The sequence below is a fragment of the Alosa pseudoharengus genome, unplaced genomic scaffold (assembly GCF_046254945.1).
Source record: "Alosa pseudoharengus isolate Yale_2024_CS ecotype anadromous, Long Island Sound unplaced genomic scaffold, YU_APseudo_1.1 YU_APseudo_1.1_scf_4, whole genome shotgun sequence".
In the NCBI taxonomy this organism is placed as follows: Eukaryota; Metazoa; Chordata; class Actinopteri; order Clupeiformes; family Clupeidae; genus Alosa; species Alosa pseudoharengus.
Window position 1 is genome coordinate 24,386,714 of NW_027468774.1, and position 70,599 is coordinate 24,457,312.

Genomic DNA, 70,599 nt, shown 5'->3' on the forward strand with positions numbered 1-70,599 from the left:
TGACACCACTGAATCACCCTTTCGGAAATGGAATGAATAATTCAACTATTTCGTCAACATTACTGCTAGCTAGAAGCTAACCTATAACGTTACAGTCTAAAAAGCGGATGGGATAGCTAACGTTAACATTACGGCTCCGCTTCAACCCTTTTTGCGATCACAGTATAACTTGAGCTACCACGTCACTCTTAATTAAGTTATAATTTTGCAACCCCAATCAAAGAGTATACCAGAGAATTTCTAATAAGACATTATAGACGGGCTCTGAGTATACTCTTCGATATGAAGCCAATCTGTTTAGCACCAAAATCTAGGTGGTCGGTGGGAAACGCTGATTGGTTGGCAGTAAGCAATGTGTTGATTGGCTCTTCAGAAAGGCAGTAAAATTAGGGTCAAAAATCCGTAAGCTTGTATCTCAGTTTCACACTCGTACTTTCAGTGTTGCGCAGGAAAGCATCGCGTAGGAGATTCACACACGTACAAAGTATTTGTGCAGGTACATATTTTTTCCACACGTGTACAAAATATTTTTACAGATCCGCATTTCCCCCCCACATATGTACAAAACATTTCTACAGATACACATTTCTTTCACACAAGTACGTAATATTTCTACAGGTACATAATTTTTTCACACATGTACAAAATATTTCTACAGGTACGAAATTTCTTTTCACATGCAGAACTCCTTTTGCACAGCTGCAAAACTTTATTACACATGTGAACATCTTTTCACAAGCTCTCAATATTAAAGACCCTATTTTGACTCCATAGAGCTACGTCAGAGGCATGTATAGCTCCTGTCTGAGACAAAGTGCTTGTGAGGCTCAGCGCCGACACGTGTACACCAGGATGACTGGCCCAACAATGTCCAGCCAGGCCCAGTCATGCTCAGCTCATCTGCCCACTGGACCATTGTTCCTGTGTGTCTGCCACATGGAGGCTCAAATTGCGTCACAACAATTTGCACTGCACATGGACACTGACGAATATGATTAAAAGATGACTCCACTTCGCTGATTCAACCAATTCAAACCATGTGTCCAGTTCTGAGTTTCTGCATTCTGCTTTTTTATAAATATTGTTCTTGAATGGGACATGCTGGTTTGAAAATAAATAATTTAGGGTTAAATGTGTTACTGGTTTTCTTGTCTAATTCATCTGATGCTTAATTGATAACATAAAAGCAGTGCCTACAGTATATGTAGATTTTTATGTGTATATGCTATATTGTTTGTGTGGACATATCTATGTATGATAAGGTTGATAACTACAAACTCACAATTTATTTTCATAAGATATGAGAAGATTATGACTAGGAACCAATAACTCAATCTGATGAGCAGAGTGAAGCTCTCTGCTGCCCACCTACTAAACCGAAAGAGAGAGATCAGAGGATGGATTTGGGAACTGGGAGTTATGTAACAGGAACGATTTGGCCCCAATTCTGTGACTAGAAAGGATGACTCATGTTCTGGAGGGACTCTGAGCACATTATAGTTCTCGAAAATGACCTCTCTGCATAGTTCATACTTACATTAAAATCTTTTAAATGTTCTTTGCTCTGGAAAATTCTGTCCTTCATCATTGTGAAATCTATACATTTCTGCTCACAGGAAATTAAATAAGTGATGACTATGCCAAACCATAGCTCAGCAAGAAAATGTTGTGTAGTATCACATCCATGATTCCCATTGCACAATCTTGAAGGGAACCCAGTCCTGCTGTCCACGTGGAGACCATTGAGCTGTCACACACCTCAAATAATCTCTGGCGTGAGACTGAAAAGACCTACACTGCTGACCACCATTGTTCTTCCTGGAGGATCATCGGGACTGGAAACCCACTACGCCAGGCCACATGCCCAAAATACATTTAAACGGCACCAACCACGTGTGCCCCCTGCTGAGCTGTGCCTTCGCCTCAGGTACAGGGGCAGCAGTGAGGGAGGGGGAGTCGGGTGACCCGTAATCTCCTTAGGGTCTCAGGAGGTATAAAAGTCCATGTCGGTACACTTTCTTGTCAGCACACTGCAAGCCTGAGCAACTGCTTCTCAGAGAGAAGAGCCATCACTATCTGGTGAGTAAAGAGACTAGATTATCTTTTGAGAAAGATCAATGAGAGGGATCTGAGATACTGTAGATAGACATAATACCAAGTATTATTAATGATGCTGTTATTGGTTTGACTGTACTGGATATTTTGTGCATAATTAATTGTACTAGAGACGTGATTGACATTATTTTGTTATAAATTGTTTTATTTATTTTTACTTACACTAGTCACAGCTATTTACAGCTATTGCACTGGTGCTTTGCATTTGCAAGTAGGATTGATAAGATTTGATCCCTGGAGTTTTGTCAAGAATATTAACTAAATAATATGAATTTTACCTCAAAGGCAATGGCCACCATTAACTCACCATTATCATATTGGTATTATTAATGCAAAGGAGGACAAGCGTTAGGAAAAGAGACTAACTTGATCAAAGGAGTTGTTGACATACAGTAAATTCTGCATATTCTGCAATGTCCATGGTTTAATAAGATTATACTCAATCCCACTCAATGTTTTAGAGGACATCTGCCTGTTAATTTGAATGAGGGATTACAGGAACCTTAATTCATCTAGTCTGTGCATCTACTCATCTACTCTGAACCTGTATTATAAATCATCCCAATAACTTTTTCAAATGCCAGTAGAGCTCAGTTGACCTATGGCATACGCAAAACAGAGAGGGGCTTAAAGCTATTTACTAGATTGTCTTATACACACAGGTTATTTTACTGTATTTAAGATTAGTCTCTCACTCATTCTCTGTATCTGTTTCTCTCATTTACTCTCTCTCTCTCTCTCTCTCTCTCTCTCTCTTTCTCACACACACACACACACACACACACACACACACACACACACACACACACACACACACACACACACACACACTCACTCATTCAGAAGGCATTCTAAGCTTATCATCAAGACCAGATCTAAAGGAGAGCCATGAGCCCTGAAATAGGTAAAGTGGAGGTGAGGAAGGCTGCCAGCAAGGCCCCCATCCGTGCCACCGCTGGGCCCTCCGCCTCAGGCCCCCCCAAGTTCAAACAGAGGAACACACGCCAATTCAAGAGCAAGCCCCCAAAGAGAGGAGTCATTGGGTAAATATGTTTAACAGCCTTTTTCTCCTGTTTTTCCTACTCTGTATGAAATATGATAGAATAGCATGGGTCTGTGCTTCATATTATTTCCATTATTGTCATAGTTGTTTTGTTTTAGTAATCAGTCTTTCGATTGTTTCTACAGGTTTGGCGAGGACATTCCTGGAATGGAGGCCTTAGGCATGGGTAAGTGTGACAATTGGGTAAAAAAGTTATGATGTGCTATAATTGTATTCAATTCAGAAAAAAAACCTACAATTAGCTAGACGCATGTGTTCAAGACTCACATTTACTGTTTGTTTGTCTATTTGTTTGTTTGTTTTTGTCCGCAGACTTCAATACCATCTGTCCATGGGAGGCTTACAGCCACCTGGAGTTGCATGAGCTAGTGCAGTACGGGATCATTTGAGAGTAGCCCCTACCACCCCTGCCCTGCACACCCCTGCACAAAGTCTGGCATTACCCTTGTCCCCTCTCACACACTTCCTTACACATCACACTTAATGTCTGCAGTAATGTTGTGTTTTGGTCCTCAGAAGTCTCATACTAATCTGCCCCCCCCCCCCCACCCACACCTACCTCTATACAAGGGGAATTTATTTACTCTCTTTCCAATACATAAACCAGTAACTAAGATGGGATTGTTTTAGAGGTGCTTTCAACTCACAGCTAACATGAGAGTTTTTCCACAGTAGTTTATTTCTCCTTGTTGATGCCTTGCTCCCTTTTCAGCATTTTTGGGGTATGAGCTCAGACTGAGAACACGTTGTTCACTGGCCCTCTGACTGTTTGGCATTTTCAGCCGTAATGATGTTTGATTTATGTCAGTAAACATTTTTATATCTGAATACACTTCACATGTGCCACTTCTGAAGGATCGGCTTGCACTAATTACATGTGAAGTTGACTCCAACAGTCTCACCATCTTAGAATTACGTAGGTCTGCCCAGGGCAACACTTAGTCCATGCTTTCCTTTTTGTACCACAGACTTTGCTCTGTTTAGATGCATTGCAGACTTTCGAGCTGCCATGTTTTTGTCTCGTCCACGCTGTGTCCAATGTTATGGCTGTCCTCGGAGACTGGCCATCAGGTGGAGTACAGCCTGGGAGCAGCTCGCCGTTTGGGGCTCAGAGCTCGGCTCAGGCTGTCAGCCTTAAAATGCCTGTATGTGTGTGTAGGTGGATGAGGAGGGGCACCAGAGAGACACATTCTGAGTGCACTGATGCTGTCTATGGTTTGATATGTCTGTCTAGCTTGCACAGTCCTGTGAGCACTGGAACGGCAAAAAATAAAGCTTCACAGTTTTCCTATTAGCACTGTTTTAGTGTGTCTTATTTGAACCATGTCACAGTGCATTCTATATTCATTGTGTGGATTTTGAAGACTGCAGGTCACATTTCATAGAACATTCCACTTATACACTGTAAGTAAAATGACAAAAAATATGCTACTCACACAAAATATTTTCCTTGGGAAATTCATGTGCAATCTTTCACTAATATCAAAACGAGACCCTACTAAATGGCAAAATAGCAAAAATGTTGGACAATCCATAAAAGTGTTTTAATGAGGATAAATCACAGTGACAAACAAATACTGACGGTGAAGAATGGTTAAAAATGAATTATATACACTGCAGCATGTGGACAGCTCAGCATCCCAGCTGCATCCTGTGGAAAGGTGGTAGGGCTGTTTGCTGCGTGGTTTGGTGTGTGTGTGTGTGTGTGTGTATGTGTGTGTGTGTGTGTGTGTGTGTGTGTGTGTGCGTGCGTGTGTGTGCACTAATGTTTATACTTGTGTCTGACTGTGACTGTAAGTGTCCATGCTGCACATCTGGCTTAGCCCTCATGTCCTGGAGGCCTGTGCATAGTGTTGACTCACTGCCCTGTGCCAGTGTATCTTATCCATTAGCCTCGTGGTGACGAACAGCACGAGGATCTGGACAAGGAGCAACGCCACGGCCACTGTGCCGATGAGTCCGTTGTGCTGCTCGATCCAGCGGGCCATGGCGCCCAGGCAGCCCCCGAGGAAGATGACGCTCTGGGCTGTGAACTCACCCAGCTCCTGGGCCCGAAAGCCGCACTGTGAGTTCCACACGGTGCCGTTCTCCAGGGGGTCCAGGCAACAGGAGGCTGGGACTCCACACGCCTGCATACCGGGGGCTGAGCAGTTAAAGTATCTGAAACAGACCACCAGGGGGCAGTGTTATAGCTCCTGTCACCTTGGTTTTATTGGAGAGAGTTGAAGTTTGAGTGTCAAATGTATGTTTTGTTCAAATTGGAAAAAAGTTACATTTCACAAAAGTAACAAAAGTTACACAAGGTACATTTTCCCTGTAATTTGGTTGTTTGTTTGTTGTTGATATCAGTGTTGTAGTCTTCATGATGACTAACAACATGATGATACAACTTTATTTTAATCTAACTGATTTGTTCTACTTGAGTTTTCTGTGGTTTCTGTGGTTACAAGTGCAAAAATACACTGTGACTAAATATAAGCAAACAGCTGTGCTGACACTCACACATTGACCTCCCAGTCCCTGTAGTTGTCTGCCCCACAGCATTGCAGGCCCGTCTGTATCTCGTCGGTGATGAACCTCATGTCCAGGTCATCCTGGTAGCGCACCATGGCCATCAGCATGCCGGAGCGCAGCACGCCCACGATCTTGTCCTGCAGGCCATAGGCCAGGATGGCGGCCAGCACCTGCGCCGCCACCATGGTGAGCACCATGGCCGAGAAGATGCGCAGCAGGCAGTAGTTCTCGCGCAGCGCGCCCACGCAGCCTGTCACGCACAGCAGCGACAGCAGCAGGCCCAGCAGCACGAACAGCAGCATGGGGTCGGTGCCGATCTGGCCGATGCGCTCCTGGGCGAAGGACTCCTTGTTGACGAGGCCCCACAGGCCCAGGCCGAGCAACGCCAGGCCGAAGGCTGTGAACACCAGGTTGCAGGTGAGCAGGACAAGCTTGAGGATGTAGTCGCCGAGGGTGTCGGGGGGCGTGCGAGGTAGGGACGCGGGTGCGTCCGCAGCACCACCAGGTGGCCTCTCCTTCTCGCCCTCAGCCTCGACTGGTCTGTCGGACTCCCTGGTTTCGGTCCCCTGGTACACAGAGGCACCTGTCGGCGGACCATCATCGCTCTCTCCCTGGACGACACACGTAACAATACTGTGACCTTCTGAGGCATCTCTCTCTCTTTCTCTTTCTCACTCTCTCTCTCTTTCTCTCTCTATCTTCCTCTCTGTTTCAGATATTTGTTGACATTTGGAATATAGTATTTGTTGACATGTTCACTTATGTAATGTTGATCTTACTGGTAATATGTCAGAAAAAGAAACACCAAGTGTATGCAGTTGAATATCAAGCCCATAAGCAATATTGGGGGAATTGCAAACATCCCTTATGATCCTGATCCTTACCTTTGGTATAAGTAAGCGGGTTTCTCCGTCCTGAGCACCGGCTCTCTGTGACCAGAAGAAAGGAAACTTCCTCAGCAGCTGAAAGCGCCTCATGCTCCCAGACGGCTGGGAGAGGAGATCTTCGTGACTCCGTCTCTCCTTCCTCGCACCACAGCAGGACAGTGAAAGAAACAAGAGGAATACCGAGAAAAGGGTGAAAGAGAAAAAGAGAGTGAGAGAGAGAGGGGAGGTGGAGGGGGGGAGGGGGTCACTGAAGGCAGCTGAAGAGGGCGAAGCAGCCTAGCCGGGCCCTAAGGCTGGGAATGGTAGCAGCAGGAGAGGAGGGAGCGCAGCACAGCGGCATCATGTGAGAGTCACAGTCTAGAGATTAGGGAGCCATCAGTGCGCTCTACTGGACCAGCCCGCCTCACAGCCCTGCTGGAGCCACTCACATGCTGGGGCCCAGGGGCAGGGCTCACCAGCACAAACAATGCCCATTACAGTTACCACTCAGGAGAGCTACACACCCTATATGTGCTTCTGGATACAACTGGGATAGCTAATTCTGTGTAAAGCCTTAGACATTTGTGTATGCATATGTGCACAGTGTACAATGTGTTTTTGTGTGTCTGTGTATGACAAATGCCAAAGAACAGATGTGCATGATCATTTACACTGACTGAATCGATCTCTCTAGTTGTGAAATCCATCTTTGTTTTTGCTGTTTAGCAGGTGTTTTTGAATTTGATGTCAGTATATCAATAGGGTTGACAACCAATTGCAAAATGCAGCCTCATCTGTCTCAATTATGGACTGTTCTGTATAACACGTGGGTAGTGTTAAATATTGATGTCACTGATATTCTCTTTCTTTCTTTCTTTTTTTCTTTCTTTCTTTCTTTCTTTCTTTCTTTCTTTCTTCTGTTTATCTGTCTGTCAGTCAGTTTTGGTCCCTTTCAACATATTCCAGTATAAATATAGGCAACTAAAAACAGTCATTCACTCAGTCTGCCTGAGCTCCAGATGATGGGAGATTGCGTTCCACCCCTGCCACGGCTTTAACAAGTCAGCAGAATATGTTCAGGGACCATATGTCAACCGTTGTGATAAAAATTGAACATAAAAGTATTAGACTTTTCAAATACTGTAGGTCACATATATCATAAAAGAACATTCCCCATTTCACTACTGAGGGGAGGGAGCCGCAAGGCAGTGCATCAGTTTGGAGGCTTGTTTGCAATTTCTGTCTGCTGTCTATCATCTTTCTGTATACAGATAGTGCATACGTTCCCACACTTATCCATATCCAGACGTTTTGCTGTGTGCTCGCTGATTAACGCATGTCACGTGTGTGCTCTCTTTTGCCAAGACCAACTAGAATTTATCATGGCAGTAGCAGCATTGTGAGGCAGCCTTGGTCTAGAGCTGTATTTTATTACCACACATTGGCTGGTTAGCCAGGCTACCCACAGGGAGCTACTGAGCTGCCAGGGGTGTAGCAATGTGCCAGCACCCCCCCCCCCCCCCCCCCCCCCCATATACACACCTCTTAGGGCTGCTCCACATGTGCCTGCTGCTCTCTCTGAAGCCCTCAGTCATGGCCTGCCCTCTCGCTGTTATTTTTTAAGCATATTTTTATGGAGCATAGCTTAATGCAGTAGGCATCTGAGGAATGGGATTAACACATTTCCCCCCGCCCGGCTACTGATCCAGGGCACAAAGCACTCTACACACCTCACCTCTCAGCAGCAGGATGGCGCAGGGAGTCAGGGGAGGTTCATAGAGGATATGTTTGTATTTCAGCTGACGTATCGTCCTCAGCATATTAGACTTAACTAGACACAATCTCTTCAGACGTAGTGAGTGACATAACTGTGTTTAGGAGCTTTGACCCATAACTTGCTTTTTTAGTCGGTGTTGAGGGAAGAAAAATGAAAAATATTCCACTCTGAAAAGCCAAGGCTAAAAAAAAGCATCAGGCCTCCTTACACTCTAAAAAATACTGGGTTATTTTCTCAACCCAAACGTTGGGTTGAGGCTGTCAGGGCATTTTGTGGGGTTGTTTTTACTCATGTTGTGTTATTTTCTGTAACCCAGCTTGTTGGGTTGATAGTTTAGGACAGCGCCCCTCCTCTCTCCCACCTGACGTGGAGTACACTACCCAGCACCTGGGTGACTTTAACACAGCTGCATAGTTATTTGAGAGTTCGAAAAAACATCGTTATTCTTCCAACCGTCCAGTCCACCAGCTGTCAGCATGTAATGGAAATCAGGCGATTTCGTAAGGTATGTATCTTTAACTTGTTTTAAAATGTTTTATCCAGACTGATTTTGAAAAGTCCACCCAGAGATGTAGAAGCTACCCTTCATGATATGAATGGATATTCTGCCTGCCAATTTCATTCAGCCCCAAACAGGTTAACAATTGTGTCATTCATGCTAACTAACGTTAGCTAAAATTAACTTACAATTACTGTTCATGTTAAATATACACAAAGACAGACTCATAAAAACATAGTTCTTTGTTCACTGGGTATGAACTGCTGACAGAAACAAAACGAACTTTTACAACGAACTAAAATGAGCATACCAAGCTGGTTGACATTAGCAGACCATATAGCTAGCATCAATGCTAATTAAATATGCTTCGTGGTGGTTGTAGCCTAGACTATGGTTGCAGCTAACGTTTGTCAGCTAATATTAGCCAACACAGTTGAAGTAATGTTAGTCTCTTCACAAGCCAAACATACGGTAATAATAATGGCAAACAACATCTTATTAATTCATTCAGGGTAGCTTCATATTATAGCCATGTAACTTAACGTTAGGCTACTGGGTGTTTTTGGTTGTAGCAGAGAAGACGGGCTCTGGTTGTAGTAGCACTATCAGACAGTCATTTAGATAACGTTACCCGGCCAGGCTACGGTCTTCTAGAACTATAAGCTACAAGTTATTATAACTGCATAGGTGGTCATGGTTTCCGAGTGTGTTGCGCTAATATTTTGTCTCCTGGTGGATTTTTAATGTTTGTCAACATCATTCAATGATAATGGTTCATGAAAATCTTGAGATAAAGTTCTGTAAATAACAGTGATTAATGCACTCTTTTTTTTTCTTTGATTCACAGGGGTGATCCCCAAAACGGACAGTGGAATCTGCCTGCCTTCTTGGAAGTATCACAAGCTTTTTCTAGCTAGCTTCTATCTGTTAAAAAAATAAACTGCCAAATAAATAAATGTTGAACTGTTTTATTTCATTGCATGGCTATTGTTGCCCATTGGATGGATTTTAAAACATTATATTGTAACATTAATGATTTGCAAACATTTATTTGAATTATTATCAATTAATAGTGATTGGATTAAGGAGAAAAATAAGATACTCAGAATAACCCATAAATTAGGTCAGCATAACTCAGAGATGACAGTGAAAATAATATAAATCCTGGGTTGTATAAGATAGCCTACCCAACAATTATGTAGGTTTAACCTAACAGTTTTGTTACGATAACCCAATGTTTGGGTTAGACTATCAACCCAACTCATTGGGTTGACCGAACAACCCAATTTTCGGGGCTAATATAACAGTGCTGGGCTCGACCACTATTTACCCAGTGGATGGGTTGAAATTGGGTTGTTTTTAACCCAATGTTTTTTAGAGTGTAGTGAAAAGCAATTACTCACATAAAAAAGGGAACATGTTAATAGCCTCATCAATATCATAAAATATAATCCAAGGCTAGCACTGAGCGTTCTTCATTATACAATTAATGCAAAACGTACATCCATCTATTTCTATTTTGTTCACCCCAAGAACGTCTCTTGAAAGTCTCAGGGAAACATCTGCACAAGATATAATCAGAGCGTATCTCTGCACGAGTGCCATTCAAGAGTGCACCAGGTCTTGTTAAAGGTTTTCTGTTACCAGCCTTTTCCTGGCCACACTGGTCATGCAAAGCACATGCTATATGCTGCCTTAAAAGTAGTTTTCCTGATGATGGTAGATAGCTACCATAAGTCAATATTATGATGCTGTTAGAGCTTGCAAAGCTGAATTCGTTATTTATTTTCCCTCATTGGACTGGATTAATGGTAAAAGGTGTCAGTTTGTGCTGACTTTGGCAAAGACAGTCGGACTAAGTCGCATAGTGAGACAGCGTGTATGTATGTGTACACGATAGTGTTTGTTTGTGTGTGTGTGTGTGTGTTTGTCTGAGTAAGTGAGTGTATGAAGAAAGCGAGGGAACAGAGACTGTGGGAGAAGTCACACATAAGGCAGTATAAAAGAAAGAAAAATGTCTGGTAATTATTTCACCTGCTCAATACCCCTGGGCAGAGTGAGATGGATTTTCATTCCACTCTTCAGTGATGGAAAATCCTCTCGTCATGATCACTTAAATGTGTCCGTTTCTATCTGGATTTTAAAGCTTGATTTCTGGAAGCAGAGAAAACAAAATAGAGTGTGTCATCTCGCAGTGTTTTTGCTATCGACATATTTCTCAAAATGGCTACCCTTTTATGATATTTATCAATGCTATTGTTTCATAACAAATTTGGTCATCATATGATTGTTTCTATTTCTCTCTCTCTCTTTCTTTCTCTTCTCCCTTGAGCATTTCTAAAGCATTGTCTGTAATGACCATAAAAGCAACATTTAATCACATATGATGTTTGTTAGCACCTCAAAGAATTCCTGGGGTTCTGACCATAACTCTTTGGTAAGGCTCGTAATCACCCAGTTGTTATGACTATCATGATTCTATGGTCAGTGTATTTGGAAAAACAAAGAGGTGGCTTGGCCTTGGCCTATCACAAGCGTGTACGCTTACCATTGCCACGTGCCTTTGATGCCTGGAAGCACTCAGTGTCAATACCAATAGGAACTAATGATTCACATTTTTTAAGAGCAGATGAAGTCAGGTTGCAGTTGGGTATGTTTTTTCCCCCTCAGTCTCCAGGCCCCTCGCTGTGGAGCACTGACAGACCTGTGAGGTTGAGGAATGGGGGGGGGGGGGGGGAGGGCTACCGGCGTACTACCCCTGAGAGGTGTTGAGGCTCTATGCTGCTATTATTTTCCAGAGAAAAGACAGCATTGCGGTCTGATATAGCCATCATCGAGGCTGAGGCTCCACTGTGTGCAAATGTAGAGAGTAGCTCTGAGAGAAAGAGAAGGCCTCCTTTTCTTCCCCCCCCCTCCATATTCACTGGCATCCATGGCCCTTCAGCAGTCATTCTTTCCCTAGGTCGACCGTTGGCCCGGGCTACTGGCCTGCTGGCCTTGCCCCAGGCTGCTGCGATGGATTAAAGAGCACCACTCCTGGCAGAGCTGGTTTGGAGGAGATGGGGCTCAGGCCCATGATGGGGGAAAGGGAGTGTGTGTGTGTGTGTGTGTGTGTGTGTGTGTGTGTGTGTGTGTGTGTGTGTGTGTGTCAGAGGCTGGGGATCAGAAGGTCAGAGGAGCTAGAATGTTCCTCATGGCACAAAGGTGAAGATCAAGGTGAGAGCTGAGTCTGATTTAAATTGACTCAGTCATTGGCTCCTAAACAATTGATCCCCAAAACAACTCTATTTTGCCTCAAACAGGTAGTAAGAACTTTTCATAGACTTTTGTCTCCAGAAATCATCAATGCTGGAGAATGTAATGATATATAAAATATTGCGAAATAACCTCTGCAGTTCAGGACAGTAAATGTCCTACTACTCAACTACTGGACAATCAGGTGTGCCTGAGCCACATGAAATCTCAATTGGAGTGGAATATGAGTATGGAAAATGACTTAACTGGCTTTTTGGCTTGTTTGTACTCTCCCACTGTTACACAGTCTGGCACACACACAGACTGCAGTCATCATCTGCATCTTACCCATCAGTGGTGTCCCTGTTTTGGTTAAGCAATCAGAAAACTTCTGTGCGGCAGAGATTTATGTCCCTTTCCCTGATATCAACTTTTGAAATATAAAAAGGAAACCTTAACCAAAACTAGTAATCGTGTGATGATATGTAACCACTTTTATGGTATCGCTTTGGCTTTTGTGTTCTGTTGGATTTGAGCACTACTTTGGATGAGGCACTTTGGGGAAAGGACTAGAACACCGTGTTTATATTTATAAGGGCACCATAAATTCATTTAAAACTTGCCTGAGCTCTGTTCCCTGACAGTGAGCAAGTCTCAGCCCTGAGATGAAGGCAAGCTATCCACTCTTCCAGAAGCCCACCCGGCACACCTGCTGTAGGCCTAGTTCTCTGTGCTGCTCCACAGACAGGGCCATCCTCCCGCTGAAGGGAAAATGGCATCGTGGGATTTTGGGATGCTCATCCCTTTCCTGCCATGTCCTCCTTTCCCCTCGGCACTCAGATTTATATCCACTGCAGACGGGCTGTACTCCCTTTCGCTCCAGCTGGGAAGGGGAAGCCCCGCCAGCTTTCCACAAGTAACTCACTCTGATATATGTGAGTACTTCCTGTTTCTCGCATCCCCACTAATCGCATCACAGATTTTAATATGACAGGTTTCTTTTAGTTAAGTCTTAAGGAGAATTAATTACCTCCGTCAAGCAGGTTATATTTTGGTTGTGATTTGTCTGCTTGTCTATGTAATAAGCCTGTGTAAAAACTACTGGCTCTGATTTCATGAAATTTAGAGAAAAGGGTGTAGCACGTGCCAAGGACAAATCCATTACATATTAGAGCAGCTTGACAGGGAGCACACAGCAAATTAAGTTTCACTTTGACTAATGTTGTGAGATATGCCATTTGACTTTGGTCGAGATTTATGCTCTTTAAGAGGCCCTATTGTTGTGTCATCATTTAACAGCAATTGAAATATTCTTTAATTACTGCTCAGGGGGGCAACAGCATTTTTGCATTAATTCCTTTCAAAAAACCTCTTTTATTGTGCCTATGACTAGTGGTTGTGTCCTTGCCCCTTAGCCCCAAGCTTACCTGATGGTGAAGTCATTTGGTCTTGTCTTGTGCTTCGAGGAAAAGTTGTTCTGGTCACGTGTCTGCTGTTGTGTGTGATGGGAGACCATAAAAAGAAACAGTCTTCTCAGATGTGGCATAAATAATGGCTTTTGGCGAGAGTGTCTTGGATGGATGCTGTTCCAATATATTTTTGATGAGAAAGTGCTAGTCTTCTCTTCACCGTTTCCAGACTGGTTCAAACCTGTCTGGTCTTTATCGGAAAAACCAAAAGGAACTGGTCAGTGTAAAGATCCAAGGATTGTTCTGTGTTGTGAATTCATATTGTCTGATGTGAGTCTCATCATGCTCAGCCCAGGGACTGTCCGTATCATGGAGGGTGGAGAAAGTTTGTCTGATGTCTTGCTTTTATGTATCCTCTTGAGACTGAGGGATACCTGTTTTGTTGTAATCTCTGTCATCCAGTCAATAACTCACTCACTAACTCACTCATTCACTAGTGCAAACACACAGTGCTTGTTTGGGGCCAGCTGAGGTCATGAACTGCAGTCTGGAGAGACTACAGTTTGTCTGCCTGTTTATGAATTCCACTGCTGACTTGACCAGTGGTGCTTCACCATAAACAGCACCAGTGAGAATTTGTTTCCATAGTTTTGGGACAGCAACGTTTTCTATGAGCCATTATTTCTGTGACTTGTGTTATTACAATAATAGCAACACATGTTTTTCATGCTGCCATGTGCTGTCCAGACACCCTCAAGTGAAACCACCAAGGATGCAAAACTGCCTCCTTTAATTGCATATGATCTCTGGTACACTGCTGAGATGAAATCACAGAACACCCCCTCTTCTTGAGAACATCATCTTTATTCCAAGGGAAAGTTTTCTGAACATCAATCTCATAGTGATTAGATAATGAATTAGAATTTGTTACAAATTAACTAATTCAAGCCCTTTGAGAGATGTCAGTGTCCATGTATCTCATTCTGAGCTATTATTTACTGTTGACACATTTTGTACAATAGGAATGATTGTCTTTTTATGACCGTCAGGAGTGCATTGCTGGCGCCACAGAGAGTCACAGAGAGTCGCGAACCTCTGTCACGATCCTCTCCTCCGATCGAAGGCGCGAACGGTGCTGGCTCCGATCCGGGTAGCGCAGATGTTGGGCAGACAATGACGGCGTGGCGCAGGAATGCATTTGGGCTCGGAGGGATGCTGCGACATCAAACACTTCAGCCGGGGCGCCTGGCCTGGCTCCGGAGTCAGCACGTCACTCAGCTTCACCGGGGAGGGGGGAGTGCCTTTGCTCGCTGCACAGTGGGAGATTTTATGAGGAGGCTCCTGAGAGGGAGTTTAGGGGGGTTCTGGGGAGTCAGTGTGAATTTGACAAACAAGGGGAAAGAGAGGAAGAGAGAGGTATAAAGTATTCATGTGAGTATGTGTGTGTTGTGTGTGTGCATGTGTACAGGTTTGTGTGAGTGTGTCATATGTGGGTGTGTGTGAGGGTCTGTCTAGTCATGCATGGATGTATGCCTGAATGTTTGTAAGTATGTGTAAGAGAGAGATGAAGTAAGTGTGTGAGTTTAATTTGCAAGTGTGCATGTGTGTGTGTGTGTGTGTGTGTGTGTGTGTGTGTGTGTGTGCGTGCGTGTACATCTGTTTTCCTCAGGAGTGTGTGCAGTGCACGCGCATCCCCACAGAATGGTCATCTCGCTCTGAGCCAGTAGGTGTGGCCAGGTCTGGCTGAGAGGAGGCCCGTAGTTTTGGGCATCCCTTAAAAGACGCACGTCTCCACTTCGATCTCCTCAATGCTCACAAGCCGCAGAACCACACATCACACTCGGCTGGATACGTCCTCTTTGGGAATACATCTAAACACAAGCACCAGAGTAGGTACTCAGGGATCACTAGGTTTGGCAGCTGAAGATGTGTTATGTGAGACTGGCTTATTTTCTGCATCCCTCTGCTCATGTGCAATATATCAGTTGTAATATTCTTACTGGCTTACTGAATGTTGGTACACTTTGGCCATTGCATACTTTATTGACCCTTTGTGTCATAATTCAAATTTCAATGTAAACGTTTTAAAAATGTCTTCAAGTCGTGTTAAGAAATTGAGAACTAAATGCCTTGCATGGTGTGTTTTATAGTTTTGCAAATCTGGAGTTTGTTAGAATACATTTTGCATGTGTGTTTCTCATGTTGCATGTGTGTGTAAGTAAGAATACAAAGGATAAGGAACTCATAGATTCTGACTCTTTGAGGGGGCTGGTGGGAATGCTTGTAAGTTTGCCTAGCTCCAAATGTGTATGTGTGTGTGTCTGTGTGTGTGTGTGTGTGCACGCAAGAGAGTCTACTTGCGTGTATGTGTGGGTGGTGTGTGTGTGTGTGTGTGTGCATGTCTGTGTATGTGCGTGTGTGCTTTCACTTGTGCAAAGAGCCATGTTCTTATGTAACCAGTGGGATGAGCTCATGCTTGTTTTTCCTGATGAAGATGAGGATGATGAGGGCCCTGGCCCTGCTTCCTGTTCTTGCCTCGTTGGGGTTGGCTCAGAAAAAGTGGACTGAGGAGCCTGCATGGGACACCAGAGGTCAGACTTGTTCTGTGTGGACTTGGAGACTTGGATTATGTCCTGGAACCCTATGTCAGAAATAGAAAAAGAAAAAAAGGCTTTGTAATTGTTTTTTAATAACCAGAGAGCGAAGGCGCTTTAGTCATCTTCACATATCAAGCTGCATTACAGAGTAACGCATTTAATAGAAGAAACTTATTGGCAACAAAGTAATGGGAACAGAATGTTCATAATTCAAACTTCTACTTTATGTGTTTCTCATTCCAACATATTTAGCAGTGAACAAAGCCCTGTGATGTGTACTGCAGGTTGCATCCTAGCAAAAATAACACAAGACATGAGAAGTTTGAATTGTGGATTATTTTTGTAGAGCAAATAGTTACGGAATTTACATTTGCAAAAACATTTTAAAAAGTGTACCTTAAAATGATAGCTTCAAAATCATTTTGATGGTACACTACCATTTGATGGTCTCTAGTCATTGTCACAGCGCACACAGAACGTCAGATATTACATATGCATTCAACATACACACTTTGGTGTACTGTGTCAGAAAAGTGAAGCTTTTCATCACTTTTCGACATACTAGGTACCCTTTTGACTTTGTTTTTCAATGTGCTGAGCAGTCCGATGGACTTTAATGAAAGCCTGCACATTGAAAATCTATGCTAAAGGTGTATCCAGTACATTGGACAGTTTCAACAAGGGTTAGATATCAATTCTTGCATAATGCAATAATGTCATATGATGAAGCTCTTGTCCATACTGAATCCTGCCCATGTTCCCTGTCAGTGTCTGAAAAGCCAACAGCAAAAGGTTGCTCCAACCTGACGCAGGTGCTGGATAACTGGAAGTTTGCCATCATGACTCAGGTGAAGGACATGCTAGTCAATGACCATGCCGCAGTGCTGCCAGAATACGTCAGGTATGATTTGTCAGGTGCTATGGGTTTGATCTGATAGGAACACATGCGTATACTTCTGTGTTAGTGTGTGTGTTGGTGTGTTTCAGAGATTTGGGCGGTGAGGAATGATTGTATTATTTTAAAAAAGTGCATCCCCTCACTCACTCTCTCACTCCCTCTCATTCTCCCTTTCTCTCTCTCTCTCTCTCTCTCTCTCTCGCTCCCTTTTTCTCTCCATATGGTCTAAGCATTGCATGCATCTGGATCTGGAGTTGTTCTAAGCTCACCAGTGAGTTCTGTCCTGGCGCTGTTCATTTTGCATGCGATCAGATGTGATGACGTGTGTGGGGAGTTGAAGCTCAACTGGTGAGCATGTGATGGCAGCAGAGTAAAATGAGACCTACACTGGAGCCAATGCACTCCTCTGTTGCTTCTGGACAACGTGTAGAGTGCCACATGTGCAAATTATGTAATAGCCCTTACTATAGAACACACACACACTCACTCCATCTGTGTGTGTGTGTGTGTGTGTGCGTGTGTGTGTGTGTGTGACAAGGTGTGTATGCGTGCATCAGTTTGTGTGAGTGTGGGTGAGAATACATAAGCATTGAATGTGAAATTTGATCAATGAATTCCATATTTTCTGTTTGATTAACACTGGTTATGCCTGAAGGTGTTTCAGTTGTTCCCATGAACTCTTTTTGACCTTCAGAGATTATATGAGCAGATTGTGTTGTCCAACCACAAAGAAATGCAAAGATACTATTTAACTACCACTATAACAACTTTCTAATGTGTAAGAAATTAGTTCTTGTGGAACATGTCTTTTTTGGGATCACATCTGGAAAAAAACATAACTGGAACCACTTCACATGATAAGAATGGGATTCTTCTTCAGAAGATGTGAAACAGAGCCATGTATGTTCTCTCTCCTCAGAATAAAGCCACTGTCTGACGCACTGGGTGACCTGTACAAGCAGTTCAACTCTCTGAAGGAGAACCTGGGTGCCCTTTCTGCCAAATTTGACCGGGTCGAGGCCTTCGTGGACGATGTACAGGCAGGGAAATTCCCCAAGCCCAGACCCAGGCTGCCATTGTGGGCCGCCCCTCGGCGGCCACTCATGAGGGCCTCGGCCCGGGTACCCCTAAGGGACGCCCCGGCCAAGGCCTCCGACTCGGGACCCAGACCACTGAGGATGAGGACACAGAGAAGGCCTCGGCTGTAGAGGGGGGGGGGGGGGCAGAGGGGTCAGGGATGGGGGCCTGAGGTGAGGGACAGGAGCGTACCATTCACCGGGAAGAGCGGGGGGAACAGAGGTCACGGTTGATAGGAGAAAGGGACAAGCTGTATATACTTGTTTTGAAAACTAGCTGGTCTATGACACGTCATCTTGCTAATGTACGAATGTCTTAGAATTTTAGGTCATAATGCTGTAAATGACTAAGAGTAACAGAATTATCCTTATGTAATGAGTGGAAAATATATTTACATGTAATGTGGGCAAAGGAAAGGTTAAGGTGAATTCACTGTTATGCAGCAGTTTTGCCACAGGGTGGCAATATAGTCCCCCTTAAGCCTTTATAGGTCTGCAAGACCATCAGGAAAAGAGAGGGGTTCAAGATGCAGTTTATTTTTGATATATGTTTATCTGTATATATCATTTGAAGAATGTTCAGTAAGTTGTTTCCAACTGCATTATTCTGCCAAATATACACAGCATTAGAATGAACAGCAAGGATTGAAATGTGATGAAATGTGATGATTTAGTCTCACACCTGACATTAGTTCAAAAGAGATTTGTCCGCATTGGATGACTCCTGTTGTGGAAAAAAATCCGATGAACCACAAAGTAGAAGTAAATTCTGAAAAGGTAAAGTACATTCTTTTTATAATAGGGTAGGTGGTCATCTCTAAATAAAGATATATTCTAACCAAGTATCCTTATGTAATGAGTGGAACATATATTTATGTAATGTGTATAAGTATATATACTCTTTTGATCCCGTGAGGGAAATTTGGTCTCTGCATTTTCCCGTGAATTAGTGAAACACATTCAGCACACAGTGAACACGCAGTGAGGTGAAGCACACACTAATCCCGACGCAGTGAGCTACCTGCTCCAGCGGTGCTTGGGGAGCAGTGAGGGGTTAGGTGCCTTGCTCATGGGCACTTCAGCCGTTCCTACTGGTCGGGGTTCGAACCGGCACCCCCAAGTCCAAAGCCCTAACCAGTAGGCCATGGCTGCCCCCCAATTGTGTTTACCAATGTGTTTATACTAAGTTTTACTATTCTATTAGATTAATTTCACATTGATTTGTTTACTTAGTTTTACTATTCTATTGGATTCATTTCACATGGATTTGTTTACTTTCACACTGAACCATTTACTGATATTCCAATTAAATAAGTTCAATGAATCATGGTATGGTGTTAAGGTTTGGAAATAGATTAATTAATTTAGATTTAAATGACACAAGTGAAATTTCATTCTCACAAGCACCCTCTACATTTATTGGTTGAGAAATAATTATTTTTATATATTCTTATTCAAATGTATCATGAATAAAGAAATATTTTTTAGCAAAAACACCAATACCACATTATTGGAACCCCAGAAATTAAAATGTAATTTAATATTTTTTCCATTGTTATTCAACTTCTTTAAGTTAATCAGAGTGTCTATGAGCTTTCAAACAATATTCCATGACTTCCTGTTTGACTATGATACAAAAGTGACCCAGGGTTCAAATGCCAGACACATCCAACATATGAAAGACAAACACACAATGCAAATTTAAAACAAAGTATGTTGACCTCTGTAAGTCAGGGAATGGCTGTAAACATAGGTGCTCACAGTGAAAATGTCAAAACCTTGCCTGGATAAGGATCCATGTTTATCTTGCCCATACACGCACAATGAACTAGGAGGATGGTATAGAGGCAAACAAATCCATAAGGACCTCAGAAAAAAGTAGCATCTTAGGGTCATCAAGTCTCCAAAAAAATCAGCAGTGACCTCCATTTCATTAAGGTGCACAATATTATGATAACCAAAATATGTCTGTCTCTGCCAGGACACTAAAAACATGTGTTTACATATAAAGTGTAACGTGGTTATGTCAGTCCCCTAATGTGAATTCCATTAATATTGCAATAGATGAGGCCCTTTTAACTCAACTTTACCAGGAGTGAGATAAAAGTGGAGGGTGCTGTATATGAGAAGATCTTGTCTGTACTACCTCTACATAATGACTGAGTGCACTGTTTTTTTTTAATTGAATTAATATAAAATCAAGTTGAATTAACATTAATATAACATTTGAATGAGTATGTACTGTATGAATTGACGAACTGATTATATCTTATAAATAAAATAATAAGGAATCAGAAGGCAGCTTCCTCTCCTCACACCTGCAGGTGTAGTAACTGTGAGTGGAGTGCCCCTTGATCAATCATGTGTGGAAAAGAGATTGAACTATTAATAGAAACATCAGGTACTTCCCCATGATGAGTAAAACTGATGAGACACAGATGTGAGGAAAAGACATCTAAAATGCAATTTATACATTTTGTCTATAAAATGCACATAATTTCAGTAAAAGTAGAAAGACTTACCAAACATACTTAATAATATGCTCTTTATTTAAAACAACATTATGGAGTATTCAAAAGAATGTGTAATCTTGCAAATGTAATATGTAGATAGTCCAAAACGGGTTTAAATCGTTAAATCAGCTCTTAAAAACATATAAAAGACTTCAACCAGACACATTTATCCTCTGTAAAATTAGCCAGGGGAAAACATATCTAAATAATTAGCAACTTTCCCATTGGCCTCAGTTGCTGCAGTCTGACTGCTTGATGCTCTTGGAGGCTGTGGAGCTGGCACTGGCCACCTGGCAGGACACGTCTTTGTCGCTGGTCCAGTCGGCCGTCTGGATGGTCAGGAGGCTGCTGAGCCGGAACTTCTTGTTGGGCTGCTGCTGAGGGGAGCCGGTGCTGATGCCGCTGCTGACCGGGTTCCCACTGACCGCCCAGCTGACCTCAGCAAAGCCCGTGGGCAGGTCCTCTGCCACACACACCACAGAGACTCTGTCGGCCTGCAGCTCCGCGCTGGACGGAGGAAAGAGGGTCAGAGACGCAGCGGGCAGCGCCGAGTCTGAAACACACACAGCACAAGACACACAGCAGAGATCAGTGGACACATCATGTCTCTCAAACACACACAGACTACTAGTAGAGCAGGGAGAAGTAGTAACAAAATATCTCTCTAACACACAAAGGATTTATCTGTAATGAATCTGTAATGTTTATCTATAATGTGCTCAAGAGCCAGCTTAGTTTTTAGAAAATAAGTTAAGGTGAGAGAAGTAGCAGGATAAACACTTTTATTAATGCATACATGTTGCAATATCACCTTTTTACTATACATCATAGAGCAACACAAATATGATGTTTGCCACTGTCAACATTAGTGAAAATAATGCTAGGTTTTTTTTTTTTTTTATCTTATATCAGTTGATTTATGTTGACATATGCCATATGATTAAAATTCTATACATCTTCAACTAATGATCAAATACGGTATTGACATTGTGAAAGTATGTAATTTAATACTTGGTGTAGATATGAATTTCAGGAAAATACCTTCCATCTTAAAATACACATTTATCATCAATGATGAATTAAATTCAGAAGCATCCCAATCTACAAAATATATAAAGTTGTGGTTGTCAATGCTGACTTCAGTATTTAATGAAATGGGATAAAATCCTTTATTAAAGTTTCTTCCAAGATTTTGACAAAAGAAAAGCATAATCTATGTAAGTCTGTCCATTATAAATTCCACACAATTAAAACATACACAGTTTGAAAGCCAATGATCAAAACTACAACATTTACAACAATCCACAAATACATAGCGCAATAAATTTGAAAAGGAAAGTTGACTTACCAGTTACAATCAGCTTGGTGCCTTGTCCGAATACCACAGTAATTCATTTCATATCTTCCGTCGTACAAAAACCTTTCAGAACTGAGAGGTGGAACTGAAACAGCACCTCTCCTCAGACCTTCACTTTCTCCACTTCCTCAAGATCACAACAGTCCCTTCAGGGTTTGGATTAAAATCCCACATCGCAGATTACAGAGGTTCCACAAATAGTCACAGTACACACAACTTCAGAGATTAAATCCTTTGTTTTCTTTATATCCAACCTTTCGACATCCAAGGACACGATATCTTGATAACTGCCATAAGCAGAACTGATGTCACTGGGTGGGTTTTTGTCATGGTGGAAACCACTGTGATACCCACTCCTTAGCGGTGGTGTCCCATGTAGCACAGTAATATGTGGCTGAGTCTTCCACAACTACATTGCTGATGAGTAATTGATAGTCTATGGTTGATGAGGCTTTAGATGTGACATGGTCAGATGAGAAAGCAGTTCCATAAGCATTTGGAGAACTATGGGAGTGATAGAACCTTAACACAAACTGTGGAGTATCAAGAGGAATCTGTTTATACCAAGAAACATATCGGCTCTCATCTTTTGCAATGCCACAGTTCAAAGTTGCTTTCTCATCTGTTTTCACAGAAAGTGATAATGGTGTCTGGGTTACCACTTTCTGACAGCTGATATCTGTGGAGAAGAATATGTAAAATTAATGTGAATATTTTGTTGTTGGTGTTGGTCTGCCTACATAATATATTGTCATTGATATCTTGCCATGCATAAATGATAACTTACATGCCAGAGCCGTGATGAGAGTGCAGAGTGTCCCCAGCATGTTGTCAGTGTGTGGAGTGAACAGCTCCTACTGTCCAGCAGAGAGATGAGCAGAGGTGGAGTGTGAGGAGAGGAGACACTGCAGGACCCTCCTATAAGGACACAAGCAGCTGGAGAGGGGGAGGGATGATGGGGCATTAGCCAATCACTAGTTGTGTTCTTTGAGTTTGTCAGTAAGGAACTGCAGAGTGAAGTTTACACATAGTTTCATACAGTATACATATTTGCAACTTATTACATATTTATTTTATGTGTTGTATAGTTTAATGTACCTTCCCCTTCCTCGACTGTGCAGTATAAGTTGTTGGCCACGTGATCTTGGCTTTATTGTAAATGAACGCTTCCCTCAATTAACCCTCCAAGAATTAAATAAACGTATTCTACTAGACTTCTACATTTCAACTCTGCAGCACAAGGTTTACACACTCTAAAAACAGATTGGTTAAAAAAACGACTAATATCGTTGGTTAAGCATATATTAGTTATTTTAACAAACATATTGGTAATCATTAAACCAATACATTAGTTATTCATTAACCAGCATCATTAGTTAAGCAAATATTGGTTAATTTAACTAAGACATAGGCTATCCATTAACCAATCTCATTTGTTCATGGATTTTTTTTCTCAACAACCAATTAAATTGGTCAGCACTCACTTTAAGAAAATGAAATAACTAATATTATTGTTTAACCAGCTATCTGTTAATTTAACCAAGAGTTATCGGTTTGAATGTACCATATCCAGGGTTTCCGTGGGGTCTTTGAAGTCATTTAAAATATAAAATAGGCCTAGCCTATATTTGTGAAGCTTCAGGAGTTTTGTCTACACTTTACCTTTGTTAGGCTATATTGAAATTATTACAGAATTTTCTTGATTAGGGTAATGCCCCCTCTGTGAAAGTATAGGCCTATAGGTCCTGTGTACATGGCTGCCATTTCTGCATAGCAGGTTAAAGTGGATGATTTGACTGTTGATTCACATAGACTTATTCATAGTTTTCTTAAAGGCGCTCAATGCCTTCAGCCCTTCCCCAGGGGCACCCTGCAGTTTGGACTGTGTCGTGCTCCCATCAAGCCCTTGACTGAAGCGGAGTGGTTCACAAACCAAATAGGCCTATAGCCTATATTAAATAGCCTATATTAATTTAGGTCTTAAATTGGCAGATGCACCAGTGCGGTGCATTTTGTGCGGACCATGCCACTTGCTTGAATTGTGTCTTCTATTTGAGGGGAAGTGAACTTTTTTTCATGTGAAGTTGCAGCCTGTATAGGCTAGTCCTAAAAAAGTGTAGGCTATACCCTACCCAGAGGGCTCCTTGATGTCAATTTGATGTCAATAATTAGTCAAGGCTTTGACCACCATGTTGAGCATAATTTCATACTATTTTAGCTTTACAAGCTGGCTTGCTTGTGATTGTAAAGAGGTCCAACAGGGACATGTAGCCTAGTCACTATAAAACTTGGGTCAATATGATTAATGTTAAATCAGTCAAATTGATCTGAAATTGACGTCACACCATAATATGAGAATCATAATAATCACAATAGTAGTAATAATAGCCCACTAGGCTAATGTTACTATTGTTTGTACACTTCTATCAATCCGTTTAGTAGCCATTTCAATGTAACAGTCTAAAATGGCAACAGTTAATCATTTTCACATAGGCTACGATTGTTTTTAACGTTCTTGATAAGCATGCGCACACACAGTAATTCCCATCCCCCACCTCTGATTGACATTTCAACTCCAGCCACCAGTGACTTCAACCATCACTTTTCTGTCATGCAGCTGACTACATGTGTAAGCTGTACAAACTCTGCCTGTCCTTATCATTCAAGGTAAGAATTACAGTACTTTTTATGTCAATTGAAAACGGGAATTTATTAGAAATATAGCTTTTATTGTTTTCATAATGGAATGTTAACCAAATATGTTAGAATTAGCTAGCAATTAGCTAGCGAGCTAACATCGCTAACGTTAGCGATGTTAGCTGTGAATGTTAGCTTTTCCAGTAACTAACTTCACCATTATGTGGAATATCTGGAATGATAGTTAATATCATATCTAGCAATAATTCTGTCTGACATGTCGTTATGAATGTAGAGTTTTAGTTTGAATGAAATATCTGGCACAAGTAGGTTAGCTCTAGCTAACTTAGCTAGCTGCTACATTTAAAGTGTCTGTTACCATGAAGGCTAACATTACAGACACCAGACACAGATGAAAGTTGTTAACGTTACCTTGCTAACTTGGGGTGTGTGTGTGTGTCTGTGTGTGTGTGTGTGTGTGTGTGTGTGTGGGGTGGGGGGGTGGGGGGGGGGTACTTGCTCTGAGGCATGTGTTTATTTAACATGCATGTGAGTGTAGTAGTGCTTCAGTGATGGTCTTTTCATGTTCTGTGTGTTTTTCCATTTATTAATCTTAGTCTCCTTCTGTTCCCTCTGTTTACAGACTGTGTGTTATGAGGACTGCTTCCCTGAGAATGCTGAGTGCATTCTGGAATATTCCAAATGTGTGCCACCTCCATACGGACGCCCGCAAGAGAGTTCACTCATCAGGTAGAGACACACACACACATACACGTAGAATCGCATTAGGGCTGTAACGATATGCGATTTGAAACCGAAATCGCGATACTCATATCCACAAACTTGTGTCGTGGTGTGTAAAAAGGCAGAACCGCGACAAACCCTTTCTAGTGTTTCACACAGCGCTTTGCAGCTTATAAGCAACACACATCTCCCGCTTTACTTACCGGTAGCCTACCTTGTCCAAAAATACATAAATAAATCATAATTTCGCACCGCTCATTACTTGCCCCGCTCTCTCTCAATGGACACGCGCGACTCAGCCTGCACAATCCAAATAAAGCATTCACAATCGTGAAAGCATGGATGCATACTGTAAAGACTAACTGACGACTAGGTAATTACTATTAAATTTATGCTCTGCTTAGCATCATTATGCTACACATATTTGTTTGAAACTCTTGCATTCAAGTTGACTGAGCATCCCAATACCAATGTTTCCCAAAAGTGCCTGTCCCAAGGAGAACAAGTATTACCTTGAAACTTAAACACACATGGGGAAACTGAACAGTCCAATCAGTAGACTATGATAAGCTAGCCAACTATGCTACTTTGTTTACAATATTTCCAGGCTTCAACCAGACAGCTGAATTAAAGAGGTAGAGTTGTAATAGAAATAGTAGGCCTAGGCTATAGGCTAATCTGCATAAAGTGTACTGTCATAAACAAATTTAGACAAATTTAGTATTCTCGCTTTTTATATCAGGATACATTTACAGATATCAGGATATATATATACAGATATGTTATATTATAGTATATTATATTATAATCCTCTGGTGTTCCAAGGTGGGTTGTTGCACCCCCCCCCCCCCCCCCCCTTCAAAAAAAAAAAAGTCGAGGTTCGATCGAACTGTGGGTCAAAAATCGTAATGCAAACCGAATCGTGTGGTTGGTGTATCGTTACAGCCCTAAATCGCATATAACATTATAATATTTGAGGATGTATTTGTGTCTGTAACTGTGTTTAGTTTATCCCCTGTTTATGTGTCTGTTGCTATGTGTGCTCCATCAACTGTCTAGGTCAAAGTTGGTCTGTCCTGATGGCACTACCTACTACTTTATGATGTCTAGTAGCCATCGCTGCTGCCTTCAACGCGGTGTAAGTGTTTGTGTTTTGAATATATTTTTTTTCCATGGTGAGGGCTATGGGGTATGTTATTGTGCATGCTCTAATTTGTTTGACATATGTGCTATGTAATGCATTAAAGGTTGTATCAGCGATTTCAGGCCCAAAAAAGGCCCAAACATAAATTATCACATTCATCTAATCTTTCCTAATGATCCGCTAGCTGTCTGCCCCATAAGCAGGCCGTCAAAAAAAACGCGTCTCTGTAGGCAGCCTAGGCTCTGAGATCTGTACACAAAAACAATTGCTACCAACAAGGGTTGGCAAACTCTCAGGCAAAATAAAGTATTTCAACCAATAACCGACAAGATGCGCGTTTAGGAGAGTTTTAATTGAAAGGGAGTGAGGGGGAGGGAGTAGCGAGCTAGCTATCGCTGATACAACCTTTAATACAGAAACTAATCATGATTATTGCAGCTACTTAAAATGGTCTTGAATTTTGCAATTTAGTCACGTTTACCATTGTGTTGGTGGTAATGTGAGCAGTGAATATCTGCCAAACTGATCATAATCATTATTTCAAAAATTGTACAGCAACTCAATTTATTGTACAGCATGCATAATTTGGTTTAATCCTATATTTTATTGACAGAGTCCTCACAAATAAACTGATATCAAGAATTAACATAGATGGTGATGGTGGCAAGTGTGCCTTCAGAAGGTATTTATAATTTATTTTTGTACACCAGATTGACTTACCTTTCCTATTTTTTTAATGCTATGATTTTTATCTTAATCAACAATAACCAGATGTATGACAAATGGTGTTTTTTTTTTTTTAGGTGCCACCCAGCAGTCCCAGCCTGCTTTTGCAAGTCCGATGGGGGATGATCTATGTTAAGGTCCTGTAAGCAAGAAGGCAAGTGCTGCTGCAGGCAATGTTGCGATAAGGTATGATATCACACAGACATACTACTGCTCAGAAGTGTAGGGTCACTGTGAAATGTGACCCTGCAAGGCAAAACCAGTCGTTTTGGTAAAATTTACAAAATTAAGCTAATGTGCTCACATGAACGGCCATTGACTAAGCTTTCCAACGATATGTATATCAAGGGTATGGCAAAAAGTATCGCTAACATAACCGCATCCAAAGTTGGCATGGTTCTCCTGTCACAATACGCCAGAAGAAGAGAAAATCACCTTTTTAAGTAAATTGTCACGTGCGATAGTGTGAGGACACAGCAATTATTAGCCTTACGGTAGCGTGACTTTGAAGCGGATGACTGACTATGTCCAGTTTTATCAACCGAGTGAGTGTCTTTTTCTGCCCTCACTATAGAATAGAATTAATGTATTTTGGGGGAAGTAAGGGGAGAAGTTCTGTGTACACTAGAGCCCGACCGATTTATCGGCGGGCCGATATTATCGGCCGATATTAGGCATTTTCCAAACTATCGGTATCGGCATTTATAATGGCCGATAAATGAATATTTTAAAAATAAAATAAAAACGGACGAAACAACCTTCAACCATGAGTGTTGGCGTTGTATAGTTTGTCCAACAGAGGGCACTCTACACCATCCCTGCTGGCAACACTCGTGTATAACGCGCCACACATCCTGCAACCTGCTGATCTAGCCAGAGTCGGGCAGAGAGAACCAGTTATCCGCGAGTGAGATCATCAGTGAAGTGTGTTCATGGTGATTTGGTCACGAGACATACATTGCTTGAAATAACAATTAAAAGAACATCCCCATCAGTTCTCTTAACTCAAGTAAGCATGACAAAATTCGTGAAAACAATGTCCAGTTTTGCTGCTGTTAAATAAACCAAGAGTGAAGAGGAATTAGCTAGTAATTACGTTACGTTGTTACAGTGTAGTTGACTGTCTGTCCTTTTAACTTTTGACAATGTGACTGAAGATGTATTTCTTTAATAGCGTGACAGCTAGCAGTGAGACGTATCATCTCTCCCCGGCCTGTTATTTTGAAAGCGTATGTTTACAATTTGCAGTATGACGTTATCCATTGCTAAATTAGGGCTCATCATAGACTAGCTAACCACAAAGCTAGGTAATGCCATGAATATCAGTTGAAGACTGCTAACGTTAACATTAATGAGCTTGGAAACCACAACGAACTTATTCTGCCTAAATAAAGTAATGATTTATAACTAGTATATCTGTAGTCCCTGCATTGTAAAATGTAAGTTAGATGTGCGAGGAGTGAACATTTAGACATAGAGAAAAAGTATCAAACGTAGCTTGTGCATAAAAGTTAGCTTTTCTTTTACACGTGTGTGAAATCCAATGACTGATTAATGATTAACGAGTTACTGGATTTAGATCACTAAATAGTAGGTTTTAGAAGGCAGGCAGCAACTGATGATTGAAAATGGTTTGATGTAGCTTGATGGAAATAATTTTAAAAGTGCAGGTAAAGGGATAAGCAAGCTGACATTGTAATTATAAGGTAGCTTATAAGGCAATAGGGACTAATTATTACACACGCCCACTCAAACATTTAAGAGTGACCTTTATCTTGTTTAATGATAATACAAATGATGATGATAGTAATAATGTCATCATTATTTTTTGTAATTATTAAGTCTTAGTTCAAAGTTATATTTATGAAGCTTACTAAGTATTTTAATACTGGTAACTTTGATTTGGTTGTTGTTATTATGTTTTTGTTCAAAAGACTAAGTTTCATATCTTAAGTTTCCAGTTTTATACATTTTATTTATCAGAACTTTAATATATTTCGATGTTCCTCTGTTCCACTGTGATAATATTATTTAAAAATAAACAAGTTTGTTTTTGAAATGCATTATCATATTATTTTAGTCAATACTCATAAATAACTACAAATAACTAGTTAGGGAAATCTGTTAATGTTTTGTTGCGCGTTTCTGAAAAAAAAAAATATATATATCGGCCGATATATCGGAATATCGGATTTTTAAATTAACAAATATTTGTATCGGTATCGGCCTTCAAAATCCTTTATCGGTCGGGCTCTAGTGTACACAGATTGTGTAGGCTATAGGCCCACTTTTAAAATGTGCTACGTTAATGGAAAACTTTTCCTGGTCCGTAAAATGACGCCAGGATATTTCTAAAAGTTTGTGCTTTTGACCGTTAGTGCCCTGAAAGGCAAGTCTTTCACATTCATATTCGGTTACATCTGCCAAGAACGATAGAGAGCTTACACATTGAGTAACGAGTAGCCTAATGAGTACATTTTAGCTCTACTGTAAAACCTTATAGCGGTGTGAACAAATGGAATGGCTGCTAACTGTGTTGAATCTTCACCTAAATAAAGTCAGGGTTTAACAGTCAAAACGTATGTTTATCCGTGAAATTTGTTCACAATATGAAAGTGTAGACTGTATACTGTCAAATTATGTGAAAACGTGAAATTCAACATTTTAACCCGTATGTTTGTTTGTCGTGGATTTTCTCAAAATAGCAATGTGCGCAAAGTGACTGGTTTCGCCTTGCAGGGTCACATATAAAGTTTGGGGTACACTTAGAAATGTCCGGTGCTTTTCTTTTGATGAAGAGGATATTTGTGACCCGGCAAGGCGAAACCAGTCGCCTTGCGCACATTGCTATTTTGAGAAAATCCACAATAAACAGACGTACGGGTTAAAATGTTGAATTTCACATTTTAACATAATTCGACAGTATACAGTCTACACTTTCATATTGTTAACAAATTTCACGGATGAACATACATTTACTGTTAAACCCTGACTTTATTTAGGTGAAGATTCAACACATTAGCTTATTCTCTTTGTCCACGCCGCTATAAGGTTTTACGGTATAGCTAAAATTTACTCATTACTCATTACTCAATGTATCAGCTCTCTCCATCATTCTTGGCAGATGTAACCGAATATGAATGTGAAAGACTTGCCTTTCAGGGCACGAACGGTCAAAAGCACAAACTTTTAGAAATATCCTGGCGTCATTTTAGGGACGTTTTTCCATTGACGTAGGCCTAGCACATTTTAAAAGTAGGCCTATACACAATCTGTGTCTCACAGACTTCCTCTCCCCTTACTTCCCCCGAAATACATGAATTATATTATATAGTGACACCTTATGACCGTCTCAGGTATTAACTAGGGGGCAGAAAAAGACACTCACTCGGTTGATGAAACTGCACAGTCAGTCATCCGCTTCAAAGTCACGCTACCGTAAGGCTAATACTAGCTGTGCCCTCACACTATCGCACGTGACAATTTACTTAAAAAGGTGATTTTCTCCTCTTCTGGCGTATCGTGACAGGAGAACCACGCCATCTTTGGATGCGGTTATCTTAGTGATACTTTTTGCAATACCATCGATATACATATCGTTGGAATGATTGTTCATGTAAGCACAATAACTTAATTTTGTACATTTTACTAAAGCGACTGGTTTCCCCTTGCAGGGTCACATATTCGTGGTGTGTATATAGTGCACATCTGCATTACTTCTAACTATCGCACCTGACTTCTAAGCTGCTAGTGTGGGGTTGCTTTTATTTGTCACACAAGCTGAGTAGTTTGCATTAAAGGTGCTCTAAGCGATTTTGGGTAACGTCACTTCTGTTGACATTCAAAGGAAACAGAGAGCTAGCTCACCCCTCGCTCCCCCTCCCTCCAATGCAACTGAAACTCTCCTGAACGTGCATCTCATCCGTGGTTGGCTGGAACAATATGTTATGTTTTATGGTCCAGGCTGGACCAGGCTGTTTTTGTTGGCCGTGTTTGGAGCCTGGGCTGTCCAGAGACCGTGCTTTTTTTACAGTGTATTCAGGCGACAGGTAGCTAGTGGATGGTCAGGTGATATTTGTTTTATGTGACAAAAAATGTTTTCGCTTATAAACATCGCTTAGAGCACCTTAATTATATTCATGGACACGATCAATTGTAATATATGCTTACTTTCTTTTATATTCATGTTTTGTTTTTTTCTGTCGCTCCAGCCTGCAACAGATATAGCCGGCCTTCTAAAATCCAAGAATGAGGAATGCCTGAAACAAGGAACAACTCGGCAGTGTATGTGACCGTGTTTACCTGTGTGTGTATGTGAGGGTATACGTGTGAGTATTGAGAGAAAGTGGAATAGAACTTTATGTCCAATATTCCAATATATGGTTTAATGTTCTGCATTATGTCCAATATTCCAATATGTGGTTTAATGTTCTGCATTTCTCATTAGTGGGTCACTTTGATACTAAAAGTATGATTCTATGTTATGACTGTATGATATCTGTACTGTCCCTGTGTATATCTGTGTGTGACTGTGTTTAGAGATAAGCATGAATATTATGACTTTGCAGTGTTTCACTGTTCTGCATGGCTGCGTCAGTAGCTATCTGCTCCAGATTGCCAGGCTGCCACTAATCAGGGTTTGATTCAGTGTAGTCCACGTGAGATGGGACGACCAACGCCATCTCCCGTCAGCCTGGAAGGATACTTAAACTCTAACTATTTCCTTGTCTAGTTAGAGCAGCTGATGGATCTTTAGGTGAAGTCATGCTGTCTCTCCCTTGATGCGCATCATTGTAAATGAACTCTGTTCCTGATTTTTCATACTATTGGTCTGACTGGTTCTCTATTAAATCTGTGGTATCAAAATTACCATCAGTTTATGGAGGTCCTACCGAGATTGATAAGGATTGTATTGATCTATTGAATTAAGGATTGTTCTTTTTACCAAACTTACTGTGTGTGATCCCTCAGCCCGCTGGAAAGACGCGCTCTCGGTGAGTAGTACGTTTCGTTCCTTTAAAGTGCTATTATGACTGCCTAAGGGCAAAGGGGGATTGTGTTGAGTAGAGCTCCTGTCTTAAAAATAGACAGAATTGGGCCAAAGGCCGAAAGAAGGAACACATTGTGTGCGCACACGGTTGGGCTTACGGCAACGAATCTCCGGAGAGTTACAGATGTTTCGAGTACAGGTCTGGGCGAGAGATCACATTCACTGGGTTTGCTAAATTGGACAATCTGTCAAATTTTGAGACCAGTCACTTTACGGTAACCAATCAGGAACATGAGTCAGTTTATGTCTCAACATGTATGTCTATGTATGTTTCTGACCTGTGGGTTATGTGTATGTGTGCTTTGCAATTGTCTGCTAAAGGTGCTACTGTGTGATACTAACATGTCTGAGTGTCAACCTGTCCCAGCTTGGAACTACTATTTGGCATAGTTTGTTCGGAGCTGCAAAGCTATTTGAATCTAAGAAAACTTCCGCCTCATCTGCGTTGTTAATGGAAAATTAACTTACTTGGCAGCTTTGTCTGTCTGTGGCAGCCACACATGGTCAGCAGCATTAGTTGGGCCAAACTAAGATAAAGGTGGGGACGCCTATTCAAAACATCCCAGTGCTGCTAACTTTGTGTGTCAGCCAATCAAAAATACCACAAAATATTTAGAAGAAAGAATCCGTCTAAAAGTATAGGCTACATGTTATGTGTTGCAACTAAAGACTGAGTTCGTTTTGTCTTTGTCTTCCCTCCTGTCAGTCGACATGAGGCCTGAGTGAGAGTGTGTGTGTGTTGGCCAGTTGATATGCATGAAGGTCACATATCTGTTACAGACTGTAACTGAGAATACACCTAAGAAAGATGCATCTGACTGTTAATTGTTTTGAATTGTTTTTTGTTTTTTATTCCTCAATAAGAGAATTATTTTTGGGTTTTTGCTTGGGATTCAAACTTGTTTGATCAACTAAACTAAAGCCAAGATTTTGTTAAGTGTTTGAAGTCTAATTCCTTCTCTCCTGTTGAGTTGTTCCTTTTCACAAAGGTAAAGGATATTCTGTGGTCACCATTGAGGGCACTCTTGCTGGTACGGAAAACACTAACACACTTAACCATAAGGTACAGATCTTCTCTGACTTAGCTGTGTGTGTGTGTGTGTGTGAGTGGTTGTTATCTCTGCACTTGAAGGTCAGGGAGCCAGTGTAAAGAGAGAGAGAGAGAGAGTGGAGAAGAGAAAAAGACATTTATTACACTTGAATTATGAAGTTTAAGATATTTTATATCTAAGTTCGACCAATTTGAAGGTGTTTCTTGTCAGAGGAGTCTCAAATTCTCTTTTAAAATGACGCTTTGATGTTGATAGCATAACATATTAATTCAGTCAAGAGTTACTTCTCTTAAGAGTGGAACATGTTTTGTTTTGGCTTGTGTTTGGTCAACATGCCTTGATTATTTTATTTTTGTTGGTTTTACTGTCAATGCTAAAAGAGCCATTGAATTACAATTGTCATTTAATAATTTCTACAGTCCTAAGTGTTTTGTTTTTCCTTTGGGACAAAATGGAGGGGGGTGATCTTTCAGTCCTGGTTTTGGGGTGGGCCTCTGGAAACACCCGTAAGGGAGCTGAACACGCAGCAACGGGTAAACCAGAGACTTACAAGCTAGACCAGGGCTGTTGGGTTGCTGCAGCCCATCCTATCTTTTTTTTTTTCTTCCCTGGTGATTCAGGCCCTAGCCCTAGAATAAGATATACTCAGAGAAGCCTGAGATCCTAATATATGAGAGATCTGATCACAACAACAAGTAAGGTAACAAACCACCAACATTTGATTAAGGGACTACCCATTAGGAGTTGTATGACTTTAGGTGTAGTTACGCTTGACTTATGTAGCCACTGAAGTATATTAGCACTCTTAGAATGTAAAACTCTTTGCTTCAACCAGCTGTGCTGGGTTGCAAAGATTCAATATAATTGGATGATTTTGATCACTGGCTCCTGTCTCATGTTCTTGATTCCGAATTGATTTACCTAACAGAATTGCGAGAGGTCCCGGGATCCCAACATCTGGGGTCAGAACGAGCTTTCTGAAAAACCATACACGGTGAGGTCTGGGACCTTGGATTTGGAATCCTGAAAGCCCTTGGTTGTCTGAGACAGCAAGGCGAGATGGCTGATCTTCTGGCCCCCGGTGACGGGATCCTACTGAAAGGGAATTCTCCTGAGACGTCAGGGCGAGAACCAGTGATCAAGCAAAAAGGTGAACGTTCGGTGAGTAAAATAAAAAATAAAAAAATAAATCTCCTTCAAAGAGAGTCGAGGCAATTTTTGTAGAAGTAGTCCTATGATGAAAAGAGACCCAAAGCGAAGAGGCTCAGGGGTGATTCATCCTAAATAGAAAAACCTAGGTTTATGAGATCCTTTTGATATTTATAAGGACCTCTACGTAGTGCTCATTGGTGAGGGAAATAACAGTTTTGCATGTTATTGGTGATGATCTAAAGTGTATATTTACACGGTTAGCCTCAAATTACATTGATTTAATCAATGACTAAAATGTCATAGGGTCGCAACCTCCTACATCATCCTCCAGCGTTTTATATACATTTTGATATCTGATATCTCCACCTAGGAATATCTGTTTTAACTAAATTTAGTGAAGCTTTGCAGGGAAAATGAAATGCTGTGTGCTGTGCTATAAAGAGTGTTGGATGCCTGGACCAAAGCATCAAGGCCATCCTTGCTCTCCCCAATCCACTACAAGTCACAGGAGCACATATGCGAGGCGATGGGTATGTTAATTATATCAGATTACATATTCCAGATTTGGTTTACATTTTCCAGTTGTAAATTTAATGAAGGCCCCATAGAAAGTATGACCATTTTGCTTAAATGCAGGCTAATTGTTTCTCCAAGCTCCCTGCTCCCCATGCTAATAGAACCTGACCCAAGTTATCCTGTGCCACATGTAGGCCGCAAACACTGGAAGCCATGCGGACGCTATGTTCCTGCTTCAAGGTAGACACAGATGTGTTTTGACTGATGATTGGCTAGGTGTGTAGGGCTTGGGCCCTGCCAGGTCCTGCTTTGAGGAGTGACTGGCTGAATGGGCGACAGTGGAAGACATACAGGTTCTGAGGGCAGAGAAGGTTCTGGATAAAAAGAGGGAGAGGGGCACAAGTGGTAGAACTTTTAGCTTGGACATATGTATTAAGCATTGCTCCACAATATCGTGCTTCTGGCAGTGACAACACTGACAAGAGTTGAAGCATATCAGTTAAATTCATACTTGGGTGCCAGTTTAGCAAAGTTGTAATCTTACCAACAGCAGTGAATTTATCAAATTGTTGATGCTCTGATGCACTTAGCTCTAGGACACAGTGTTATAGGCGACAACATTTTAGCTAAGGGAATAATCTTGCAGCCTTGCTGCAGATCATAAGGGGGAGTCTGATTACGAGTAGTCTGATAACATAGACAGCTAGCTCTTGCAGTGTATCAATTTATGATTAAAGTTAGCTTTTTCTTTCATGGAGGATGAGAGGTTGTTGATGTTGACTTCACTACACTGAACTAATATTGAACTAATAGGTTCATATGTTTATTAACAACACACCCACTGCAGTTGTTATATTGGTATTATTATTTTTTTCTCATCATTGACATGAAAAAGGTTTTACAACTGTTTTACAGCTATGCAAACCAGTGTCAAGATAATATGGTATGATGACATACATACTAGACCATATCGTTTAAAATTATTTTGGATACAGCAATGCAAAAAAAATAAAATAAAACACAACTTTTCATTTGTTTCAGACGTTCAGAATATGTTCAGAATAAAGTGCTAACCAAATTCTTTAAATCATGTATTTAGTCATGTACAGTACCTGCTTATTTGGATCTGACTAACTTTAATGAAACAAGTGTATAATCATTTATATTTTGTGCATTTTCCCAGTGACATTATTTGATTAAATGTTCCAGCCATAAAGGCTGAAAAAGGGGGACTGAGAGAAAGTGGAATATAACTTTATGTCCAATATTCCAATATATGGTTTAATGTTCTGCATTATGTCCAATATTCCAATATGTGGTTTAATGTTCTGCATTTCTCATTAGTGGGTCACTTTGATACTAAAAGTATGATTCTATGTTATGACTGTATGATATCTGTACTGTCCCTGTGTATATCTGTGTGTGACTGTGTTTAGAGATAAGCATGAATATTATGACTTTGCAGTGTTTCACTGTTCTGCATGGCTGCGTCAGTAGCTATCTGCTCCAGATTGCCAGGCTGCCACTAATCAGGGTTTGATTCAGTGTAGTCCACGTGAGATGGGACAACCAACGCCATCTCCCGTCAGCCTGGAAGGATACTTAAACTCTAACTATTTCCTTGTCTAGTTAGAGCAGCTGATGGATCTTTAGGTGAAGTCATGCTGTCTCTCCCTTGATGCGCATCATTGTAAATAAACTCTGTTCCTGATTTTTCATACTATTGGTCTGACTGGGTCTCTACTAAATCTATGGTATCAAAATTACCATCAGTATGTATGTGTGTGGGAGTGTATGAGTGGTGGGTGGGTGTGTGTGTACAACTTGTGCTCTGATTGTGCACCAATTTGCTCATGGTTATGTGTTAGCCTGTACACTTTTTGTTTTGTTTTAGGTGGGTGAATATTTATATACAGTAAATATGGGTGTGTGCTGTAATGTATGTGTTTGTGTGTAAATCCGTTGAGTTCATATCAGATGAGGGCAACACCATGCCAGTTTGATCATGGTTATGCGTTTAAATGTATGTGACTACACCTGTATGTATGCTTATGTATATTAGCCTGTATGCTTTTTGTTTCGTTTTAGGTGGGTGAATATGTGTATGGGTGGGTTGTTATGTTGCTGGTTGTCTTTAAACAGTAAACTTGTTTAAAATACCTTAAGTCATTGGTTATTTGTCAAGAAACTATTTAGTTATCAGTTAGTTGGTTAATACAGCATAGTTATATTGGTTAATTTTACAACTGAGAAAGATTGGTTGAAAATGTAACCAATCTGCTTGACTAATATGTTAGTCGGACACATATTACATGATCTAATGGTTAAAACAATGTAGTTATATTGGTTAATTTTTCAACTGAGAAAAATTGGTTAAAAATTTAACCAATCTGCTTGACTAATATGTTAGTCGGACACATATTACACGATCTAATGGTTAAAACAACCTAGTTAGATTGGTTAATTTGTCAACTAATGAAAATTGGTTGAAAATGTAACCAATCTACTTGACTAATATGTTAGTTGGACACATATTACACGATCTAATGGTTAAAACAACCTAGTTAGATTGGTTAATTTGTCAACTAATGAAAATTGGTTAACATTTAACTAAGTCAGATTTGTCAATTTGACTAATAGTTAGTCGGACACTTAATACACAATCTCATTGGTTAGTGCAACCTAGTGAGATAGGTTAATTTGTCAACTGACGAAAATTGGTTAAAAACTTAACTAAAGTCCAATTTGTCAATCTAACTAATTTGTTATTCGGACACATATTACACGATGACATTGGTTAAAATTGATTGATTTCATGGTTAATCCAACTAATCTGTTTTTAGAGTGCAGTTACACAGGTAAAAAGAGAAAGACAAAAAGAAAGTTAAAGTTCTTCTTCCATGGCAGCATGGTGAGAAAAACAAAGATAAAGTCATAAATCTCTACATTTTATAGGCCATTTTATTAGGTCATTCTGGGTGAATGAAAAGGCTTGATTTCTTTTAGATTTATCATAGAACTTCTCTTTGATGCTCTTTTATAAACCATACAGAGCAACTGCACATTGGTGCTCCAGTGCTGCTGACTGAAAGCAGAAGTGAGTGTGAGCAGTGATGAGGTTTTTGTCATGGGCTGAATCACTGTGATACGTTCTCATTGCCATCCCATGTGTTACAGTAATACACAGCAGAGTCTCCCACCTCTACAGTGTTAATGATCAAACTGTAGTCAGACTGAGAGGAATGTTTTGAATCAAATTTAGGTGCTGAGAAGCCAGATCCATATTCTACAGAACTATCACCATGATAAAAATACAACATGTACTGTGGAGTTTCTCCTGGAACCTGTTTATACCACCAAGCAGCACTGCTAGTCACAGTTCCCAGGTTGCAGTGCAGCGTGGACGTCTCTCCTTTCCTCACGGTGAGAACAGGAGGCTTCTGGGTCACTACAGTGACGCCACTCACACCTGAAAAGAACAACAGCACAGCCATATGCACCCTCTCCCATACAGCAGACACACACTAAAGCCTGCAGTGGGTCTTACATGCCAGAGCCGTGATGAGAGTGCAGAGTGTCCCCAGCATGTTGTCAGTGTGTGGAGTGAACGGCTCCTACTGTCCAGCAGAGAGATGAGCAGAGGTGGAGTGTGAGGAGAGGAGACACTGCAGGACCCTCCTATAAGGACACAAGCATTTAGAAATCAACCAATCAGGTTTAGTCCCTTCAAAATGTAACAAAATCTTTTTACCCCAGCTTGTCTATTATAATTAACAGAAATAACATGCAATGGGACAATGAAATATTTATCACACAAATACATCCACATTAATCTTAGTACTCTATTATTAAAGTCTAGTTTAATCAATTAATTTGGGTATTCAGCAGCTAAATAGTTTCACCAACAGCTATTTTTGGTAATGAAAATGGTTTTACATGTTTTTCTGGTCAGGTGAGAGGACCATCTCTGTGTAGTGTCACCATGTTTTCTCACATAATGTATCACTTCACATCATAATGTATGACTTTAGTCATCCAGACTGACATCAAACTAGTTGTAGTGCAGGATATTCAGTCAGTGTAGATGTAGCTGTTTTGCTTATTTATAATTAACATATGAGAACTGTCTGTTCCTGATTATTTATGAACTATTTATTCATTGTTTTACTTGGGGCAATGGTGATGTGATAATTAAAAATGTTCTTTTAATTTCAGTGTCTGAAGCAGACAAATCTATCCATTTAAATTGCTTAAAGATCAGCCTTAAATTACTCTCGTTATATGATTACTGTTCAGATACTGAGAGGACAGAAATGAAATTCACTGTCATGGCTGAGTGCATGTGAGGATTCGTAAAGAGGGTTTCAGTATTTGCATTGTCAGAAATAGAGAGTCGAGGCCAGCAGGTGTATCCTGTGTGACCTGGGTAGAGTGTGAGAGGTGCTGGAAAAGCCTGACTGGTGCTGGTGGGAGTTGGACACACTTCACACTCTGAAATATACAAGAGGTAAAGCTGTGTTGATAACTCACTTCATTCTCTAAATGTGTCCTTATCTTTCTCTCCTTTGGTCAGAAATGGAATAAAACAGTTTGTTCATAAAAATCTAAGATTTCTTTTACTCCATAATAATAATGTTTGTATTATAGAAGGTGCTGAAGATTTCAGAAGTCTTTGTGTAAAATGATAAATCACTTCCCTTTTTTACCTTTGAGACTATCAAGGCGACCAAAAGACAACTACAGAGGACGATCTTTAATCAGAGCATGGCTCTTTACTGCCACCATGTGTTTTTACTCAGAAATGCAGTTTTCACAACGCAACACATGCAATTATGACATACAGTTTTTCTCAGTCGCTATTGGTGCATTTCTCGAATTATAATGAACATTTGAACATTTGAACATTTCTTAAAACAATTAGTGCAATCCGCACCACATAGTGGATAACCTGCAAAAGGACGTTTCTTGCTCATAATGCTTAGTTGTTGCCTCAAAAGCAAATATTTATGCCAATAAAACAGTCACTGCAATCAGAATGGTAAGTCATGATGCCATTGTTTGTCAAGATAGTCAAACTGATTTATCCTGTTGTCAGTATGACAGTTTACTTTGTACATATTTTCTAATGAATAATGCGCAAGGCAGCACTATTTTTTATTTCAAAACTACAATGATACACATTATTGTGTTTGGAGGGGGTTGATTGCAAAACAGAGGATATGTTTCAAAGTTTTAACTGTTGACTGACATTGTGACTGTATAAAGAAAACCAAGGCTTTTACAGCATTGTTCAAATGACCAATATACCATAAAACACCCCTTGGTCAGAGCTGTGCACCACTGTACATCTTTCTATACATCCTGACGTTCCCTTCTGTCAGGTCACATATGTATTTGCTAAACAGATTATGACAACTAGTTATTACAGCTAGTTCAACACATTTGCTTGTAATGACACAATCAATGAAGTAATGCCAATTTGTTTTATGGGGTAGGACTATTCAGCAAGGAACCAGTATAGTCCATCTTTCTCTCCTTTGTTCAGAAATCGAAGAAAACTGTTTGTTCATACAATTCTGAGATTGCCTTCACTTCATAATAATAATGTCTGTAATATATTAGGTGTTCCTCTTTTTACCTTTGAGACATCCAAGGCAACCAAAAGGCAACTACAGGGAATGATCTTAGATCAGAGCATGGCTCTTTACTGCCACCATGTGTTTTTACTCAGAAATGCACAGCACAAACTAAGCAATTATGACTTACATTTAATTTCGAAATTAGGTCAAAACCTTTTGTTAAAATAGATAGATAGATAGATAGATAGATAGATAGATAGATAGATAGATAGATAGATATATATATACATACATACATACATACATACATACATACATACTTTATTGATCCCCAAAGGGGAAATTCAAGGTCTCAGTAGCATACAGACATCAGACACAACATGCACTTACAGCAGAAAAAGTAATACAATAAAAAACTCTGTACAATAGAGAGTAGAAGATAAACATGATACTAAAATACTAAATACTAAATATACTATATAAACTAAATCAAATATCAACATAGTGTGCAAGCATGACAGGGCAGGGACTGAGCCTGTAATTCAGTGTGCATTGTAAGGTGTTCTATGAGAGTGAGTGTCATGGTGATGGTGCAAATAAGTAAGTCCAACAGTGCGCGAGGGGGGGGGGGTACAGCTGAGGATGATCGCTTCCTTGTTGTCCCTGCCAAGGGTGCCATGGTCGTGGACCCCTCACCAGACACAAGCTAGATGCAATATACAGTTGAAAGGGTGGGGATAGTGCAATATCAGTATGGTTTAAGATTAAAAATAAATATAGTGCAAGGCAGTTCAGTGCAATGATCATGTATTAATAATACTATTGTAACTGGGGACAAATTACTTCCTCAGTCTGTCAGTGGTGCATGGCATAATATGATTATGACATCTGAAAATCAGTTAGTCTGCTAGAATTTAGTAACTGTAATATCAGTACAATAATCAGTACTGATTTTTGCTGTATCAATTTAGTAATTGTAATATCAGTACAATAATCAGTACAAATGAGTGTAATTTGAGATTCTTTTTTAAAGGACAAAAAGTCTCCTCCATTTACTTAAAAGTTTAAAAATATTGTGTCTTTTAAATATGCCTTCAGGTAGGACTGGTCTCTGACTTGTGTTTATTGTGTAACTAATCTCCCATGCACTCTACATTGTTATACTTTTATAAATTAAATATATTTTATACCTATGGTATTATACCTAGGTATGCTAATATCAAACACTGAATAGCTAACTGGCCTCTTGTACATGTCCTACCATCTCTCCACACACTATATGAATAAAAGTACAGGGACTAATGCCATTACACCCACAGGAACTTAATTGACATCCCATTCTCAATCCATTAATAAAGACTAAAAAAGTATCCTTTTGTGATGAGTGGAAAATATATTTATTTAAGGTGGACGAAAGAAAGTTCAAGGTGAATTCACTGTTGTGCAGCAGTATTGCCACATGGTGGCAATATAGGGCACCTGAGGCCTTTGGAGGTCTGAATGTAACAATGATGAATGTACTGTATGAATGTAACGATTTATTAAAAACACATGGCAGGAAAAAATCCTTTCTTTTCATGTAATTTCATTTGCAAAAGGCTGTAATCATATTCTGTGGTCAGATGGAATGAAAATTAGATTTTTGGCGAAAACACTCATGATGAGTTTGGTGTATGCTACATACAAGAATGACTATCCAGAAAATAATCCCATTCCTGCTGGTGGAGGGACTGTGGAATGAAAGACCTGCAGTAACGTTCCTTCTTACTAGATGAGTGCAGCAGTCGGTTGCTAAAAGAGCTGCTTAGAGCTCCCACTGTCCCATGCAGGGGGTGAGAGGGGTTGGCCGTGATGGATGCAAGTTCTTCCAACATCCTCCTCTAAACCCACCACCTCAGGTGTCCAGAGAACAAAAAGTGCTTAACAGTGACCTGCACACACCGAAGGACCTCAGTCTTCTCAGCAGATGGAGCAACGTTCTTGTACAGGGCATCTGTGTTGTGTGTCCAGTCCACTCTATTGTTAAGGTGAACACCCTTAGGTAGACTTATACCACCTCAATGTTCGCTCCCTGAATGCTCAGTGGAGCAAATGATGGCGCCTTGCTGCGAAAGTCAGTCACCATCTCTTTAGTCTTACTGGCGTGCATCCAAAGGTAATTTCCTCCACACCACTCGACAATGTTGGCGATGACCTCCCTATATTCCAGACCATTCCCAACAATGGCTGTGTCATCTGAGAACTTGTGGAGGTGACAGCTGTCTGTGTTGTATCTGAAGTCCAATGTATACAGTGAAGAGAAAGGGGGAGAGTACTGTACCTTGTGGGGTCTCTGTGCTGCAGACTACCACATCCAACTCACAGCCACGTAGTCTCACATACTGTGGTCTGTTAGTGAGGTAGTCGGTGATCCAGGCAGCCAGGTTGCAGTCCACCCCAGCTCTTTCCAGCTGCACCCTCATCAGTGCTGAATGAATTGTGTTGAAAGAAATAAAAATAATTAAAAAAAACACGCTTACAGAGTCCCCAGTGTTCTCCAGGTAAGAGAGGGAACGGTGGAGCTGGAACACCTGGTCGGTACGCAAACTGGAGTGGGTCCATCTCACTGCTTACCAGGCATCGAAGGTGGTTTAGAACGATCCACTCCATGCTCTTCATCAGATGGTATATCATGGCTACCAGTCTGAAATGGTTAGGCTCCCAAGGGTGTGCAGTCTTGGAGACAGGAACAACACAGGAGGTCTTCCACAGGGTTGGGACTTCCTCCAGCCTGAGGCTAACGTTGAAGATGAATTGTAGAAAGACCCCGCAGAGTTGATCTGCACAGTCCGTGAGCAGCCTGGAACTGATACCGACAGGGCCCGTGGCCTTTCCTGCTTTTGTCTTCCTTAGCACCTATCTCCTGTTCTGCTGTTATAGAGAGGCTGGGGGGTGGGGGATTAGTGTGACGGGGGTGCAACTGGTGACAGTGGGGGCCCAGGGGAGGGAGTGGGAGGGGGGTGATGGAGTAGCAGGTGCTGGGGCGGAAGGGCAGGCAACATCCAATCGGTTGGAAAACAGTTTTGTGTTCAATTTATTCGCCCATTCCCTATCTCCATGTTCAGGGCATCGTCCACTGTCTTTACCATGGCCTGAGATCATTTTCAAACCCCTTCAGAAGCTCCTCCAGTTTCCTCCTGTAGGTGTCCTTTCTCTTCCTCATCTCCCTCTTCAACTCCCTCTGCACTCTCCTCAGCTCCTCTTTGTCCCCAAATCTAAAAACCGTCTTCTTCTCGTTCAGAAGGGCCTTCAGCTCAGGGGTCACCCAGGGTTTGTTGTTGGGGAAAACACCTGACCCTCTTGACAGGTACTGTGATATTCACACAGAAGTTGATGTAGTCTGTCATGCATGTTGTCAAACTATCCACATCTTTAAAACAGTCTCTGAGCGCCATGCTGGTCTCAGCAGACAATTTCCTTACATACCTCTTGGATGTCGGTTGTTTGTTCAGTAAAGGTACGTAGCCAGGAAGCATATGGACTAGGTTGTGATCAGAACGGCCCAGTTGGGGGAGAGGTAATAATCTATATGCATCTTTTATGTTTACATAAAATAAGTCTAATGTTATTTTTTCTCTAGTGTGGCAGTTTACATACTGTGTGAATATCAGGTGTGGTAGAAAGGGAGGCATGGTCAACGTCCGCAGAGATAAGAAGGAGGGCTTGGGGATGAGATGTCTGCAATTCAGACACCACAGTGCAGTATCTAAGTATTTTTACTGGCCCCAAAAAGTCACTTTTACATAAAATTTGTTTATATTTTTTTCATTATTACATTGTAATAAAGCCCCCCGTTCTGTTTGGCTTAGCTTCAACTAGTTAGCATGGTAGGTGAGCTGAAATTACTTGTGTCGGTGATGGGCAGAAAAACTAACATTGGCACAAACGGGCCAGTGACCGGCCTACCAACATGCCCGACACGCTCTTTTACTTGTCTCGGGCCAGGGGGGGTTGCTTATATTGAACCCTGCCTGCAGGTGTAGTAACTGTGAGTGGCGTGCCCCTTGATCAATCGTGTGTGAAAAAGAGAAGCCACCAGATTTTCATGAGACTCTAAATAGAAATGAAGAAACAACAGGTACTTTCCCATAATGAGTAGGGCTGATGAGAGATGTGAGGAAAAGACATCTCAAATGCAGTTTGGTTAAAAAAAAAAAGGTCAAATAATCATTTATAGATTTTGTCTATGAAATGCACATAATTTCAGTGGAAAGTAGGAAGTAAGTAGCAGGAAGACCAGAAGAAGTCAAAGACCAAACAAACTTATAATAATATGCTCTTTATTAAAATAAAATAATGCAGCATTCAAAAGAACATTTAACCTGTAAAATTTAAGTAAAAATCAGCCATTTTCCTTTGGCCTCAGTTGCTGCAGTCTGACTGCTTGATGCTCTTGGAGGCTGTGGAGCTGGCACTGGCCACCTGGCAGGACACGTCTTTGTCGCTGGTCCAGTCGGCCGTCTGGATGGTCAGGAGGCTGCTGAGCCGGAACTTCTTGTTGGGCTGCTGCTGAGGGGAGCCGGTGCTGATGCCGCTGCTGACCGGGTTCCCACTGACCGCCCAGCTGACCTCAGCAAAGCCCGTGGGCAGGTCCTCTGCCACACACACCACAGAGACTCTGTCGGCCTGCAGCTCCGCGCTGGACGGAGGAAAGAGGGTCAGAGACGCAGCGGGCAGCGCCGAGTCTGAAACACACACAGCACAAGACACACAGCAGAGTTCTTCAGCAGTGGACACATGACAAAATGTCACTCACACATAGTTCAAGTTCAAGTTCAAGTTTATTGTCATGTAGGCCTACTCATACAAGGATTTATCATTAATGACATTTATTGTGCTTAAGAGCCAGCTTAATTTTAGAGAATAAGTGAAGGTGAGGGAAGTAGTAGCAGGAGAAACACTTGCATACATGTTGCAATATCACCTTTTTACTATAAATCCTAAAGCAACACAAATAAGATGTTTGCCACTGTCAACATAAGTATTTAATGACAACAATGCTAGCTTGTTACACAATTTTGTATCTTAAATCGGTTGATTTATGTTGACATATGCCATATGATAGATTATAATTCTATCATCAACTAAGGATCAAATACGCCATTGCCATTGTAAAAGTATGTAATTTACAGTTTTTCTCAGTCACTTTGGTGCTTTTCTCAGATCAGAATGAAAATTCTCATAACTATTAGTTCAACCTCCACAACATTTAGTCATTTGTGCACATTATAGTAGCAATTTCTCTTTCCTCTGAACAAATTGCAAATGCTTTTGGACATGTATCAGTTGCTTTCATACAATTCTCTGCTGTTTTATAACATTATCATTTGCTTATGTCATGTCAGTCAAAATGAACTATACTTATGGATGCTGAATAGTCGTTCCCAATAAAACTAATAGTCTTCATTTCATTGCTTGAGTAGTCATTTCATACAAAATTGGTGAACTAGTTATCAAATTCTGTCTCAATGCTGTAGAATTGCAAAGAGCATATACAGTAAAAATATGAAACGTACGAATTCAGTGTCTTGTACTCACTTACTCTCCTAACTACAGCAATGTGTAACTTTACTGTAGTTTTCATGGCTGTACAAGTGTATAGTGCTGTCTTGAGCATGTTCAGGTAGTGTCACCGAGTTCTGACCTTTTTTTGCATTGGAACTGAGAGAATAAACTGTTTTAATGAAAACATGACAAAGCCATTTGACTATCTTGTTCATAAACGATGGTGTCAAGACTTCTCATTTTGATGACACTGACAGTTTCATTGACATGAATACTTGCTTTTGAGGAATGGACTATCCATTTTGAGCAAGTGGCATGCTTTTGCAGGTTATCCACTAGGTTTTGCAGTTTGCACTAATTGTTTTGAGAAATGCACTAACTGCTGTGCAAATGTTAATAGTGATATGAGAAAAGCACCAAAGCGACTGAGAAAAACTGTAATACTTGGTATAAGTATAAGTATATACTCTTTTGATCCCGTGAGGGAAATTTGGTCTCTGCATTTATCCCAATCCGTGAATTAGTGAAACACACTCAGCACACAGTGAACACACAATGAGGTGAAGCACACACTAATTGCGACACAGTGAGCTGCCTGCAACAACAGCGGCACTCGGGGAGCAGTGAGGGGTTAGGTGCCTTGCTCAAGGGCCCTTCAGCCGTTCCTACTGGTCGGGGTTCGAACCGACAACCCTCTACGGCTACCCCACAGATATGAATTTCAGGAAAATAAATTTGATCCTAAATTAAATTATCATCAATGATTAATTCAATTCAGAAGCACCCCAATGTATTATATATATATAGTCAATAAGAAAATAAATATTAAGGATTCTTTGTGGATTTTTGTAAATTTGAGCGTTTTTCACTATATGCAATTAATAACAATATTTATGGTAAATAATAGTTGTGGTTGTCAATGCTGACTTAAGTATTTAATGAAATGGGCTAAAATAATTTATTAAAGTTTCTTCCAAGACTTTCACAAAAGAAAAGCATCCTTAATCCATCCATAAATTCCACACATTTTAAACGTAGGCTACAGATTGAAAGCTAATGATCAAAAATACAACCTTTACAATCCACAAATAAATTTGAAAAGGAAAGTTGACTTACCAGTTACAATGAGCTTGGTGCCATGTCCGAATACCACAGTGATTCATCTCGTATCTTCCATCGTATACAAAAACCTCCCAGGTTTCAGAACTGAGAGGTGGAACTGAAACAGCACCTCTCCTCAGACCTTCACTTTCTCCACTTCCTCAAGATCACAACAGTCCCACCAGGGTTTGGATTATAATCCCACATCACAGATTACAGAGGTTCCACAAAAAGTCACAGTACACACAACTTCAGAGATGATATCCTTTGTTTTCTTTATATCCAACCTTTCGACATCCAAGGACACGATATCTTGATAACTGCAATAAGCAGAACTGATGTCACTGTTTGGGGTTTTTGTCATGGTGAAAACCACTGTGATACCCACTCATTAGAGGAGGTGTATTTAGCACAGTAATATGTGGCTGAGTCTTCCACAGCTACATTGCTGATGAGTAATTGATAGTCTATGCTTGATGAGGCTTTAGATGTGACATGGTCAGATGAGAAACCAGTTCCATAAGCATCTGGAGAACTATGGGAGTGATAGAACCTTAACACAAACTGTGGAGCATCAAGAGGAATCTGTTTATACCAATAAACATAGTAGCCCTCATCTTTTGCAATGTTACAGTTCAAGGTTGCTTTCTCAGTTATTTTCACAGAAAGTGATAATGGTGTCTGGGTTACCACTTTCTGACAGCTGATATCTGTGGAGAAGAATATGTCAAATGAATGTGAATATTTTGTTGTTGGTGTTGGCCTGTCTACATAATATATTGTTATTTTTTTATTTTACCATGCATAAATAATATAAACTTACATGCCAGAGCCGTGATGAGAGTACAGAGTGTCCCCAGCATGTTGTCAGTGTGTGGAGTGAACGGCTCCTACTGTCCAGCAGAGAGATGAGCAGAGGTGGAGTGTGAGGAGAGGAGACACTGTAGGACCCTCCTATAAGGACACAAGCAGCTGGGGAGGGGGAGGAATGATGGGGCATCAGCCAATCACTAGTTGTGTCTTATGGCTATTAATCCATGGTACTGTGCCAACCTACTGTAAATCACACATCATCAGTAGTTTGGTGTATCTTGGATTGATGTAAGATATCTTAACAGACAATTGAAATTAAAAACGTAGGAAACTGAACCTACATGTGCAATGAGAGAATAGCTGACAGAGTCCTGGAAAACAGAACTGTTCTTTGAGTTATTTGTTTGTTAGTAAGGAATTGCAGAGTGAAGTTTACAGATATTTTCATACAGTACAAGTCTTTGCAACTTATTATGACAGTGAAGCGGCGGTCATATAGGTTTAGTCAGAATTTTTTTTTCTTTTTTTTTTTTTCTTTTTTTTTCTTCTTTTTTTCGCATGCCCAAATTTCCGTCAATGAGTCCCGGGACACTGAAAGACCGAAACTTGGTGGGCATGTAACCCCACATGGATAGCATGGAACCATCATTTTTTGTTTTGATCTGTAGCCCCCCCGCTGGACTGGACCCCCCAAAGGAGGGTAGGGCAGACACAGTTTTCTGTGAATATCTCTAAAACCGTAGGGTTTAGGAGGACCATTTTTTTTTGTATGTTGATCTCAAGGGGCCATGTCAACCCATTCCATAACCACTCATTTCATGTATAGCGCCACCTAGTTAAACACAAAAAAGTAAAAATTAGGTGTTGTAATTGAAGGTATCTGTGACCTAACATAGTCAAAACTGCACGAAATTGGAAGTGTAGGATCATTATGACACCCTCTGTATGCACGCCAAATTTTGTGGAATTCCGTTCATGGGGGGCCACACAATAAATTAATTTATGTTACTATACACCAACTGGCCTGTAGGTGGCCGGAGACAGTTTTCTGTGAATATCTCGAGAACCGTAGGGCCTAGGAGGTCCACCTTTTTTATGTATGTTGGTCTTAAGGGGGCTTGTCAACCCATCCCATTACCACTTATTTCATGTATAGCGCCACCTAGTTAAAAATTAAAAAGCAAAAAATTAGGTGTTTTCATCACAATATCTCTGGCTGACAAGGTCAAAACTGCACAAAATTAAAAGTGTAGGATCATTATGACACCCTCCGAATGCATGCCACGTTTTTTGTACTTTCGTTCATGGGGGGCCTTACAATAAAATAATTTATGTGTACATTTAGTGACGTACACCAACAAGGATTCCCGGGACACTGAAAGACCGGGGTACACAAAACTTGGTGGGCATGTACCCCCACATGGATAGCATGGAACCGTCATTTTTCGTTTTGATCTGTAGCCCCCCCGCTGGACTGGACCCCCCGAAAGGAGGGTAGGGCAGACACAGTTCTCTGTGAATATCTTGAGAACTGTAGGGCGTAGGATGACCATTTTTTTCCGTATGTTTGCCTCCAGGGGTCATGTTAACCCATTTCATGTGCACACATGTGCACAAACAGATACACACACACACACACATACATTCACAGTAATCATACGTATGACACATACTCACACAGTAGACATATGTACGCTTACATGCACAGGCACATACGCAGGCACACACACAAGCACACACACACACACACCCACACACACACACACACACTCACACACACACACACCCACACACATAACATAAACATACTGTAACACAAACAATCAAGAATTTCTCAGAATTATGAACAGGCAAAATGGAGGTGGGGTTGTATAAAATGAATTTTACTTGTAAAATCTATGAACTAATCATGTTTTTGTACTTGTTGTCTAGAAGATACCAGTGAGAATTGAGTGTGGATAATGCAATTTAGTGAGACAGAATCATATAGGCCTTTCAGCGTGATTTATTTTTGTGGAAAAAATGTGCTGGACTGGGCGGCGGTCATATTTTGTACCGCTCTGCGGTACATCTAATTACATATTTATTTGATCTATTGTATAGTTTAATGTACCTTCCCCTTCCTTGGCTGCAGTATAAGTTGTTGGCCATGTGATCTTGGCTTCATTGTAAATGAACGCTTTTTCTCAATTAACCCTCCATGAATTAAATAAACTTATTCTACTACTAGACTAATTCATTTTAGCTCTGCAGCACAAGGTGTACAGTTACACAGGTATAGAGAAAGACAAAAAGAAAGTTAAAAGTATTCTTCCATAGCAGTATCGTGAGAAAAGCAAAGGTAAGTTCATTAATCTCTACATTTTATTTGCCATTTTATTAGGTCATTATGGGTGAATGAAAATGTTTGATTTCTTTTTGCAGTGGGTCTTACATGCCAGAGCCGTGATGAGAGTGCAGAGTGTCCCCAGCATGTTGTCAGTGTGTGGAGTGAACGGCTCCTACTGTCCAGCAGAGAGATGAGCAGAGGTGGAGTGTGAGGAGAGGAGACACTGCAGGACCCTCCTATAAGGACACAAGCAGCTGGGGAGGGGGAGGGATGATGGGGCATCAGCCAATCACTAGTTGTGTCATGGCTATTAATCCATGATACTGAACCAACCTACTGTAAATTGAACTTAAAAACTTAGGAAACGGAACCTACATGTGCAATGAGAGGATCGTTGGCAGAGACATAGTTTTATATAGTATGTTTGAGTCTTTGCAACTTATTTTATATATTTAATATTTTAATGTACCTTCCCCTTCCTATACTGTGTAGTATAACTTCATTTTTGGTCATGTGATCTCAGCTTCCTTCTAAATGAGTGCTTCCCTTAATGAACTCTCCAAGAATAAAATACTGGTAAACTTATACCACTACAAGACTACAGTACTTCATTTCAGCTAAAGAGACAAAAAAAGAAAGTTAAAGTTCTTCTTCCATGGCAGCATGGTGAGGAAAAAAAGTAAAGTCATCTCTACATTTTATAGTCCATTTTATTAGGTTGTTATGGGTGAATGAAAAATGTTGATTTATTTTATATTCATTATAGAACTTATCTTTGATGCTCTTTTATAAACCAATACATAGCTACCAACTCTTATGCATTCGATTGGCGTGAGAGTGGAGCCGATCAAATGAATGAATCTCACGGTCAATGCGTGCGAGTTGGCAGCTACTGTGTGCATTCAGAGCAACTGCACATTGGTGCTCCCAGTGGCAGCATAGTGAGCATGGACGGATTATGAACTTTCAGGCCCCTGGGCCCAGTTGTATTAAGGACCCCCCACTAATTGTCACATATGTGGGAAGGGGGGTTTGGGGGTCCTCCCCCAGAATTTTTTTAATTTGTATGATGTGATTTCCTGTATTTTGGTGCATTTTGAGGATGGCCAATACTTTGATTCAATCAGATTCATACATTCTGATTTGTTGATATTGAGGCAATGATTCCATGCAAAGGCTTGGGCTTCAGGGCCCCCTGACCCCTTGCGCCCCTGGGCCTGGGCCCGGTAGGCCTGTGCAGTAATCCATCCCTGATGGTGAGGAAAACAAAGGTGAAGTCATGCATCTGTGTATTTTATTGGTCATTTTATTAGGTCATTATGGATGAATGAAAGGGTAAAGAGAACTTCTCTTTGATGCTCTTTTATAATCCATTCAGAGCAACTGCACATTGGTGCTCCAGTGCTGCTGACTAAAAGCAGAAGTGAGTGTGAGCAGTGAGGAGGTTTTTGTCATGGGCTGAATCACTGTGATACGAACTCTTTAGCAGAGCTGTCCCATGTCTTACAGTAATACACAGCAGAGTCTCCCACCTCTACAGTGTTAATGATCAAACTGTAGTCAGTCTGAGAGGAATGTTTTGAATCAAATTTAGGTGCTGAGAAGCCAGATCCATAATATACAGAACTGTAACTGTGATGAAACCTCAACATGTACTGTGGAGTTTCTCCTGGAATCTGTTTATACCACCGAGCAGCACTGCCAGTCACAGTTCCCAGGTTGCAGTGCAGCGTGGCCGTCTCTCCTTTCCTCACAGTGAGAACAGGAGGCTTCTGGGTCACTACAGTGACGCCACTCACACCTGAAAAGAACAACAGCACACATGTAACAGCCATATGCACCCTCTCCCATACAGCAGACACACACTAAAGCCTGCAGTGGGTCTTACATGCCAGAGCCGTGATGAGAGTGCAGAGTGTCCCCAGCATGTTGTCAGTGTGTGGAGTGAACGGCTCCTTCTGTCCAGCAGAGAGATGAGCAGAGGTGGAGTGTGAGGAGGCAGGACCCTCCTATAAGGACACAAGCGCTCAGAAATCAACCAATCAGGTTTAATCCCTTCAAAATGTAAAAGAATCTTTTAACCCCAGCTTGTCACTACTAAGATATCAGAGATAACATGCAATGGCAAAATTAAATATTTTTCATAATTACCAGATACCAGAAATAACATGGAATGGGACAATGAAATATTTATCATACAAATACATTCGCATTAATCTTAGTACTCTATATTAAATTCTAGTTTTATAAAGTAATTTGGGTATTCAGCAGATGAATAGTTTCACCAACAGCTATTTTTGGTAATGAAAATGGTTTTACATGTTTTTCTGGAGGACCAACTCTGTGTAGTATCACCATGTTTTCTCACATAATGTATCATAATGTATCACTTCACATCATAATGTATCACTTTAGTCATCCAGACTGAAACTAAAGTGACAAACACACATCACAGGATATTCAATCAGGGTAGATATAGCTGTTTTTCTTATTTATAATTACAGTAATATATGAGAACTGTCTGTTGCTGATTAATTATGAACTATTTATTTGTTGTTTTACTTGGGGCAATGGTGATGTGATAATTAGAAATGTTATTTTAATTTCAGCATCTGAAGCAGACATCTATCCATTTAAATTGCTTAAAGATCAGATATGATTACTGTTCAGATACTGAGAGGACAGAAATGAAATTCACTGTCATGGTTGACTGCGTGTGAGGATTCGTAAAGAGGGTTTCAGTATTTGCATTGTCAGAAATAGAGAGCCGAGGGCAGCAGGTGTATCCTGTGTGACCTGGGTTGAGTGTGAGAGGTGCTGGAACAGCCTGACTGGTGCTGGTGGGAGTTGGACACACTTCACACTCTGAAATATACAAGAGGTAAAGCTGTGTTGATAACTCACTTCATTCTCTAAATGTGTCCTTATCTTTCTCTCCTTTGGTCAGAAATTGAATAAAATCATGAAAATGTTCATACAAATCTGAGATTTCTTTTACTCCATAGTAATAATGTTTTATAGAACGTGCTGAAGATTTCAGAAGTCTTTGTGTAAAATGATAAATCACTTCCCCTTTGAGTCCCCCTTGAGACTATCAAGGCGACCAAAAGACAACTACAGAGGATGATCTTTGACCAGAGCATGACTCTTTACTGCCACCATGTGTTTTTACTCAGAAATGCAGTTTTCACAACGCAACACATGCAATTACTGTAAGAGCTACAGTTTTTCTCAGTCACTTTTGGTGCATTTCTCGAATTATAATGAACATTTGAAAATTTCTCAAAACAATTAGTGCAAACCGCACCACATAGTGGATAACCTGCAAAAGGACATTTCTTGCTCATAATGCTTAGTTGTTGCCTCAAAAGCAAATATTTATGCCAATAAAACAGTCAGTGCAATCAGAATGGCAAGTCATGATGCCATTGTTGTCAAGATAGTCAAACCGATTTATCCTGTTGTCAAATGTTCTAATGAATAATGCGCAAGGCAGCACTATTTTTTATTTCAAAACTACAATGATACACATTATTGTGTTTGGACGGGGTGGATTGCAAAACAGAGGATATGTTTCAATGTTTTAACTGTTGACAGACATTGTGACTGTATAAAGAAAACCAAGGCTTTTACAGCATTGTTCAAATCCTGAATTTCCCCTTGGGGATCAATAAAGTATCTATCTATCTATCTATCTATCTATCTATCTAGTCTATCTATCAACTAGTTATTACAGCTAGTTCAACACATTTGCTTGTAATGACACAAGGAATGAAGTAATGCCAATTTGTTTTATGGGGTAGGACTATTCAGCAGGGAACCAGTATAGTCCATCTTTCTCTCCTTTGTTCAGAAATTGAAGAAAACAGTTTTTTCATACAATTCTGAGATTGCCTTCACTTCATAATAATAATGTCTGTAATATATTAGGTGTTCCTCTTTTTACCTTTGAGACTTCCAAGGCAACCAAAAGGCAACTACAGGGAATGATCTTATATCAGAGCATGGCTCTTTACTGCCACCATGTGTTTTTACTCAGAAATGCACAGCACAAAATAACCAATTATGACTTACATTTAATTCCGAAATTAGGTCAAAACCTTTTGTTAAAATAGATAGATAGATAGATAGATAGATATATACTTTATTGATCCCCAAAGGGGAAATTCAAGGTCTCAGTAGCATACAGACATCAGACACAACATGCACTTACAGCAGAAAAAGTAATACAATAAAAAACTCCACTGTACATTGACAGAGACAGTAGAAGATAAACATGATACTAAAATACTAAATACTAAATATACTATATAAACTAAATCAAATATCAACATAGTGTGCAAGCATGACAGGGCAGGGACTGAGCCTGTAAATCAGTGTGCATTGTAAGGTGTTCTATGAGAGTGAGTGTCATGGTGATGGTGCAAATAAGTAAGTCCAACAGTGCGGGGAAGGGGGGGGGGGTACAGCTGAGGATGATCGCTTCCTTGTTGTCCCTGTCAAGGGTGCCATGGTCGTGGACCCCTCACCAGACACAAGCAAGATGCAATATACAGTTGAAAGGGTGGGGATAGTGCAATATCAGTATAGACTGAGGTTGAAGTTTAAAAATAAATATAGCGAAAGGCAGTTTAGTGCAATGATCATGTATAAATAATACTATTGTAACTGGGCACAAATGACTTCCTCAGTCTGTCAGTTGTGCATGGCATAATATGATTATAACATCTGAAAATCAGTTAGTCTGCTAGAATTTAGTAACTGTAATATCAGTACAATAATCAGTACTGATTTTTGCAGGATCAATTTAGTGTTTATTGTGTAACTAATCTCCCATGCACTCTACATTGTTATACTTTTATAAATGAAATATATTTTATACCTATAGGTATGCTAATATCAAACACTGAATAGCTAACTGGCCTCTTGTACATGTCCTACCCTCTCTCCACACACTATATGAATAAAAGTATAGAGACTAATGCCATTGCACCCACAGGAACTTAATTGACATCCCGTTCTCAATCCATTAATAAAGACTAACAAAATTATCCTTTTGTGATGAGTGGAAAATATATTTATTTAAGGTGGACGAAAGAAAGTTCAAGGTGAATTCACTGTTATGCAGCAGTATTGCCACATGGTGGCAATAGAGTGCACCCGAGGCCTTTGGAGGTCTGAATGTAACAATGATGAATGTACTGTATGAATGATGAAATGTATGATAAATAAACGATTTATTAAAAAAACATGGCAGGAAAAAATCCTTTCGTTTCATGTAATTTCATTTGCAAAAGGCTGTAATCATATTCTGTGGTCAGATGGAATGAAAATTTGATTTTTGGCGAAAACACTCATGATGAGTATGCTACATACAAGAATGACTATCTAGAAAGTAACCCCATTCCTGCTGATCAGTCTGGTGGAGGGACTGTGATGTTGCGAGGCTGTTTTTATTCTACAGGTCCTGAAAACACCATTAGGGTCCATATTATCATGAACTCCATGAAATTCCTGTCCATTTCAAACCTAAATCTGTCTGTCTTTGACACTAAACGTGGGTCATGATTAGATCATCCAGCAGGTCACTGAACCTAAACACATGTACAGCTGAACACTAAAGTGGCTTACTGAACACAACATCAAGCTTCTGCCATGGTGATCTATCTCAGTCCCCTAATCTGAAATCCATAGAAAACCAGTGGGGTGAGATAATGCACGACAAGATTTAGGTATATGAACAATCTGGAGAGATTCTGCAAACAAAGCAATGATCTCCTTTCTTTATAATCTCCAACTTTATGCATTTCTGTTTCATTTGCAAATGTAGACTGTACAACAGCCTATGTGAAATAAAGGGGTGCTAATATTTGTGGCATTTCTGTTTTTGTTAAAAAAATATATTTCTTCATAATACATTCTTTTTTCTCAAAATAAATCCACATTTCTTTAATGGTGGATCTATCCTCATTGATTACATTCCTAGATTAAGATAAACTGATAAATTGATTATCGTTTATACCTATTTTTACCCAACTTTACCAGGGGTGGCAATAAAAGTCTGGGGAGGGTGCTGTATATTAGAATATCTTGGCTATACTCTACGTAATGACTGAGTGCACGGCTTCTTTTGAGTTGAATTAAAATAAAATCAAGATAAATTAACATGGACATCAAATTTATATAACTGACCAACTTAATTTATTATAAATGCCATTTCCTACCTCCTTCCTGTCCAACATAAGACATTAAGATGAGATAACATAAGATAAGACTTTATTTAATCCCACACCAGAGAAATGTTCTGGTTATAACAGCTAGGGAAGATAGACCCAGAAATAAAAAACAGAAATATTAAACAATATAAAAACTAAAAAATAAATAATTTTATTTTTTAAAGAACAGAATACTGCACACAGAAATAATAACAGTGCAGTGTTTGATGACAGTGGTGTTATAGAGCCTAATGGCAGACAGAATGAAAGACCAGAATAACGTTCCTTCTTACAAGATGGGTGCAGCAGTCGGTTGCTAAAAGAGCTGCTTAGAGCTCCCACTGCCCCATGTAGGGGTTGAGAGGGATTGGCCATGATGGATGCAAGTTCGTCCAACATCCTCCTCTCACCCACCACCTCAGGTGTCCAGAGAGCAGCTAATGACAGAGCTAGCGCTCCTAACCAGCTTATTAGCCTCTTTCTGTTCCTCTCATAGATCCTACTTATCCAACAGACCTCTGCGTTAAAAATTGCAAATGCTACAACTGTGTCATAAAAAGTGCTTAACAGTGATCTGCACACCCAGGTATTTCTAGACTCATACCACCTCAATTTCTGCTCCCTGAAAGCTCAGTGGTGCAAATGATTGTGCCTTGCTGCGAAAGTCAGTCACCATCTCGTTAGTCTTACTGGCATTGATCCGAAGATAGTTTCCTCCACACCACTTGACAAAGATGGCGATGACCTCCCTAAAGTATATTCGCTTACAGAGTCCCCAGTGTTCTCCAGGTGAGAGAGGGAACGGTGGAGCTGGAACACCTGGTCGGTACGCAAACTGGAGTGGGTCCATCTCACTGCTTACCAGGCATCGAAGGTGGTTTAGAACGATCCACTCCATGCTCTTCATCAGATGGAATATCATGGCTACCGGTCTGAAATGGTTAGGCTCCCAAGGCTGTGCAGTCACAACAGGAACAACACAGGAGGTCTTCCACAGGGTTGGGACTTTCTCCAGCCTGAGGCTAACGATGAAGATGTGTTGTAGAAAGACCCCGCAGAGTTGATCTGCACAGTCCGTGAGCAGCCTGGAACTGATACCGTCAGGGCCCGTAGCCTTTCCTGCTTTTCTCTTCCTTAGCACATCTCTCACCTGTTCTGCTGTTGTAGAGAGGCTGGGGGGGGTAGTTTGACGGGGGTGCAACTGGTGACAGTGGGGCACCAGGGCAGAGAATGGGAGGGGGGTGATGGAGTAGCACCGACTGGTCTGGACTCTAGTGGGCTGGTTTTGGGGCGGTAAGACAGGCAACATCAAATCGGTTGAAAAACAGTTTCAATTTATTCGCCCATTCCCTATCTCCATGTTCAGGGCATCTTCCCCTGTCTTTACCATGGCCTGATATGGTTTTCAACCCCCTCCAGACGCTCCTCCAGTTTCCTCCTGTAGGTGTCCTTTCTCTTCCTCATCTCCCTCTTCAACTCCCTCTGCACTCTCCTCAGCTCCTCTTTGTCCCCAAATCTAAAAACCGTCTTCTTCTCGTTCAGAAGGGCCTTCAGCTCAGGGGTCACCCAGGGTTTGTTGTTGGGGAAAACACCTCACCCTCTTGACAGGTACTGTGATATTCACACAGAAGTTGATGTAGTCTTTCATGCAAGTTGTCAGACTATCCACATCTTCTCAGTCTGTTGTATCAACACAGTCTCTGAGCGCCATGCTGGTCTCAGCAGACAATTTCCTTACATACCTCTTGGCTGGCGGTTGTTTGTTCACTAAAGGTACGTAGCCAGGAAGCAGATGGACTAGGCTGTGATCAGAACGGCCCAGTTGGGGGAGAGGTAATGATCTATATGCATCTTTTATGTTTACATAAAATAAGTCTAAAGTTCTATTTTCTCTAGTGTGGCAGTTTACATACTGTGTGAATGTCAGGTGTGGTAGACAGGAAGGCATGGTCAATGTCCCCAGAGATAAGATCATTTTTACTGGCCCCAAAAAGTCACTTTTACATAAAAATATATTTTTCATTATTACATTGTAATAAAGCCCCTCGTTCTGAACTTCAACTAGTTAGCATGGTAGGTGAGCTGAAATTACTTGTGTCGGTGATGGGCAGAAAAACTAACATTGGCATAAACGGGCCAGTGACCGGCCTACCAACATGCCCAACATGCTCTTTTACTTGTCTAGGGCCAGGGGGCGTTGCTTATATTGAACCCTGCCTGCAGGTGTAGTAACTGTGAGTGGCGTGCCCCTAGATCAATCGTGTGTGAAAAAGAGAAACCACCAGATTTTCATGGGACTCTAAATAGAAATGAAGAAACAACAGGTACTTCCCCATAATGAGTAGGGCTGATGAGAGATGTGAGGAAAAGACATCTCAAATGCAGTTTGGTTAAAAAAAAAAGGTCAAATAATCATTAATAGATTTTGTCTATGAAATGCACATAATTTCAGTGGAAAGTAGGAAGTAAGAAGCAGGAAGACCGGAAGAAGTCAAAGACCAAACAAACTTAATAATACGCTCTTTATTAAAATGAAATAATGCAGCATTCAAAAGAACATTCAATCTGTAAAATGTAAGTAAAAATCAGCCATTTTCCCATTGGCCTCAGTTGCTGCAGTCTGACTGCTTGATGCTCTTGGAGGCTGTGGAGCTGGCACTGGCCACCTGGCAGGACACGTCTTTGTTGCTGGTCCAGTCGGCCGTCTGGATGGTCAGGAGGCTGCTGAGCCGGAACTTCTTGTTGGGCTGCTGCTGAGGGGAGCCGGTGCTGATGCCGCTGCTGACCGGGTTCCCACTGACCGCCCAGCTGACCTCAGCAAAGCCCGTGGGCAGGTCCTCTGCCACACACACCACAGAGACTCTGTCGGCCTGCAGCTCCGCGCTGGACGGAGGAAAGAGGGTCAGAGACGCAGCGGGCAGCGCCGAGTCTGAAACACACACAGCACAAGACACACAACAGAGTTCAGCAGCAGTGGACACATAACAACATGTCGCACACACACAGACAACTAGTATAGCTGAGAGAAGTAGTAACAAAATATCCCTCTAACACACAAAGATTACCTGTAATGAATCTGTAATGTTTATCTGTAATGTGCTCAAGAGCCAGCTTAACTTTAGAGAATAAGTTAAGGTGAGGGAAGTAGTAGCAGGAGAAACACTTTTATTTATGCATACATGTTGCAATATCACCTTTTTACTATAAATCTTAAAGCAACACAAATAAGATGTTTGCCACTATCAACATTAGTATTTAATGACAACAAGCTTGTTACACAATTTTGTATCTTATATCGGTTGATTTATGTTGACATATGCCATATGATAGATTATAATTCTATACATCATCAACTAAGGATCAAATACGCCATTGCCATTGTAAAAGTATGTAATTTAATACTTGGTATAAGTATAAGTATAAGTATATATACTCTTTTGATCCCGTGAGGGAAATTTGGTCTCTGCATTTATCCCAATCTGTGAATTAGTGAAACACACTCAGCACACAGTGAACACACAATGAGGTGAAGCACACACTAATTGCGACACAGTGAGCTGCCTGCATCAACAGCGGTGCTCGGGGAGCAGTGAGGGGCTAGGTGCCTTGCTCAAGGGCACTTCAGCCGTTCCTACTGGTCGGGGTTCGAACCGACAACCCTCTATGGCTACCCCACAGATATGAATTTCAGGAAAATAAATTTGATCCTAAATTAAATTATCATCAATGATTAATTAAATTCAGAAGCACCCCAATGTATTATATATATATATAAAGTCAATTAGAAAATAAATATTAATGATTCCTTGTGGATTTTTGTAAATTTGAGCGTTTTTCACTATATGCAATTAATAACAATATTTATGGTAAATAACAGTTGTGGTTGTCAATGCTGACTTAAGTATTTAATGAAATGGGCTAAAATAATTTATTAAAGTTTCTTCCAAGACTTTCACAAAAGAAAAGCATCCTTAAATCCATCCATAAATTCCACACATTTTAAACGTAGGCTACAGATTGAAAGCTAATGATCAAAAATACAACCTTTACAATCCACAAATAAATTTGAAAAGGAAAGTTGACTTACCAGTTACAATGAGCTTGGTGCCTTGTCCAAATACCACAGTGATTCATCTCATATCTTCCGTCGTACAAAAACCTCCCCAGTTTCAGAACTGAGAGGTGGAACTGAAACAGCACCTCTCCTCAGACCTTCACTTTCTCCACTTCCTCAAGATCACAACAGTCCCTCCAGGGTTTGGATTATAATTCCACATCACAAATAGTCACAGTACACACAACTTCAAAGATTAAATCCTTTGTTTTCTTTATATCCAACCTTTCGACATCCAAGGACACGATATCTTGATAACTGCCATAAGCAGAACTGATGTCACTGGGTGGGTTTTTGTCATGGTGGAATCCACTGTGATACCGTCTCCTTAGCAGTGTTGTCCCATGTAGCACAGTAATATGTGGCTGAGTCTTCCACAACTACATTGCTGATGAGTAATTGATAGTCTATGGTTGATGAGGCTTTAGATGTGACATGGTCAGATGAGAAACCAGTTCCATAAGCATCTGGAGAACTATGAGAGTGATAGAACCTTAACACAAACTGTGGAGCATCAAGAGGAATCTGTTTATACCAAGAAACATAGCCCTCATCTTTGGCAATGTTACAGTTCAAGGTTGTTCTCTCACTCTTTTTCACAGACAGTGATAATGGTGTCTGGGTTACCACTTTCTGACAGCTGATATCTGTGGAGAAGAATGTCAAATTAATGTGAATATTTTGTTGTTGGTGTTGGTCTGTCTACATAATATATTGTCATTGATATTTCATCATGTATAAATAATATGAACTTACATGCCAGAGCCGTGATGAGAGTGCAGAGTGTCCCCAGCATGTTGTCAGTGTGTGGAGTGAACGGCTCCTACTGTCCAGCAGAGAGATGAGCAGAGGTGGAGTGTGAGGAGAGGAGACACTGCAGGACCCTCCTATAAGGACACAAGCAGCTGGGGAGGGGAGGGATGATGGGGCATCAGCCAATCACTAGTTGTGTCTTATGGCTATTAATCCATGATACTGTGCCAACCTACTGTAAATCACAATTGAACTTAAAAATGTAGGAAACTGAACCTACATGTGCAATGAGAGGATCATTGGCAGAGTCCTGAAAAACAGAGCTGTTCTTTGAGTTCTTTTTTTTTGTCAGTAAGGAACTGCAGACTCTGCAGTTTAGACATAGTTTCATACAGTATGTTTGAGTCTTTGCAACTTATTTTATATATTTAATATTTTAATGTCCCTTCCCCTTCCTATACTGTGTAGTATAACTTCATTTTTGGTCATGTGATCTCAGCTTCCTTGTAAATGAGCGCTTCCCTTAATGAACTCTCCAAGAATAAAATACCAATAAATTTATACCACTACAAGACTACTTCATTTCAGCTCCACAGCTAAAGGATTACAGTTACACAGGTAAAGAGACAAAAAAAGAAAGTTAAAGTTCTTCTTCCATGGCAGCATGGTGAGGAAAAAAAGGTAAAGTCATCAATCTCTACATTTTATTAGGTTGTTATGGGTGAATGAAAAATGTCGATTTCTTTTAGATTCATCATAGAAACTAGATGTACCGCATAGCGGTACAAAATATGACCGCCGCTCAGTCCTGTACATCCATTCTGCGAAAATAAATCATATTAATGAATTTGTCTCCATCTTCTACTCCATCCCCCACTCTTGAAACTTTTGTGTATACTTGTTTGGAATGTGTGTGTGCACACATTCCGCACACAAAGTAGCCTACTGGCGCTGCAAAGGTGAATAGATTTGTTTCTGGGCCAAGAAATTTGCAGCATTGTTATAAAACCTTTAAAATCTCTAAACAATCACAAGTAGGGCAGTTCATCACAGTCCATCCATTGCAACTAGACTGATGAAAGGTACACCTGTAGGCTACATTGTATTTGGGAAAAGCAGAAGGTAGCAGCATAATGTATTTATTTATTTATTATTAAACAAAACAATCCCTGTCAGTTCCATGCAGTTTTCAACAGCTATCAAGAAGAGAGGTCATGTCACAGATTTTTGTGAATGTTTCTTCTTCTACATATGCATAAGTTTAGTCATCTAGTTCATATGATATTCAGCTTTATTGTCAATGCACAAATTAAATACCAGTAGTCTAAAACAAAATGCCGTTTTACCCAGTGGTGCAAATAACTGACATGTCCAAAAGGGCCTTCATGAAATGCGTTGCGAGACTGTTCATACACATTTTAACGGGCAAAGTTGAAGAGGTACTGTCCGTTATTGTTTGTGCAAATAATATGCTGATTCATGTTCCCTTGCATTTTGCAACTATGAGGTCCATGGTTAGTCCACGCACTGGCAACCCCCCCCCCGCGACGTGTTCGCCCCCCGGTTTCAGAGCTATTGTAAATGCAAAAAAGCATAGAGGGAGTTATGACAAAACCGTGACTGTTAACAAACTATAAGCTATATAAGGTAGGCCCTATGCTAGGCCTATTACACAACACAAATTGTCACTAGGCTATGCTGGCGACCCAAATAAAATCTCCTTTGGAACCAATGGCTTACACCTTACAGTATCAAGCTGCCACCTCTTTGCGAAAAGTTAATAGTTTTGCATATCAATAATACATTTCAAGTAGCTGAATCACCGAAAGGGCGAATGAAGTGGACACTTCTAAATGGAACCCAACCCACTGTACAGTAGCTCAAGGTCTGTGGCTAAAGCAGCCATAATGAAAGCGTTATCATTGTTTGGATACTTCACACACACGTGTTTTTTAATCGCATAGACTACAACTACCAAGCTGGAATCAAAGCACATCGACTCCCCTCTCCCCTAAACACGCACTTCGAACAAACAAAAAGCGCCTCAGTCTCACGGTATAGCCATAAGCAAAACTGTATCTGACCGGTGTAACGTTGGTACTAAATCATTCATTGCAAAGAATGATTTTTGTAGCACGTGCAACAAATATGTGTAGGTACAGCCCTGCCCTGAATACATCTCAACGTGCGCTCTAAAACATCTGGGTTAAAAATGGAGATGTAGATCATCACGGGTGCGTTAATAAATCTACATTGCGGCGAGTTGACACAAATTATTCTCTTTGACGAATTTATGTAGTTTCAGTTACTTTACTTTGAGCCATGCTCTTCCTTACTTGAATCACCTTTGAAAAAAGAGGATTGAAGTAGCCTATATGGGTGTTTGGGAATGAACGTTGACTCAGATGCTTTTTGAGACCAATAAAATGTCATAAATGTCCCAGCCCGGTGTTTAGGAGGCATCATAGACAGGTTATCTTTCAGGTAGCCTATATATTTTCGATTAAAAAAACCATCACGTAGCGAACGTATTGTGGCTAACTCACTTAGCTCCTGTTAGTAGCCTAGGCTATGGTCATAAGCAAATTAGATGACAGTCGAAAGATACAATTACTGCTGTTATCAATTTGCTTGGTAGCCTATAAACGCATTTATGGTTTATCCATCACTCAACCATGCTAATGGTAACATTATTTTACCTACATTCTGCTATTGATAGGATTAACATAGCCTACCTGTAGTAAAAAACAAGCATGTCCGATAAACATTATCAGATTTATTTCGGCTTCAAGAGGAAATGGGAATTACATGTCATGCAGAAATCATCCTACCCTTAGACGTTCTCTGTGGTAAACTACTGTAGCCTACCAGAGCCTACTGTCTTGTCCTTGTAGTAAGCATAGTGTCTTTCCAACCCACTTTAGATTAACTTCCAACAAAATTACGTCTCACTGCAACGATGCGCCATCTAGTGGACAAACGACTACGTGACGCCAATACTGGAAATGCAGCCAAATTATTATTATGATGAATATTTGGGTTTCCTTTAATCCTACAGAATTTGTAATTATGTATCGGCCGTTCTAATTGCCGATACTGATGGCCTGTGTGTGTGTGTGCGTGTGTATATGTGTGCACCACCATCTACAGGCCAATGAGTGTACAGTCACTAAATGTACACATAACTTAATTTTTTAGACCCCCCCATGGATGAAATTCTACGAAACTTGGCATACCCCCAGAGAATGTCAGGTTAATCATACACATAAAATTTGGTGCAGTTCTGAACGTCTCAACTGAAGAGAAGGGCGATTAATTAAAGCAGAATGATTGCATTTTCATTTTTTACCGGGGGGGGGGGGGGGGGGTGCAAATCACAAATGAGTGATTATGGGCTAGGTTGATGTGGGCCCTTGAGACCAACATACCATAAAAAATTCTTCATCCTCGGTGCCACGGTTCAGGTAGTTATGTAGGAAAAACAGCATTTTTTGGGTTTCGGGGGGCCCAGCGCGGAGGGGGAGTGGCCCCCGGGGACCAAACGAAATTTTTCCGTAAAAGTCTAGTGGGGCTACATACCCACCAAATTTCATGTGCCCCGGTGTTTCGGTGCCCCAGGTATCGTTGACCAAAATTTCAGGAAGTAGATGACGAAAAAAAAAAAAAAAAAACTTTAACAATCCTTATATGACCACTAGCGGCGGTCATAATTATCTTTGATGCTCTTTTATAAACCAATATATAGTTACCAACTCTCATGCATTCGATTGGCGTGAGAGTGGAGCCGATCAAATGAATGAATCTCACGGTCAATGCGTGAGAGTTGGCAGCTACTGTGTGCATTCAGAGCAACTGCACATTGGTGCTCCAGTGGCAGCATGGTGAGGAAAACAAAGGTGAAGTCATGCATCTGTGTATTTTATTGGTCATTTTATTAGGTCATTATGGGTGAATGAAAAGGCAAAGAGAACTTATCTTTGATGCTCTTTTATAAACCATTCAGAGCAACTGCACATTGGTGCTCCAGTGCTGCTGACTAAAAGCAGAAGTGAGTGTGAGCAGTGAGGAGGTTTTTGTCATGGGCTGAATCACTGTGATACGTACTCAGAGCTGTCCCATGTCTTACAGTAATACACAGCAGAGTCTCCCACCTCTACAGTGTTAATGATCAAACTGTAGTCAGTCTGAGAGGAATGTTTTGAATCAAATTTAGGTGCTGAGAAGCCAGAACAGAACTATCACCATGATAAAAATACAACATGTACTGTGGAGTTTCTCCTGGAATCTGTTTATACCACCGAGCAGCACTGCCAGTCACAGTTCCCAGGTTGCAGTGCAGCGTGGCCGTCTCTCCTTTCCTCACGGTGAGAACAGGAGGCTTCTGGGTCACTACAGTGACGCCACTCACACCTGAAAAGAACAACAGCACACATGTAACAGCCATATGCACCCTCTCCCATCCAGCAGACACACACTAAAGCCTGCAGTGGGTCTTACATGCCAGAGCCGTGATGAGAGTGCAGAGTGTCCCCAGCATGTTGTCAGTGTGTGGAGTGAACGGCTCCTACTGTCCAGCAGAGAGATGAGCAGAGGTGGAGTGTGAGGAGAGGAGACACTGCAGGACCCTCCTATAAGGACACAAGCGCTCAGAAATCAACCAATCAGGTTTAGTCCCTTCAAAATGTAACAAAATCTTTTTACCCCAGCTTGTCTATTATAATTAACAGAAATAACATGCAATGGGACAATGAAATATTTATCACACAAATACATCCACATTAATCTTAGTACTCTATTATTAAAGTCTAGTTTAATCAATTAATTTGGGTATTCAGCAGCTAAATAGTTTCACCAACAGCTATTTTTGGTAATGAAAATGGTTTTACATGTTTTTCTGGTCAGGTGAGAGGACCATCTCTGTGTAGTGTCACCATGTTTTCTCACATAATGTATCACTTCACATCATAATGTATGACTTTAGTCATCCAGACTGACATCAAACTAGTTGTAGTGCAGGATATTCAGTCAGTGTAGATGTAGCTGTTTTGCTTATTTATAATTAACATATGAGAACTGTCTGATCCTGATTATTTATGAACTATTTATTCATTGTTTTACTTGGGGCAATGGTGATGTGATAATTAAAAATGTTCTTTTAATTTCAGTGTCTGAAGCAGACAAATCTATCCATTTAAATTGCTTAAAGATCAGCCTTAAATTACTCTCGTTATATGATTACTGTTCAGATACTGAGAGGACAGAAATGAAATTCACTGTCATGGCTGAGTGCATGTGAGGATTCGTAAAGAGGGTTTCAGTATTTGCATTGTCAGAAATAGAGAGTCGAGGCCAGCAGGTGTATCCTGTGTGACCTGGGTAGAGTGTGAGAGGTGCTGGAAAAGCCTGACTGGTGCTGGTGGGAGTTGGACACACTTCACACTCTGAAATATACAAGAGGTAAAGCTGTGTTGATAACTCACTTCATTCTCTAAATGTGTCCTTATCTTTCTCTCCTTTGGTCAGAAATGGAATAAAACTGTTTGTTCATAAAAATCTGAGATTTCTTTTACTCCATAATAATAATGTTTGTATTATAGAAGGTGCTGAAGATTTCAGAAGTCTTTGTGTAAAATGATAAATCACTTCCCTTTTTTACCTTTGAGACTATCAAGGCGACCAAAAGACAACTACAGAGGACGATCTTTAATCAGAGCATGGCTCTTTACTGCCACCATGTGTTTTTACTCAGAAATGCAGTTTTCACAACGCAACACATGCAATTATGACATAACAGTTTTTCTCAGTCGCTTTTGGTGCATTTCTCGAATTATAATGAACATTTGAACATTTGAACATTTCTTAAAACAATTAGTGCAATCCGCACCACATAGTGGATAACCTGCAAAAGGACGTTTCTTGCTCATAATGCTTAGTTGTTGCCTCAAAAGCAAATATTTATGCCAATAAAACAGTCACTGCAATCAGAATGGTAAGTCATGATGCCATTGTTTGTCAAGATAGTCAAACTGATTTATCCTGTTGTGACAAAGCCCTTTCAGACATACGTGTAAGACCGGAGGTTCTGCCGATGTTAAACGGTGGGGCTGTATATCTGAACGACATAACCGGTCATATGGAAGTCCGAATTCACCCGGTGTTTATAATACTCCCCCCCCTAGTATTTCCTCTGGACATTATGTAAATGTGCTGTGTCTGAACGAGGAGTAGAACATGCGGTTAAAATCACACCTAGTGAGAGGGCGTGTTGGTGACGTTTCTTTCGTGCGTCCATGTGGTTTGATCTGACTTAAATGCCAGTGTTATGATGTAGTGGCATAGTGCTGTCCAGAAAATCTCCGACCTGGAAATATGCAGACATCACGGAGCTAGGCTACTGTCCATGAGGGTATACAACATTTTAATAGAACACCTGAAGGGAACGTTAGAGACACGTTAGCCTACAACTGCATGGCAAGGACAAACGAATTCAGAAGACTGAATCATCATAAGCAGAGGGCGCTGAAAAGGCAGTAGCCTATAGCGACGTCGTTGACGACAATAACAGGAGTATTTAATAAATTGTTAACCAACACGGTTTTCTGTTCATTGATAGCCTTCATGACCTGCTGAGCTCGCTGATATTTGCTGAGCATATATGCCTAGAGAAAATGAAAACGAAGAAAACCCAACTTTGTTCCAAGCTCCTTACGTAAATGCTACACATGGGGAGAGGATGCTTTTGGAAAAAATAAACCATGAAAAAACGAACAACTTCACTGTTATTAATGTTAGTATTTTGTTTGTTGCTTAAAAACGTTGTATGATCTTGAAGTCTTGAGTTAGCCTACTGAATTGGCTGGTAGCCTACCATAAAGTTTGTGCATGCTCTCTCTCTCTCCAACGCAAACCAGATTTGGGGTTCTATAGCTAATTCTGGTACATAACGTTGAAAACAGATAAATGTGTTTATTTGAAGCACACATACAAATACTGTAGGCTAGGTCAATTTCAAGTGCGCACTTACGTGACTAGCCTATTTCAAGTATTAGCCTATGCACAATAGATTTCTCTTCTTTAGCCTACATAATGCATAGGCTATATTTTGTAAACAAAAAGCAGCTGTGACAGGCAGCGGCCGCATATATTCTGCGTCATGTCTCGCATCTTGTGAACTCTACAAACCCCCACCCCTCACTCACAACCACACGGAGATTATGTAATGTCTTTCACACATACGTCCGTATAAGGTCAGTATTAGGTCCGCAGGTTAGCATCATATCTGAATCATCCGAAGGGTAGGACCTCCGTTTGACAAACCTCCTCATTTACTCCGGAGGTTATATCTGAAAGCGCTTACAGTTTACTTTGTACATATTTTCTAATGAATAATGCGCAAGGCAGCACTATTTTTTATTTCAAAACTACAATGATACACATTATTGTGTTTGGAGGGGGTTGATTGCAAAACAGAGGATATGTTTCAAAGTTTTAACTGTTGACAGACATTGTGACTGTATAAAGAAAACCAAGGCTTTTACAGCATTGTTCAAATGACCAATATACCATAAAACACCCCTTGGTCAGAGCTGTGCACCACTGTACATCTTTCTATACATCCTGACGTTCCCTTCTGTCAGGTCACATATGTATTTGCTAAACAGATTATGACAACTAGTTATTACAGCTAGTTCAACACATTTGCTTGTAATGACACAATCAATGAAGTAATGCCAATTTGTTTTATGGGGTAGGACTATTCAGCAGGGAACCAGTATAGTCCATCTTTCTCTCCTTTGTTCAGAAATCGAAGAAAACTGTTTGTTCATACAATTCTGAGATTGCCTTCACTTCATAATAATAATGTCTGTAATATATTAGGTGTTCCTCTTTTTACCTTTGAGACATCCAAGGCAACCAAAAGGCAACTACAGGGAATGATCTTAGATCAGAGCATGGCTCTTTACTGCCACCATGTGTTTTTACTCAGAAATGCACAGAAAATATGCACAGAGAATATCCAGAAAATAATCCCATTCCTGCTGGTGGAGGGACTGTGGAATGAAAGACCTGCAGTAACGTTCCTTCTTACTAGATGAGTGCAGCAGTCGGTTGCTAAAAGAGCTGCTTAGAGCTCCCACTGTCCCATGCAGGGGGTGAGAGGGGTTGGCCGTGATGGATGCAAGTTCTTCCAACATCCTCCTCTAAACCCACCACCTCAGGTGTCCAGAGAACAAAAAGTGCTTAACAGTGACCTGCACACACCGAAGGACCTCAGTCTTCTCAGCAGATGGAGCGACGTTCTTGTACAGGGCATCTGTGTTGTGTGTCCAGTCCACTCTATTGTTAAGGTGAACACCCTTAGGTAGACTTATACCACCTCAATGTTCGCTCCCTGAATGCTCAGTGGTGCAAATGATGGCGCCTTGCTGCGAAAGTCAGTCACCATCTCTTTAGTCTTACTGGCGTGCATCCAAAGGTAATTTCCTCCACACCACTCGACAATGTTGGCGATGACCTCCCTATATTCCAGACCATTCCCAACAATGGCTGTGTCATCTGAGAACTTGTGGAGGTGACAGCTGTCTGTGTTGTATCTGAAGTCCAATGTATACAGTGAAGAGAAAGGGGGAGAGTACTGTACCTTGTGGGGTCTCTGTGCTGCAGACTACCACATCCAACTCACAGCCACGTAGTCTCACATACTGTGGTCTGTTAGTGAGGTAGTCGGTGATCCAGGCAGCCAGGTTGCAGTCCACCCCAGCTCTTTCCAGCTGCACCCTCATCAGTGCTGAATGAATTGTGTTGAAAGAAATAAAAATAATTAAAAAAAACACGCTTACAGAGTCCCCAGTGTTCTCCAGGTAAGAGAGGGAACGGTGGAGCTGGAACACCTGGTCGGTACGCAAACTGGAGTGGGTCCATCTCACTGCTTACCAGGCATCGAAGGTGGTTTAGAACGATCCACTCCATGCTCTTCATCAGATGGTATATCATGGCTACCAGTCTGAAATGGTTAGGCTCCCAAGGGTGTGCAGTCTTGGAGACAGGAACAACACAGGAGGTCTTCCACAGGGTTGGGACTTCCTCCAGCCTGAGGCTAACGTTGAAGATGAATTGTAGAAAGACCCCGCAGAGTTGATCTGCACAGTCCGTGAGCAGCCTGGAACTGATACCGACAGGGCCCGTGGCCTTTCCTGCTTTTGTCTTCCTTA

At 40.8% G+C, this 70,599-nt stretch overlaps 5 protein-coding genes, 1 long non-coding RNA gene and 1 pseudogene across 8 annotated transcripts; 3 read left to right on the forward strand and 4 right to left on the reverse strand.

The window, feature by feature from the left end:
• Positions 1 to 3,003: 3,003 nt before the first annotated feature.
• LOC143103079 (retinal cone rhodopsin-sensitive cGMP 3',5'-cyclic phosphodiesterase subunit gamma-like) lies at positions 3,004 to 3,567 on the forward strand. Its single transcript, XM_076266863.1, has 3 exons — positions 3,004 to 3,158; positions 3,304 to 3,344; positions 3,491 to 3,567. Exons 1-3 carry the CDS (start codon positions 3,004 to 3,006, stop codon positions 3,565 to 3,567), a joined length of 273 nt encoding a protein of 90 aa, XP_076122978.1.
• A 1,437-nt stretch (positions 3,568 to 5,004) lies between these two features.
• On the reverse strand, positions 5,005 to 6,669 carry tspan10 (tetraspanin 10). Its single transcript, XM_076266669.1, has 3 exons — positions 6,577 to 6,669; positions 5,681 to 6,303; positions 5,005 to 5,338 (listed from the first exon to the last, which is right to left on the reverse strand). The coding sequence occupies exons 1-3, from the start codon at positions 6,667 to 6,669 to the stop codon at positions 5,005 to 5,007; spliced, it is 1,050 nt and encodes a 349-aa protein (XP_076122784.1).
• An 8,536-nt stretch (positions 6,670 to 15,205) lies between these two features.
• Positions 15,206 to 18,180, forward strand: LOC143102855 (uncharacterized). Its single transcript, XM_076266670.1, has 4 exons — positions 15,206 to 15,366; positions 15,972 to 16,068; positions 16,843 to 16,975; positions 17,892 to 18,180. The coding sequence occupies exons 1-4, from the start codon at positions 15,286 to 15,288 to the stop codon at positions 18,178 to 18,180; spliced, it is 600 nt and encodes a 199-aa protein (XP_076122785.1). The 5' UTR covers positions 15,206 to 15,285.
• A 2,399-nt stretch (positions 18,181 to 20,579) lies between these two features.
• LOC143102084 (immunoglobulin lambda-1 light chain-like) lies at positions 20,580 to 38,623 on the reverse strand. 2 transcript variants are annotated; one of them, XM_076265468.1, is made up of 4 exons: positions 38,487 to 38,623; positions 38,085 to 38,408; positions 21,910 to 21,939; positions 20,580 to 21,114 (listed from the first exon to the last, which is right to left on the reverse strand). In XM_076265468.1, the coding sequence occupies exons 1-4, from the start codon at positions 38,524 to 38,526 to the stop codon at positions 20,792 to 20,794; spliced, it is 717 nt and encodes a 238-aa protein (XP_076121583.1). In that variant the 5' UTR covers positions 38,527 to 38,623; the 3' UTR covers positions 20,580 to 20,791. The 2 variants fall into 2 exon arrangements, with proteins under 2 accessions (XP_076121583.1, XP_076121581.1); XM_076265466.1 differs by lacking the exons at positions 38,085 to 38,408; positions 38,487 to 38,623 and adding exons at positions 22,265 to 22,597; positions 22,706 to 22,816.
• LOC143102255 (uncharacterized) lies at positions 27,057 to 31,492 on the forward strand. Its single transcript, XR_012982566.1, has 3 exons — positions 27,057 to 27,125; positions 27,247 to 27,355; positions 31,381 to 31,492. It is a non-coding gene; the product is annotated as an uncharacterized LOC143102255 (long non-coding RNA).
• A 6,197-nt stretch (positions 38,624 to 44,820) lies between the features above and the next one.
• Positions 44,821 to 52,439, reverse strand: LOC143102082 (immunoglobulin lambda-1 light chain-like). 2 transcript variants are annotated; one of them, XM_076265463.1, is made up of 4 exons: positions 52,194 to 52,439; positions 51,777 to 52,106; positions 47,179 to 47,208; positions 44,821 to 45,242 (listed from the first exon to the last, which is right to left on the reverse strand). In XM_076265463.1, exons 1-4 carry the CDS (start codon positions 52,231 to 52,233, stop codon positions 44,920 to 44,922), a joined length of 723 nt encoding a protein of 240 aa, XP_076121578.1. In that variant the 5' UTR covers positions 52,234 to 52,439; the 3' UTR covers positions 44,821 to 44,919. The 2 variants fall into 2 exon arrangements, with proteins under 2 accessions (XP_076121578.1, XP_076121579.1); XM_076265464.1 differs by lacking the exons at positions 51,777 to 52,106; positions 52,194 to 52,439 and adding exons at positions 47,544 to 47,873; positions 47,987 to 48,075.
• A 6,589-nt stretch (positions 52,440 to 59,028) lies between these two features.
• Positions 59,029 to 66,021, reverse strand: LOC143102085 (immunoglobulin lambda-1 light chain-like; annotated as a pseudogene).
• Positions 66,022 to 70,599: the final 4,578 nt, after the last annotated feature.

What these genes read in the sequence shown, in the direction of transcription:
- LOC143102084 (XM_076265466.1), bottom strand. Translation starts at nt 22,745, where the DNA reads ATGCTGGGGACACTCTGCACTCTCATCACGGCTCTGGCAT. An exon ending in CACCGCTAAGGAGTGGGTAT is followed by an intron (nt 21,940 to 22,264) that starts CACAGTGGTTTC and finishes TTACTGTGGTAT; the next exon opens with TCGGACAAGGCACCAAGCTG. An exon ending in CACCAAGCTGATTGTAACTG is followed by an intron (nt 21,115 to 21,909) that starts GTAAGTCAACTT and finishes TGTGTGTTTCAG; the next exon opens with ACTCGGCGCTGCCCGCTGCG.
- LOC143102082 (XM_076265463.1), bottom strand. Translation starts at nt 52,233, where the DNA reads ATGCTGGGGACACTCTGCACTCTCATCACGGCTCTGGCAT. An exon ending in CTCTGCTAAAGAGTTCGTAT is followed by an intron (nt 47,209 to 51,776) that starts CACAGTGATTCA and finishes TCACTGTGGTAT; the next exon opens with TCGGACATGGCACCAAGCTC. An exon ending in CACCAAGCTCATTGTAACTG is followed by an intron (nt 45,243 to 47,178) that starts GTAAGTCAACTT and finishes TGTGTGTTTCAG; the next exon opens with ACTCGGCGCTGCCCGCTGCG.
- LOC143102855 (XM_076266670.1), top strand. Translation starts at nt 15,286, where the DNA reads ATGCTCACAAGCCGCAGAACCACACATCACACTCGGCTGGATACGTCC. An exon ending in ATCTAAACACAAGCACCAGA is followed by an intron (nt 15,367 to 15,971) that starts GTAGGTACTCAG and finishes TTCCTGATGAAG; the next exon opens with ATGAGGATGATGAGGGCCCT. An exon ending in GCCTGCATGGGACACCAGAG is followed by an intron (nt 16,069 to 16,842) that starts GTCAGACTTGTT and finishes GTTCCCTGTCAG; the next exon opens with TGTCTGAAAAGCCAACAGCA.
- tspan10 (XM_076266669.1), bottom strand. Translation starts at nt 6,669, where the DNA reads ATGAGGCGCTTTCAGCTGCTGAGGAAGTTTCCTTTCTTCTGGTCACAG. An exon ending in CCCGCTTACTTATACCAAAG is followed by an intron (nt 6,304 to 6,576) that starts GTAAGGATCAGG and finishes TGTGTCGTCCAG; the next exon opens with GGAGAGAGCGATGATGGTCC. An exon ending in AGGGACTGGGAGGTCAATGT is followed by an intron (nt 5,339 to 5,680) that starts GTGAGTGTCAGC and finishes GGTCTGTTTCAG; the next exon opens with ATACTTTAACTGCTCAGCCC.
- LOC143103079 (XM_076266863.1), top strand. Translation starts at nt 3,004, where the DNA reads ATGAGCCCTGAAATAGGTAAAGTGGAGGTGAGGAAGGCTGCCAGCAAG. An exon ending in CCAAAGAGAGGAGTCATTGG is followed by an intron (nt 3,159 to 3,303) that starts GTAAATATGTTT and finishes TTGTTTCTACAG; the next exon opens with GTTTGGCGAGGACATTCCTG. An exon ending in AATGGAGGCCTTAGGCATGG is followed by an intron (nt 3,345 to 3,490) that starts GTAAGTGTGACA and finishes TTTTGTCCGCAG; the next exon opens with ACTTCAATACCATCTGTCCA.